Below are 72,089 nucleotides of genomic sequence, written 5' to 3'. Positions count from 1 at the left end.
CCTCGGTCGAGTGGGGCAGGCGAAGGCCCCGATCCGGGCAGAGAGTGGGAGGCTGCGGCCCCAATCCAGGCGGGTGAACTGCGGCGGCCTCGGCCCCGGTCCGGGCAGTATGGACCGACCTAGGAGGGGAGGCAGGCCCCTCCAGCCCGGGTAAGAAACCTGCATAGGAGAAGGCCACTCCGATATAAAACCTACGACCCAAGGACCTCGCTGCCACGTCCCAGCTTGCTCGGCCACGGCACACGAACCATGGGTGTAAAGGGTGGGGCCAGTACTGCGCGCACTGCACTCCACCTAAAAGCTCCTTTGCGCAGGCCCGAGGACAGGTCCACGTCCTCCCCCTCCACGTCCTCCCCCTCAAAAGATGCTCACAAACTCAAGCTAGCATGCTGGAACATCAGAACCATGCTAGACAAGGCTGACAGCCACCGACCTGAACGTCGGTCTGCCCTCATTGCACATGAACTCCTCAGACTTGACATCGACATAGCCGCTCTCAGTGAAGTCCGCCTGGCAGATGTAGGCAGCCTCCAAGAACGCGGCGCGAGCTACACACTCTACTGGTCTGGCAAGCCTTCGGATGAACGACGCCTATCTGGTGTAGGCTTCATGGTCAAGAGCTTCATTGCCTCCAAACTCGAAAACCTTCCGACAGGCCTCTCGGACCGAATCATGTCCATGCGACTCCCACTTCAAAACAAGCGTCACATCACCCTCATCAGTGTCTATGCTCCAACCCTCCAGGCGGAACCAGCAGAAAAGAACAAGTTCTACACCGACCTGCGCAACCTCATCCAACGTACCCTTACAGCCGACAAGGTTGTCATCCTGGGCGACTTCAACGCTCGTATAAGCAGAGTACATTATTGATAACTATACTCTAAAACATGAAGAGAAAAGCATTTCTCTTTAATATTGAGGTGAGGAAAGGAGAACAAATGATTAAATTTGATATCGTTCTATAGTTAAGGTGATGTGTTAGCCTTATCAAAATGTTTATTCCTTGAAGAAGGGCTCAGGCCCAAAACGTCAGCAATATATCTTTGTCTCCTATGGATGTCAAAAGACAGGGTGAGTTCTTCCAGAATTTTGGTGTGTTTATAACTACAATCACAGCATCTGGAGACTTCCGTGTTTCATTCACTAAATCACAATCCAAGTATTAAAAATATATAATTTTAAGAGGGTAAAATCAATGTAATAAGGTAGTAACTTCTAAAGGAGGTTGATGGGCCCATTACACCATTATAGCAACACTGATTTTGCCATAGCAAGAAATCATCTGAAACTTCAGGCAAAATTGTTTTGTTTCCAAACAGCAAAACAAACTAGGTGATAAATAGGAGGTAATTACTGGCACTTATCAGAGTCTAATTGTAGTTTGCCACATTTGTCTGTTTGAATTTCTTGTTTAGCTATTCAAAGCAAGGTTACACATACATACATAGTAAGACAAATAGGGCAACGTGGCATTAGGAAATAATAATTGCTGCAAAGAAAATTACATTGAAAGCAATATTGGAGCTAAAAATTAATTAAAAAAAAGGAGTGACTAAAAAGGCCAGCCATACTTAAAATCTCCAGCAGCCTGTATATAAACCAGGATTCAAGGGGGGTGCTAAGGGTAAGAAGGGCTCCCGAAGGGTCCTAGGGTTTGGTCCTGGAGCTCAGGTTGCAAATGGACACATCCTCTCTGAAGGGACTCACTCTTGTTTCTCTTTCTCTTATTGTTAGGGGCACCCACAGGCAATACTCATGGTAATGTTGCCTTACAGCAGACAAAAGTTGAAGATATCATGTAGATTATAGTACATTTCACATGACAATAAAAGGAGCCTTGGACCTTAAAGAGGTGATGCTTCCTGGGTTGCTGAGCTAAGGTAGCATGGAAATAGAACATTATAGCACAATACTGACCCTTTGGCCCTTAATGTTAGGGCAACCTATAAAATCGCTATAACATTCCAACATTTATGAAAAAATATAAGATCACAAGTCAAGTTTATTTTCATTTGTTTGCACAAGTACAACCTGACAAAACAGTATTCTCCATTCATCAGTTCAAAACACAGACACACAACCAGACATAATGCACATACAGACATATAATGTATGTGCAGGACAAGTATTTCATCTATACAAATAAGTAAATATTGTTTCATGAATATGAGAGTCTTGGATCATTAGTATTCTCACTACCTATGGGAAGAAGCTGTTCCTCAGCCTGGTGGTGTTGGCTCTGAAATTCCTGCATATCTTTCCCAATGGGAGCAGCTGAAAGATGCTGTGTGCAGTGTGGAAGAGGTCCTCAATGATTTTGACGCTTTCTTCAGAGATCCCGATTGACCTTCTGTAGAAGGTTGACATAATGGTGGGCGGTAGCCTTGCCTGCCTCAGTCTTCTCAGATAGTGCAGTCACCGTTGTGCCTTCCTGACAAGTGAGGAGATAAATGCCCACGAGTTAAGTGAGCTCCAAGGAACATGGTGCTCTTCTCTCTCGATACTACAGAGATACTGATGTGTAATGGACAGTGGTCGTTCCTGATCTTCTTGAAGACCACAGTCATCTCCTTCATCTTGTCCTCATTCAGACTCAGACTGTTACTCTCACAATATTTTCCACTTCTTCTTCGCAGTGTGGCACATCATTGTTGCCGATGACACTATTGGTGCTGGATGTGGCAATGCAGTCATGGGTCAGACCGTGAAGAGGAGTGGGCTGAGTACACAGCCCTGAGGTACCTGGTGGTGCTCGACATTCTGCCATTGAGAAGTCCAGAATCCAGTTGAAAAAAAAAATCACTTTTCATTTGGTAGCTCAAGTTTATTATTATCATGCAATTGTAAAGATAAAGGTTCCATTATTGTCACATAATATTTAATTTAGAATGTAACATAGATGAAATTCTTTAACTTTTGTCTACCGTAAGGCAGACAGAGCCACCACTTTGTCCAGTACCCCTCACAGATACCTACAGCACTTGGTGTTCCTAGGAGGTCTCCCCTCCAAGTACTGACCAATCCTGTGCCTGCTTTGCTTCCGAGATCAGATGATCCCAAGAATATTGAGGGTATTAGGTACTTGTAACATACAAGTAAACAAACCATCATTCTTCGGTCCTCAGTGTAAAAAAATACAAGCACATAAAAACATAGCACAAATATTTACAAGTGATTTATATGTGCTGCACAAATGTAAAAATATATAAATATTATTAAATAATAGTAGAGTCTCTGAATGGATTGTATGAGCAGTTCAGTCATTCAGCAATCTCACTGCCCATGGGAAGGTGTTTCTTAGCCTGGTGGTTCTGGCTCTGATATTTCTATATCTCTTCCCCAATGTGAGTAACTAGAACTAGTAGGAGTCCTTAATGATTTTGCAAGCCCTCTTCAATTAACGATCCCGGTAGATCAAGTCGATGTTGGGGGGGTGGTGGGGGTGGTGTAGCGAGACCCCATTGATCCTCCATGCCACTCTTATGATCCTATGGATTGACCTCCAATCTAATGCTCTACACCAACTGTACCACACGATGATGCAGCCAGCCAGGATGCTCTCAATAGAGCCCCTGTAGAAAGTCAACAAGATGGTGGCCAGTAGTCTTGCCCACCTCAGTCCTCTCAGGAAGCCTTCCTGACAAGTGAAGAGATGTTGTTTGTCCAGGATAGGTCACTACTTAATTGGACTCCAAGGAACTTGGTGCTCTCCACTCTCTCCACTACAGATTTATTGTTGTGTAGTGGAGGGTGGTTATCCTTAGTCCTCCTGAAATCCACATTTATCTCCTTTGCCTTGTCCACATTAAGACTCAAGTTGTTATTCTCTGCAGTGCAATTCCTCATTGTGGCTGATGAGGCCAACTACTGTCATGGTATTTTCAAACTTGATGACTGTTGGAGTTGGATCTGGCATTATCAATACCAATATCACATTGCATTTTGTACCGGGACCATGCATGCAACTTATAAGTGGAAAAGTTTATTGTCTTTTGCTCTTTTGAAACTACTCACATAAAAAGTACAGAAATTGGGGACAGCAAAGAGTGGATATAATCTTTCATTGATGAGGAATTCTTTTTTTTTATGAGGAATTCTTAAAGACTATTTCATTATGCATCACCCAATTATGCTGCATTTACTAAGTCAGTAGGTCACCACAATAAGGGAGATTATAGTTTCATCCTATTAAGATTTGGCTACAAACTCAGATTCCTGAGGTTATAAAACAATAGGTGGAGCCTAATCCTCCATTTTTTGTGATATCTTATATATCAATGATTTAAAAAAAACACACCAGCTTAATCTCCTCTCCCAAATGTACTCACCATATTGATAATAGAGTTAAGTCTCACTTACTAATGTTGTTGGAACACAATGAATGTTGAAGAACTGGAATCAGATTAGCACACAATACTTTTCATTTCTGAAAGCAATAATATAAGCAATGCTGTGGGGATAATGGACAAGTTCAGAGGAAATAAAATTATTCAGCACATTTTGTTATGTTCATAATCCTAACGCAGTCTCAATAACTCCATTTAGCACTCATAGCATCAAATCAATCACACTGACTTGATTAATGACTCTCACTTTCTCAGGAAAGCTGCTAAAATAGTTGAGAGCCCATCCCATCCCAGTCATACCCTTTCTCGGCCGCCACTTCCTAAATGTAGAAATGTGCTTCACGAAGCCCCCAGATTCAAGGACAGGATCTTTCCTGCTGCTACCTGAATCTTAAATGGATTTCACTGTTGCAAAAGATAATGTACTTGCATGATATCTAACTGCATTTTTCTTTATACCCTGCACTATTTGACTCATTGCAACACTGGTCCCTGAACTGTCGTTTTACTTATTTGTTATTATTTAACTTTCTCACATTTGAGTTGACTTGCCAGATAGCACACAAAATAAAGCTTTTTTTCTACATCATGGAACACATGACAATAGAACAGTTCAATTCAAATTTATGAGATAAAACTTAAGAATTGAAGATTAATATGCAAATCCTGAAAAACCATAAACCCTGATTAAACTGTCATGCTTTGAAGCCATAGACCTCGACCACAAAGGACCGGTTCCTGAAAAGAAAATTGGGGATTATGATAGACAACCTCAAGCTGATTATAATTTCAGATCAAGTAGGAAGTCATAGAAACATTAAATGAACTTTTGTTGAATTTTGTATGTTTAATTGTTTTGTCCGCGAAGCCAAGCCAAAGAAAGAACAAACGCTGATATATTGCATTAGTTCAACTGACCTAAAAATGTTTTCCCATTGATTTTCATTTGTTCTCAGCATCCTCTTATGTCAGTGTCCAACAATATTTGACCTGCATGGATGGATTTCAGTTCCCCTGATACCACTTTTCCATGGTCACATTGTCTTGGTGAAACCTTTCACCATGTTCGTCACTGACTGCAGGGAAAAAGTCCAAGTGCGAAGGCAGAAAACGAATTTTCAATGACATGTTGGACTTCATGGTTTTGTCTGATTGAAACAGGTTAAAATATGAGAGGAATTTTTTTTAAATCAAAAAAAGTATGTGATTGGAAAATTTTAAGGTGATTTTCACGATCAGCAGCCCAAAATCCATAAAATACATTCAAAAGTGTTCAAGAACCAAAATCTTTGTTGTCCAGTGTAATTGATATTTAGGATTGAGACGTTGCAACAAGACTGAAAAGTATGAGCCACATGACACCTGAGGCCAAATGGAACAAGCTGGGAAAACAAGGTGCAACCGCTCCTGATGGAACTGAAAGACTCCAATATCTTTACTCTGTCTCAGGGTCTACAAAAAGTAAAAAAAAAAGACTGAAAAGTATGTCTTTACACTAGATCACATAGGCAATGTCCTAGGGAACACAGACCAACAAAGGAAAATTATTTTGTACAGTGGTACCATTTGTAATGTGATGTTAAGCTATAGTGCTAAGTGGCATATTGCTACCTTTAAATCAGATTGCCATCAAAATGTTAACTGGAAAAGTTAATGCAATCAAACATCAACAGCAATATTTTAGGCAACTATTTTATTTTTTCTTATGTTTTAATTAAGCAATACAGCAGAGTAAAAGACGCTTCCAGCCAACAAGACAGTGCCACCCAATAAATCAATTAACCTACCAACCGCATAGGTTTTTGGAGGGTGGGAGGAAACTGGAGCACCTGGACAAAGCCCACACAGAAACAGGAAGAGCTTACAAACTCATTGCATACAGCACCGGATTTGAACCTGGCTTGCTTGTGCTGCACTCTGCTAACCATGCCATCTATTGCAGTATACCTCAAGGACTAACACGTTTTTGACTTATTGAAACAATCTTGTGCAAACATGCCAATGGAGAAACAGAATTTTCTTTAACATATTCAAAAATAGATACCAAGCAAGGAGTTCATTCTTCAACATACAAATTCCTTCAAAATTATTTAGCCAGGTTATTTGTGTTAGCAAAACAAGAAAAAACAAGGTTGATTCTGCATGCAATATCAAGGCAATGGAAAACAAAGCTAATAATGCATCGCAAATCTCTGGCTTAGTCCTTTCTTTTGAATAGTATTAAGAACATAAGAAATAGAGGAGGAGTAGGCCATTCAGTCCATTGATCCTGCTCCACCGTTCATACAAGACCAGGGCTGATCAAATGATAGGTTCATATCCAGTTACCTGCCTTTCCCCCATATCCCTTAATTCCCCTACTATGCAAAAATCTATCCAATCTTGTCTCAAATATGTTTACTGAGGTAGCCTCCACTGCTTCCATGGGTAGACAATTCCATAGATTCACCAACCAATGGAAAAAAAAACTTTGCTATCTATTCCTTTCATAATTTTATATGTTTCTGAAAGATCCCCTCTAATTCTTCTGAATTCTAGCGAGTACAGATGTTTCACTCTCTCCTCATCGGCTAACCCTCTCATCTCTGAAATCAATCTAGTGAACATTTGCTGCACTGCTTCCAAGGCCAGTATATCCTTCCTCAACTTGTGAATTATTTAACAATGTCATTATAGTTGATACAAAATGTCTGACAAAATTTGAAGATGAATTAAACAAGGTGTGTAATATAGTGACTGACAACACCATTTACCATGCTGAAGCCTCGAATTAAGTTCTAAAGGAGTTACTTCAGAATTCATTGTTCAGAGCATTTAATGTATACATATCAAAATGGTAAGAAATTGGTTAAAAAATTCACTGGTGGAAAATAAAATATTCTGGCACAGTACGGCTTTCAAATTGCATTTGAATGTTTTTCTTGAAGAGAAAATGGTGATGTGTCCCCAACCAGCAGTGACGAGATGAAATTTGAGGTTTCAAGCAACTAATTACCAAGCTGAACAGGTCATTGACCAAAGTGAATCTTAAATGGCAATGTCATCTGAAACTGAAGTAAGATACATTGTGCTCATTGTAAACATATCATTGATGTGGAGCATATCACCTGTGATTCCAAGCCATCAACTAAAATTATCAAGGTCATTAAAATTTCCAATCATCAATCATGCAACACTGTACAGTAAAACACCTGGTATCCAGCACCTATGGGGATTAGCAGATGCCAGGTAAGTGTATTTTCCTGGTTGCTTGAGACTTACTCTTACAATGCTCAACTAATACATTTACATTAATAATAAACAGTTTAAAAGACAAAAGACATAAATGTTATACTGTGCTAACACTGAGCAAACTTCACTTGCATGAATATACAAACCTTAAAACATTTTACTTTATTTTCAGTCACATTCTTTGAAAACATTTAACTGTCGCTGCATCTGCAGGTTTCTCACTCTCCACAAAGCCACCTGAAAGGCGAACAATTATAAATAATTAATCCCCCACACCCCCCCCCCCAAGTTTACAGATAATGCCTCTGAACAGGGCATCTCTTACTAAACAGAGTTAAGGAGATACTTTTTCTTTTTTTGATTTATTGGATTCGTTTATTTCTTCTTCTATATGGCAAGGAAAACACCCTCATTTTAATAAAGCTAATCTTCAAAAGACTAAAAGGAATGGTAGACTGTCGCTTCCAGATTTTAGATTTTATTAGTGGGTGATCAATATACTTAATTTGCTTCTTTTGTTACATTTTGATAAAATTAGTTGACCACCCTTCCTGGTTAGAAATGGAATTTTACTTCAAAAAATTCATCTATTTTGCCAATTTTAGGATCCTTTCTGCCCTTTTCTTTTTATAAATTCACCGACAATCCGATAATGAGACATAGGTTGTGAATATGGGCACAATTTAGAAAGTTTTTTGGAATTCAGAGATTTTCCCTTGCCAGCCCTATCATATCTAACCACCTTCTTCAACCTTCTTTGTTAGATACAGGTTTTAAGGAATGGGATAGATTGGGTATTAAGTGTTTAAAAGATAATTTTATTTGGGATAATTTCACTTCCTTTGAACAATTGATGGCAAAATTTAAATCATCAAACATTTTTTTTTACATACTTACAGGTGAGACATTTTGTTCATTCCAAGATCTGATTTTTCACAAATTCCTGAGACAAAAATTCTGGATTTGTTTTTCGATTCACAGCAGCTGAAGAGGCTGAATTTAATTATTTATAATAATTTGTTGGATTTAAGAATAGTTTTGTTTGTTGAGATCAGGAATCATTGGGAGCTTGACTTGAATTTGTCACTCTTGGATGAAGAATGGGATTAATGAGACTTCTTTCTGTGCATGGCATTGTTTGTTGCAACTCAAGGGGGTGCACAAAGTGCATGTATCTAAAGTTAAATTATCACATTTTTATTCTGACATTGATCCATTATGTGATAAATGTAAAATATTTGAGGCTTCATTGATTCATATGTTCTGGACTTGCTCTCATTTAGAAGAAATGTAGAAAAAAAAATCATACTTTATGCGTGATTTTTAAGTTCAAAGTAGAACCCTGCCTATTAATTGCTCTCTTTGGTTTTTCCTAGGAAGAGAATATTTTATTGATATCACCTCAAAAGCAAATCTTATGTTTTACTTCTTTGATAGGCAGACAGGCAATTTTGTTGAAATAGAAAGACAACATACCACAAACTCATACTCAGTGGTTTCAGGATATTATGTTCCATCCAAGTCTGGAAAAATTAGATACTCTATTAAAAATGTAAAGTCTAATTTCTATAAAATGTGGGGCCCATTCATGGAATATTTTCATAATTTAAAGAACTACGGTGTTGGGATGCTCTAGCAATGCACTCTCTGGTCTCTGGCTGTCATCACTTGATTCCCATGTATATCTTTCTTATTTCAGTTAACTTTGTATCGAGGTAGGGGTTTGATTAAGGTGGGGGGGGGTATTTGTTTGTTTTTCATTTTCTTTTCTTTTCTTTTTCATTTTTTATCTTTTCCCTTTTTTAAATTCTATAACTGAGAATTGTAAATATTGAATTTAGTATAAAATGCGAATATTGATTTTTTTTTACTTTTTAAAAGAAAAATGGTTACAATTTACAATTGTGGATATTATGCTAAATGGAATGGTTTATTTCATTTATTAAATGTTTTATATAATTTATTGATTTGTACCTTTTTATATACAATTTTTTTTTAAATTTTAACCAATAAAAATATTTTTTAAAAGAAAAGGAGACACTTTAAGAGAATCCCTCCAACAGCAAGGAGCATCAACCAGCTCTTCAGCCTGGGTGAAGTCTTTGCTGTTTCACCAACTTTATTCAAACAGCTGCTCTGAGTAAAGCACGATTAAGGCATGCTGCTGGCTGATTATTTGCTCCCATCTTCACCCAAGGCTTATGTGTTACTTCAGAGAACATTTACTTTTACAATTTTAAAATAATTTTTACCTATTATTTTATTTGTTATCTATTTTAATTTGTTATCTATTTAATTTTTTGCTGATTGCTTGATTTCCAGATACCAGGGGTGTTAGTGTATTAGATTTGACACAGTGGACAAAGACAGTGCAAAAGAAATATCTCTGAAAGACACAAACTGGAAGTCATTTCCTTGAGCATTCAAGAAAACAGCAGATAACTTCATGGATAGAAATGCAATAGTGAGAAGAGAGGCTGCTTGATGAAAGCAAAAATTCATGCATTCAAAGTTGCCAATAATGATGGCAGCACATGCCAATATTTGATGAGAAATTAAGAGCTAAAAATACCAGCTCATTCTCCCTCTGGTTTCAACCCCCAATTATGGCCATGACGACAAAGTAACAGCATGTGACATACAATTTTTTTTTGCAGGTGACTGTGAAAGAAGTGACCTAGGGATATGTAGGGGATTCTACAATACCTACAAGACAAAGATAAGAGAGCAAATGGTTTGCCATCAGCCCTACCTAAATCTAATGATGGCATCCATGTAGTACCACTACATGGTCAAGTCCTAACAAAACAGCAGAGCTGCACAGTTGGCATAGTGCAATGCCTGCACAGTGCCAGCAATCAGGATCAGGGTTCGAATCCTGTGCTGTCCGTATGGAGTTTGCACGTTCTCCTCATGTCTATGTGGGTTTTCATCTGGGGGCTCTGGTTTCTTCCTACCGTTCAAAATGTACCGGCATGTAGATTAACTGGATGTAAATTGGGCGGTATGGACTCGTGGGGCGAAATGGCCTGCTGTATGTCTAAATTTAAAATTTAAAGGGGAAGACTGCAGATAGAAGTACACTGCCTGAAAAATCTGCCTGGTCTTGAACTGTGCAGCAACCAAAGCAGGTTCAGATGAGTTGTGCCCAATGATTCCAATTAAAAGAAAATCTCTAGTGCTTTTCTGCAGTTTTATCTAAATTGGTTGCAAATCATCTTCATTTTTTTTTAATTTATTCAGTAACTTAGGAAGGGTTTTATTTAAATGTCAACAGCATTGCACTTTGTCACAAAAGGAGGACTGGGATAACAGTTAACCTCTCACAAATAAACATAAAACTCAAAGTTGACAAAGTGAGTTTTCAGAATTAATTTCCAAACAGAACATAGAGCATGTTGGAGAGATAGTGCCCACTTGTTCCCTCTCCATTGCTGCACCAGGAACATTGGTCCTGGGAACTTCTGCCCTCCACTGGTGCACCCCTCTGGGCTGGGGAGAGAATTGCTGCCAAGGAGAGGGGTCACAGCAGCTTCCTTCACACATAATAGATTGTGAGGGAGACCACTAAATCCTACAGAGGGAGCAGATGCTGCCACTTCCCACCTATGTCCCTCACAGTCTAAGATTCAACACTGAACTCCAGGTGAGGTGAACAGCTTTATCACCTGCCCAGCCCTCTCCATGCTAAGTGTGGGCAAATCATTGCTAAAGGAGGACCTTGGGGCTTGTATTAATGCCAAGTTCCTGACAAAGCTGTGCACAACTTGACCAGATGTGTTATTTTAAACCACCAGAAAAATATGCATGCAAATTTTCTGTGTGGAGGATTAAGAGCCTCTAATGAGTCATCAATCCATGACAGCACTAAGTGGAGTACCAGTGTCAGCCATGAACCCTCAACTTGCCAACATGGGAGTGAAAGTGTCACGAAACAGCCCTATAAACAATGAGCCACACAGGAGCCTGCAAATGCTGGAATCTGAAGCCAAGCACAATCTGCTGGAGGAACTCAGCAGGTCAAGCAGCATCAATAGGTGAGAGAGAGAGAGAGAGAGAGAGAGAGAGAGAGAGAGAGAGAGAGAGAGAGAGAGAGAGCGCAAGAGAGAGAGAGAGAGCAAGAGAGAGAGAGAGAGAGAGAGAGAGAGAGAGAGAGAGAAGGGTCAACATTTTGAGCCAAAACTCTTGATAAAGGATTTTGGTTCAAAATGTTGACTGTTCTTTTTCTCCCACTGATGCTGTATGGCTCACTGAATTCGACCAGCAGATTGCATTTGGCCCCAAAACCAAAGTGTAGGATGTGATTTCTAAATTACCAAAGCAGGATTTTTGTAACTTTTAGTTGCATATACACTACAAAAATAGATTAGCACACCCCTCTCGGAATGAATGAACTTATAACAATGTGCAGTGAAACTAGCTGGTTAAGGCATAGTGAAACATGAAAAGATCATTAGTACAGATGGATCATTATGAATTGCTAATTTTTTTTTGTTCTGTTGTTACGACAAATGAAAAGGCATTTTCCAGAAATACCAAATTCAAAGCCACACATTCATGTGACTTCATTAGTGTTCATTAATTATAACTTGAAAAAGGAGCTTCTCATATTTCTTTAATGATGCAATTCCAAGTCCAAGACCTTGAAGACATTTCGGCTGATGGGCAATATATTCACAATATGACTAAAAATGAAATAATTTTACAAGCATAAGAACAAAGAGAAGTGTGCATTGAAGGGAACAGCAATAAAGAACATTAATTGAATTCATTAAGCCAACAACATGTTTATAAGGGAACAGGAAACATAATAATTGGCTTATTGAAGTTTTAAGGCTGATGTATAGCAGGTCAGCAATAGTGATCTGGACCAATTGTCCATTAGGGTGAAGAGTTCAGATGCAAAAGCTTGGATAATGGCAAGACAACATTTCACTCAAGGTGTGACCAGAAAGCCCAAAGGATAAACAAAATAAAAAGATTCTTAAGACATGAGGATAAACTCTTAGGAACAAATTTTAAAGAATTGGATTTGAAAGGAAATAAGAAGGATTGATTTCAGTTAAAGATAGAATTACAGTGATCATATTCTGGTTTTCTGCCACTTGCTAGTGGTGTTCACAAGGGTTGGTGTTGGGGCTGTTTCTTTTTATGTTGTACATCAATGATTTAGATTATGGAATGAATGGCTTTGTGGCAGTTTTCAGATGATCAGGAGGAGCAGGTAACGTTGAGGAAACAGGGAGACTGCAGAAGGACTTAGATTAGGAGAAAGGGCAGAGAAGTGGTAAATGATATATAATGTCAGAAAGTATACGGACATGCACTTTGATAGAGAAAATAAATGGACAGACTATTTTATAAATGGGGAGAAAATAGAAAATTCTCTGATGCAAAGGGATGGAGTCCTCATACAGGACGTCCTGAAGGTAAATTTCCATGTTAAGTCAGTGGTGAACAGGGCAAATCCAATGTTGGCATTCAGTTCAAGATAAATAAAAAATACAGTAAAACCAAGGATGTGATGATGAGGTTTTATAAGGCACTGGTGAGTTCTCTCTTGGAGTGTTGTCAACAGTTTTGGGCTCCTCATTCAAGAAAGGATGAGCTGACATTAGAGAGGGTTTAGAAGAGGTTCACAAGAATGATTCAGGAGATGAAAGTTTATCATATGAGGAACGTTTAATGGTTCTTGGCCTGTACTTGCTGGAATTTAGGAGAATGATGGGGATCTCATTGAAATGTTTCAAATGTTGAAAGGCTTGGAGAGAGTAAATGTAGAAAGGTTGTTTCCTATGGTGGGAGAGTCAAGGACAAGAGGACACAACTTTAGGATTGATGGGTTAGCACATTGGAGTTCACTTGGCACATACATGAGAATTAATCGCCCTAACAATATTGAATTCATGCCCTCAACTCTTGTGTATGTGCCAAGCGAACACCAATACATGAACCTATTGCGCATGCACCAACTGAAGACTCGTGCATGCACACACGAATCAAGATGGGTGCTCCCAACACACGGACCCCGGAACGCCGACTAAAAAGGCAAAATGCACATTTTGGCTCTTACACGCCCTGTATCTCTGTTACAGTTTGTCAAATACAACATAAACCCTGTAAATTTTATATTTTTTTCTAAAACACAATTCTGACATACATGTATTCTGAGATATGACCAATCCTTCTGTTTGAATTAGGGTCATAAGTCGGGGAGTACCTGCACCCTTTTAGACAACAGCAGATTCAGACTCAGGTCATTGGCACACCAATAAGAATGCACTAACTGCTATGCCACCTCAATGGCATGAAATGGCATTGGTTGATCTGACTTTGATAAGAGGTGGCACATAGTTCAAGTTGCCTTTAAAAGGGGCCTTGATTGGCTAAAAAAAACATACACATCAGCAGAAACTTAATGCTCAAACACCAAAATAGATGCATGTAGAGACTCAGAATGCATTTGAAAATTTAAAAAAAGAGAATACAATGACATTTGGGGCAATAATAGAAAGGGTATTACAAAATAAGATAGTGGCCCTTTGAGAGTTTGAATTTTGTTTTAAATGTCATGTAGGCAAACATAGCACATAGTTATAAATCCCAGATGATTCACCTATAATTTTTTGGAAAGGAATCCTTGCATCCTTAGACAAATGGCAGGGAAAATTTGATGGGCTGATTAGCCTACTTCTGTTCCTATGCCTTATAGTCTTATGGACAATGCATGACTTCAGTTCTATGCAAATCTAGTTAACTATTAACTGTCCTTCAAAGTGAGTTGGTAAACCATGCATCAATGTCCTGAGAATTCCTTCTTTAAAAACATTACAAAGATAGAAGTAAAGCAAGGATGAGAAAAGAAGAAAATGGAGAAGGAAAAATAGATTGCCAATAACAGGACAAAATGATTTTTTAATTGTTAAAATTAAGGTTGAAAATTATATTTTCAATTTCAAGCATAATTTTAAGAATTAAAGCAAGTTTTTTTTTAATTGTCCATGATTGTAGGCATTAATGACAAGATCAGCTTTTATTGCACATCCCTAAATGCCCTTGAGATGGATGGTGGTGGTGTGCCAGCTTCCCGAGTGAGTACAAAATGGACTTCTATCATTGCCGATGGCAATTTCAAAATTTTCACCCAGAACTTTCAGATTTAGGGGTTATTTATGTTTTAGAATCTGAACTTATTGTGATGAATATGCCAGCAAATTTGTTGTTTTGTACCAGCATTGCAGTGCAAATATTGCTATAAATTACATTTCAAAAATAAATAAATAAATAAATAGTGCGAGAACATAGAATAAAGTGAGGAAATGTCTGTAGTTCATTGTCCATTCAGAAATCTGATGGCAGAGGGGACGAAGCTGTCCTTGTGCCACTGGGTGCTTGTGTAACAGGCTTGCATTGGGTGTAGAAAACAATGACTTGTGGATTTGTTTTCCAGCATTTAATCACTCCCTGTAGAAAGCAACATAACACATCAATTAACTTCAGGTTTTTCATCCTTTCTGCACCTTTGCTCCTCTAGCAATGTAACTGGCAGTGTGTTTTAATTATTTTCCTCAACTTACACGTATATACTTTATTTTAACATTTCAATATGTACTCAACTCAGTGTACATGATATTAGCCAAGAACTGTTAAAATTTACCAGGAAAACATTTCACATTTTAAAGTCTTTTCAAACTATGAAAAACTATATATACAAAAATGAAAATAATGACTCCTGATGAGCGAGTTAAAACTACATAGAGAAACTGTCTGGCCAGAATCATTCATTTAACAATGAAGAAAGCAACGTAACACAATAATTGCCCTGTTTTTTTTAAATCATTTATCTTTTCTACACCTTTGCTTCTAAGCATGCAAAATAACCCAATTTGCACAATGAAATCACAGCAACTCTATGTAGATCACATGACCAACACGTGATAATGATGCCAAAACACGTTAGATAACAACATTCATAAAACCTATATTAATAATCAAAACAATACAAAACCAACTGTAAAAGATATTATTAGCAACAAACAATCTACATTAAGACTGATAACATAAACAATTCATTTCCAAAGAAAACAATGCTGAAAAATCAGGAAGATGTCCAAATAAGAAGGGGAGGGAAGTGGAAGTAGGAATAAGAGGAAGAGAAAGCACAAGTAAACTATTCACAATCCTTCACATTCACACCCACTTTCATTTGTGTATCTCATATCTTTTGTATCAGCTGCAAAATATATTGCAGCTGAACATCAACCTTTCTTCAATTGGAATCACCAATACAGTTAGAAAGGCAAGTGCAACATGCTTATGAGCAAGTTCTTCTCCAAATCACACTCTATTCTGATATAAATCTGTTGCTATCAATTCATAAATCATAAATAATGTAACAATAATGTTAGCATTCATGCCAATAACGGTGGGTTGAAGAGGGATTTAATTTTTTTTGAGGCACTAACACAATTTCTGGGGCAAGTGAGACCTATATGCGATGGATAGGTAGAACCTCAGGAGTAAGATCAATATCCTTGTAGGCAGGTTGACTAGTACTATTGGAGAGGACTTAAATTATCTTGATGGGAGTGGTGAAAACATTGGGGACTTTAGGGAGGGGAAAATACAGAAGGAAGTAGATGGTAGAAATGTCATTAGAAAAATATATCAAAAGCAGAAGCAAAGGCAGACAGAAAATGGGGTCAAAGCATAGAATATTATTAAAATTGTCAAATTAAATGTAGTATATCTAAATACTTAGAGCATCTGCAAAAATAAGTAGATGAATTAATTAGCACAAAAAGTAAAAGCATACAATTCAATTGCCATTATGAACCTGCAGTTGCAGTGTGACCAAAGATGGGAGTGGAAATTTCAAAGATATTTGACATTGAGGAATAGTAGGCAAATGGAAAAAAGAGATGGTTTAGGACTGTTAAGAAAGGAGCTCAGAGAAGAGGTGAGAAGTGATTTTGGTTTAGAATCAATTTGGGTCAAGCTAATAGGTAGGAATTATTTGTGAGGTCACCAAATGTAAATAGTATCAGACATGGTTTAAATCAAGAAATTAAAGATAAATATAAAGTAACACAGTCACTGTGGGGCAATGTGAATTATATATTCCGTACATTTCCGCATATAAGTCGAATCTTGAAACCCTCAAAAATCTCTCAAAAAATGTGGGGTCTACATATGCTGCATATACTTTTGAGACCTTAACTTCAGCTCAAAAACTACTGGATGCCGATTCAGCCCAAAAGACAACCCTTGAAAACCCATTTGGTATATAAGTCGACCTTTGAAAAACATGACTACATCAAATTTTCATTGAAAATTTTATTGAACAAAATTTTTATTGAACAGAAGCACATTTAGGACTCTTCAAAATCACTATAATTGTCTGAGGCAAAGAACATGGCAAGCACATCCATATTCTCAATGTTTAAACAGTCATCATACAGGTCTCAGTCTGTATCTTATGAGGCGGCTTCAGCTTCATCATCAGTGTCCCACAATAAATCGTCTTCTGTACCATCAATTGCACAAGAGATGCTGCACTTTTTAAACAATTTTATTAGTCTACACTTTCACTTTGTCCCATGCTTTGAGCATGAAGTCACACAACGCATCAAGTGATGCAGTATGCATTGCGCCACCTCTTGTAAATTCCTCATGGTCTTTGAATGGCTTGTTGAAGCAGACATCGAGAGGTTACAATAGAGGCATAAAACCACCCAGGATAACCACCATGTAAGTATTATTTAGTGCTAACTTACTTTTAGTGTTCTCAGTTAAGTGGCTACAAAACATATCCCAGACCAGCAAATTCCGTTCCTTGCATAAACCGCCTGGCTGCCTATCTATTCGTAGTTTTATACCGTTTTCATCCATCCATCCTTTTTCATGAAAATGAACAAAAGTACCTGCTGGGAATTTTATTTTAGGTTTAATTTTGTGTTTGATGATTACTTTGGCTCTTAACTTCATCCCATCGGCTATGAACGATAACACCATGGTAAACCTGGTCCTTTCATGGCCTGTATTTCTGGTTTGCAGTTTTCATACCTTTCCATTCCACTGATTTATTGTCTATCATGTTGAAATTCATGGGAGTTTTGTCCATGTTCCAATTTTGCCAATGCAAACTGATGTTTCTGCTGGTTCCGTATCATAAAATGGTGAAAACTTACAATTTTATGATCAAGATCTTTTGGTAGTCTCTGAGCAATTTTTGTTCTTTGTTATAATACCAGATTTTTCCTGTTCATGAAGGAGTTGCAGAAGCCTACTGTAGCTTCAAAATATTTACTGAGGTCTCGATATGACTTGGCCGACTGCGGTGCAAATGTTCTCATTTTATTTTGAATGATTATGTAATAATCTTACCTTTGTGCACATACCCATTCTGCAATGTTATTTTCCAATTCTGGCCAATGAGTGACTCCTCATTGAACATTGCCTTTTTGGTATTTTTCTTAAAGCCTCTTCTTTCTTTCTCCAATCTCTTACCAACTTCTCATACATATATATAAATTTTCTTGCAGCAGTGCAGTTGTTGGTTTTCTTGGCCTTTTCTATCACTTCTTACTTGAAAACTCGTTTCATACTTTTGTTGTTTTGATAGAGACACCGTGATAACAATTCCCTCCAGCCAACAGCCAGCAGATCAATCATCACGATTTTTAGAGGTCAACTTATATGTCGACAAACACCCAACATATCAGGCGTCATAATTTTTGGGGGGTAGAGATGAGCCTGATATATAAAACACTTAAAATGAGGCTGGAAAAAAAGGGGGCCAACTTATCTGCCGGTTGACTTATACACCAAAATATACAGTAGATTGAGCTAGTCAAATTTCAAGTAATAAATTGGAAGACAAATTCATAGAATATATACAGATTTCTTTTCTAAAGCAATACAATTTTAGATCAAGTGTTATGTTTTGCAATAGAGAGAACTGATATTCTTGTAACCAGACCTACACATTTAAAAGTGATGTAGTTCAATATGAAACCAAAGTTTTAAATTTTAAAAAAGGAAATTCTGAATGTAGGAAGTGAAAATTCAGCAAATGTGGTGAAATGTTTAACAAAAATTACAAAAATAACTCCTTGAGGGTATAAATGACAAAAAAGTAATGCATTTTTGGCTGTTGAAATAATTTAAAGAAAGTATTAAATCAAAAGAAGAAGCTTAAAAAATTGATAGAAATAACAAGTAGGCAGAGGATTAGATGGAATTTAGAAGACAACAAAGGAAGACCAAGAAATTGGCCTCTCATTAGTAAAATGCTGCCCTTGCACTGTTTCTAACTGATTTTTTTCCCCCATTACACTATACACTGCACGTTATTTTACACTACCTGCAATAAAGGGAAGATAAAATATGAGAGCAGACTAATAAGAAACTTAAAAGGGATCAAAGAAATTTCCTCACAGACAGGGTCAGGGGAATTTATAATGGAGAATCAGAAAGTGCCAGAACAATTAAATAAATACTTTGTGGCTGTCTTCACAAAGCATCCATTTATTTTAATTATATATTATTCTCCGACATTCCTACAATTCCTCCCAAATTTTATTACTTACCTACAGGGGCAATTAGCCAACCAAGCTGGCACATCTTTGGGTTTAGGAGGGAGATGACAATAAATAACCTCATGCAAAGGGCAGTGAATATATGGGGTTCCTTGTAAAGGTTCAGCATTTGAATTCATTCAGCTCAGAAGTCGCTCTGTTTCTGGATAAAAGGGGAAATCAAGCTATGCGAGGATAGAATAGAATAGGATAGAATAAGGTAGACTTATCAGTCATGAACTTGATGAATTATGGAGCAAGTTCAGAAAGCTAAATAGCCTCCTCCTCCTGCTCCAGTTCTTGTGTGTTACCAGCAACGCCCACAGCCACCCAAAGAGTAGAATGGTCAATGTTTTATATTGATGAGAGAGAGAGCACTTAGAATTCAAACAATTGAGGGAGGTCAGCTGTCAACATAAGTCGTTCTGCAATGGAACCCTCAATGTCTAGAAAAGTGGTGTCTCAATCACACTCACATCAAGCAGATGAGGCAACATTCCTTTAGTGCACAGTAATCAACCTTAGTTGAGAGGCACAAAATACAGTAGATGATGGAATTTGGAGCAAAAATTGGAGGACAAGTTGTGGGTCAAGCAGCATCAGCGGGAGAAAAGGAATGGTCAACAATTCAGGTTGGAACCCTTCATCTTAGCTTTAGCTAAGGATGAGCCTTCATTACATGCTCATACTTTGCAATGGACCCTTACCTTGCATCCTTTAAATACAAGAGGAACAGTAACAAGTTCATTCAGACTGATTCACAGCAAGGATCCACTCTAGTCTGAAATTAAAACCTAAACCTAACCACAACCAATGTGAACTTAACCCAAACCTGGATAATTTTCTGACCCAAGTCACTATGGGAATTCCTGTAAATACAATTTGAAATACGGTAATCATCCTATAGAGTCTCCAGCCACTGCTGGAGTTGCTGCAACAGTAGCGCTATTGCGGAGAGCAAGGAGATGAGATGCAGCACTCCTCCGCAGGGTGGTACCCTCCCCCCTATCCCCCCAGTCCAACTACTGACAGTACCATAGAGGCTTTAAATAACCTGTTAAAGGAGCTAATGGTGGTTCATTTTTAAATCCTGCGGCTGCAGCATCTGGGCCCAAGATGGTCGACGCTGCGTTTGGCAGCGGCTTTCAAAGGTTGCAGCTTCTGCAGAAGCAGAGGACCAGCACAGGGCATTGTAAAGCAGGGACAACACCCCATTTGAGAAGGAGATGCAGAGAAGATGACCCATGGGAACAGACCAGAGATGGGCTCCAAGGCTGAAGAGCACAGAGGAGGCAGGCTGTTGGTGACTTGAGGTGAGGAAACCCATGCAGGCTGCGGGCTGCTGGGATGGGTCTCACACCAGACTGCTGGAGACTGGCTTGAGACTGGCTGAAGGGGCACCAGTATTGGAACTGGAATGCAAGAAGGTACTGAAGGCTTCGGATCACGTCAGACCTTCAGATCTGGAGCTCACGTTGCTGATGGTTTGGACTGGAATCAATGTGGCTACGAATGCTCCTGACGTGCTGGAAGTGAATCACAGACACTCCGTGATTCTGGGGGTCTCTCTTTTCGTTCTCTTTCCCTGACTATAGAAGCACCTGGCAATTTATGCTGATGGAGAATCTGTCTTCCTTAGAGTAGACTAAAGCAAATTTCATGTTAATATTAAACTTGATTTATTATATGACAATAAAAGAATCTTGAATCAACCCTTCAACCTGTTATATCCATGCAGACAATTAACTGCCCATTTGTACTAATCCTGTTGCAATACACATAATGGTAGAATTTGAGAGCAGCAGGAATTGTAGAGGGGAAAGCAGTGAGAGAGATTCTCAGAGAGCTCCCTTCAAAAATTGGAGGAGGACTTCTTTAGGATAGGCAATCCTTACTATTCCTACCCTAAAGAAGTTCTCCTCCTCTCTTTGAAAGGAGTACTCTGAGAGTCTCTCTCAATCCCCCTCTGCAATCCCTGCTACTCTCAAATTCTACCATATAATCATAGAGTCTGCAGACTTTCCTGTATATCTCTGTAATCATTCTATGAACTCTTGCTTTTAGCCTGTGCTCCCCCCCACCCTTTCTTCCCTCGTCTCCTCTCCACCCCCTCCTCCTTCCACCTTTTTATTCAGGTGCCTGCTTGTTTTTGCTTATACCTGACGAAGGGCTCAGGGCTGAACAGTTTCACTTCCCTCAGATGCTGCATGACCAGCTGAGTTTCTCCAGCACATTGGTGTATTGCATTCCACCCCAGCATTGGCAGACTTTCTTGGTTTTACTGCAGCTTTCTATACTTTGGCTAATCAAGCAATACCGTTTAAAGGTTATGAGATTAGCAGCTGCAACTTCTCCTTGGACAGCACATTCTGGCTGGCAACCATTCTCTTGGTAATGAAATTTTCCTCAGGTCCCTCAAAAGTGAGAGCTAGATGACGAGATGCTATCAGTAATTTTCAACCATGAGCAGAGTGAAGGAGGAGGGTGGCAGTTTTAAGATGGCTTTTTTGTTTGCAAGATCCAATCACCATGAAGCAGGAACTAGCAGGGGCTGCAATGAAAAGGAAAAATTGAAGGCTCTAGCAGAGTAGCTATTTCTTTTGGAGGGGAGGTTGGAGGAGGGGGGAGCTGTTTTGGGAGTGGCTCAAAATCCAAGAGCAATGACTAACGGCAAGTATGGAGGCTGTGGCTTGAGAGGCTTTGGCAAAGAAGGCTGAGCAGAAGTCCAAGTAAGGTTTTCTTTTAATCCTTAATCTTTTGACAGAGCAGGTCCAGGTGGCAGTCAGGGCAGAGTTATGCTCTGGCTGCAAGATGTGGGAAACAGCATCCACATTCCAGCATCCCTGGCGTCCACACCTGTGGGAAGTGTGTCCAACAGTCACTCCTTACTGAAGGAATTAAGGAAATGGAGCTGGATTTGGATGAATTCCAGATCATATGAGAGACTTTAAGTGTCATAGATTGCAAATGTATCCAAGGCACAGGCTGAAAACACCTGGATGACCATGAGGAGAGATAAAGAGAACCAGTAGGTCATGCCGGATTCCTCTGTGGCCATTCCCCTCGATAAGAGGTACACTAGTTTGGATACAGTTGGGGGGTGTGGGGGGGGTGGTGTAGGAATGACCCTTCAGCTTCATAAGCCAAGAAAGCCCAGCAATGCCTCCTTCCTGCAAAGGATGAGGAAAGTTAATCTCTCATACTCCATCCTCACTACATTCTATCGAGGATGTACTGAGAGCATCCTGTACAACTGCATTACAGCCTGGTTTGGAAGCTGTACCACCTCGGACCACAAGGCCCTGCAGATGATAGTGAAGTCAGTGGAAATAAATCACTGGAGTGTCTCTTCCTACCATGACATCTACAACACTCGATGCAGGCAAAAATCAATAAACATTGTGAAGGACTCCACATTCCCCATATGTAAACTGGTCTCCCTTCTGCCATCTGGTAGGAGGTATCGTAGCATTCGGGCCCTTACATCCAGATTGGGAATAGTTTTTTCCTCCAAGCCATCAGGCTTCTGAATTCCAAAAACATATATGGATAGTAAACCGTGGACTATTACTGCATATGTCTTTTAATATTTTAATATTTTATTGTGTTTAACTTCTAAGTGATGTGTATAAATGCTCTGTGGTCCTGGAGAAATGCTATCTTGTCTTTACCATGCAAGCATGGTATGAACGATAAATGACTGTGACTTGGCTTGACCTAATGCTGACCCACACTAATCCCATTTGCTGCATCAGCAAACTTTCATCACCAGCTTTCACACAGCACCGTTGGCGTAGCAGTTAGCGCAACACCTTTACAGCACCATTGATAGGGACAGGAGTTTGAATCCCATGCTGAGTGTAAGGAGTTTGTACATTCTCCCTGTGTCTGTGTGGGTTTTCTATGAGGGCTCCAGTTTTCTCCCACCGTTCAAAACATACTGGGGGTTGCAGGTCAATTGGGTGAAAATTGGGCAGCACGGACTCTTGAGCCAAAAGGGCCTGTTACTGTGCTGTATATCTAAATCTATTAATCAATTGGAAATTGATTAATTGCACATTCATATCCAAATCATTAATATACATGTCTTGTTTTGCGGAAACTGCCAAAATGTTTGGCCTGAAGAAAACTGAGGTCCTCCAAAAGCCAGCTCCCCACCATGACTACCAGCCCCCCCACATCTCCATCGGGCACACAAAACTCAAAACAGTCAACCAGTTTACCTATCTCGGCTGCACCATTTCATCGGACGCAAGGATCGACAACGAGATAGACAGCAGACTCGCCAAGGCAAATAGCGCCTTTGGAAGACTACACAAAAGAGTCTGGAAGAACAACCAACTGAAAAACCTCACAAAGATTAGCGTATACAGAACCATTGTCATACCCACACTCCTGTTCGGCTCCGAATCATGGGTCCTCTACCGGCATCACCTACGGCTCCTGAACGCTTCCACCAGCGTTGTCTCCACTCCATCCTCAACATTCATTGGAGCGCCTTCATCCCTAACATCGAAGTACTCAAGATGACAGAGGCCGACAGCATCAAGTCCACGCTGCTGAAGATCCAGCTGCGCTGGGTGGGTCATGTCTCCAGAATGGAGGACCATCGCCTTCCCAAGATCGTATTATATGGCGAGCTCTCCACTGGCCACCGTAACAGAGGTGCACCAAAGAAGAGGTACAAGGACTGCCTAAAGAAATCTCTTGGTGCCTGCCACATTGACCACCGCCAGTGGGCTGATATCGCCTCAAACCGTGCATCTTGGCGCCTCACAGTTCGGCGGGCAGCAACCTCCTTTGAAGAAGACCGCAGAGCCCACTTCACTGACAAAAGACAAAGGAGGAAAAACCCAACACCCAACCCCAACAAACCAATTTTCCCCTGCAACCTCTGCAACCGTGCCTGCCTGTCCCGCATCGGACTTGTCAGCCATAAACGAGCCTGCAGCAGACGTGGACATTTACCCCTCCATAAATCTTCGTCTGCGAAGCCAAGCCAAAGAAAAAAAAATACATATAACAATCAGCAAGGACCCTCACACCAAATCCTTGCAGCATCATTGGTCAAGGGGTTGCAATCACTGAACAAACCTTCCACCATTATTGTACTCCCTGCCTCCTATTACCAAGACATCTTGCCAACTTGCTTTGGATGCCATGCATCCTAACCTTTAAGACTAGTCCCATGCATTTATTCTTCTTTGGCTTGGCTTTGCAGACGAAGATTTAAGGAGGGGGTAAATGTCCACGTCAGCTGCAGGCTCGTTTGTGGCTGACAAGTCCGATGCGGGACAGGCAGACACGGTTGCAGCGGTTGCAGGGGAAAATTGGTTGGTTGGGGTTGGGTGTTGGGTTTTTGCTCCTTTGCCTTTTGTCAGTGAAGTGGGCTCTGCGGTCTTCTTCAAAGGAGGTTGCTGCCCGCCAAACTGTGAGGCGCCAAGATGCACGGTTTGAGGCGATATCAGCCCACTGGCGGTGGTCAATGTGGCAGGCACCAAGAGATTTCTTTAGGCAGTCCTTGTACCTTTTCTTTGGTGCACCTCTGTCACGGTGGCCAGTGGAGAGCTCGCCATATAACACGATCTTGGGAAGGCGATGGTCCTCCATTCTGGAGACGTGACCCACCCAGCGCAGCTGGATCTTCAGCAGCGTGGACTCGATGCATTTATACACATCAATTTTAAGGCCCTTATCAATATATGTTGTAAGTTTTTAAAAAAAATCAAATTAGTCAGACAGATCCCCCACCAATAAAACAAAACTGATTATCCATGATAAATCAATACCTTTCCAAGTCCCTCTAATATTTTTCTAACAATTTCCATAACTCTGATGCTAGACTAACTGGTTTATTATGTTTGTGCTGTCCTCTTGAATCAAGGCATAAGATTTGCTGTCTCTCACCTGTAATCAACAGGGATTTCAAAATCTCTGTAAGATGCAACAATCTCCAGCCTCGCCTCCAATGACCGCCAGAGTTTGTAGCTCCTTGTGATAGTACAGACCTATCACCAATGTATTTAGTTACAGTATCTAGAGTGTAATGACTGTGCTTACAGCGATGACTGAGAGCTTAGCCACGCCTACTGTCTGGGCCTTAAAGGGTTGTGTCCCTAGCCAGGTCGGATCATTCTGGACTGGTCGGCCACCTGTGAAGAGCTCCTGTCTTTTGCTAATAAAAGCCTTGGTTTGGATCAACAAGTCTTTGGTTCTTTTGACGAGCTCTACACTCCTTAAGCCTTGAAGATTTATCCCCAATTTACACCTCCTAAACTATATAATACAGCGTCCTTTTTAATGTTATCATGTTCCAGAATATCCTTATTCCTGTCCCTGCAATCTGCAACTATAATGAATACCGATGTGGAAGTATTCATTTAAATAGTGACCCCTCTCTTCTGGATCCAAGGATTTTCATCCCTGATGGAGCCTACCCTTTCCTTGCTCAAAGATAAAATGTCAAATAATTCAAAAATGAGAATACATATAGTAAACAGAGCAAGTCATCCTGATGTGGAGAAATAAATTATTAAGCTTGATTTTTTTTGGCACAGCCCAACTCAATGTTGCATGATGTATGAGAATATATATATATATATGGGATTCATCCTGAGCTCAATACATAGATTGGCTCCCATTAAACTTAGGTTAGGTAACCACTCTTCAATTCACATTGATTGAACATATAAAGAAAAACAAAACATGGAGACAAGAATTTCCTGAACCAATCAGAACTGAGGCTCAATAAACAGTTTGGAGCATCTCATCCTTTTATTATTTGTGCAGATGCTGTATTTAGAGTTGAAAGTTAATTCCTTTGAAGCAACTAACGTAAATGAGGAACCACATCAAAATGTTTTGCACCAGCAAGGTAATTGCCTAAATCTTGCCAGGAAAAAAGTTTTGCTCTTGGCCTTGGGAGGCTAATCAAAACCAGACAGTGTTGATTATCTCACTCAACAGAGAGTCATAAAAGCTAGGAGTGAAGATATCAAGAGTTCATTTGTTTCTTTGATATAAAATTAGAACACTACAATACCATTGTCTCATGATTCCCAAAGCTTAATCAAACTGAGGCATCTGCAGCTGGGCATGATGTTTGCCTTGTATGACTGATGATTCTTGTCTTCCTGCAATGATTGTGCACCTGAATTCCCTCCCTATTTTACACTGAAGCTTCTGTTTGTAACCACAACACCTGGTTAATGAATCAACAGGAATCAGCCAACAGCTGTATTAAGAAGATCAGGAAAATGCCCCATTCATGTAAATCTGAACTAAAAATGAAAAGTGTTGGTCCAGTCTTTCTCAGCCATTTTTTTCCCCCACTCACTTAGTTCCTTTACGAATGCCATAGGTGCTGTGTGGTCCATAAGGTGGTATACGACAATCTTTCAGCTGCTCCCATCAGGAAAGAGACACAGGAGTATCAGAGCCAGGCTGAGGAACAGCCGGGCAGTGGGAATGCTGAACGACCAAAGGAACTGCTCACACTAACCATCCGAGAGTCTCATTTATACAAAACAATATTTATTTATTTGTATATATAAATACTTGTCCTGTATATGTATTGTTTGTCTGTTTGTTATGCCTGCATGTTTTGAACCGAGGACGGGAGAACACTATTTCAGCGGGTTGTACTTGTGCAATCAGACAACAATAACCGTGACTTGACAATACTCTTGACAATGATGGGTAAATCCTGAAAATGCAGTGGATGATAAATGGTTGTGAACTTTTACATGGGGAAAAAGTTGTTTATATGAAGATTAATATTGTATCAACCTGAAATGATGACTGGACATGAACAACCAGTAGGAAGACTCCACTTCCCTTTCTTGAGGTAGTGACTCCTAATTTGCAGAACAGGTGATCCCATTTGAAGTTTCGATATGAGTGGTGACAGTCCATAACTTGCTGCTTGGAAGTGCGATGGAGCCAGAACACCACGGTCACACTTAAAGCATACTTGATGATATGCCACAACAGACAAAATGATGGGCATACTGTATATCGGTAAAGTGGTGACACACGAGCCACTGCAGATCCCAAAAAAAATCTGCTGGAGAAATTCAACGGGTCAAGCAGCTGCAGTGGGAGAAATAGAATGCTCAACCTTTCATGTTGGAACCCTTCATCATCTAGACCTGTTGAAGTGTTCCAACCCGAAATATCAATCAATCTATTTTTCACATTGATGCTGCTCGATCCACTGAGCTCCTCCAGCAAATTGGTTTTCTTTACCTGTACTGTGGTCTTGGTGTAAATCAACAGTTCTCAACCCTTTATTCCACTCACATACCACCTTGCTCACTACAAAGGACCTGTGGCATCCTCTGGGCTTAGTATGGGATTACTTAAAATGGAATGCGAGTAAAACTGGGCTAAACAGTTCTATTTTTCCTAGAGTGCATAGAATGTCTCAAATGGTCTCCTTTTTTAATTTTTAAAAAATTTTTCACACTATGAACCATACTGACCAAAATACACACAAACATTTCCCTCTTGAATATACACAGTGTCATTTTCTCCCCTTTTCCCCCCTCCCTTCCCTCCCTCCTTCACCCCCCTCCCCACCCACTCAACGTTCAACATGCATGATACATTAAGCCCATTAAACAATGTCATCACACAATGAAAATAAACAAGAAATTTGTGTCTTCTTCTTTTACATACTGGGTCAGTTCATTTCGTCTTCTCCTTCTGTCATTTTACAAGGAAACGGGAACAACAGTACATGCAATTTGGGCATGTGAGAAAGTGGAAAAGATTTGGGAAGATCTAAACCAGGTATTAAATAAAATCACAAAAAGCAACATACCAAAAAATCCAGAGATCTTTCTTCTAAGTAATATAAGAAGTAAAGAACTTGGACTCGATTTGGATGGAGCACAAAAAAGATTTATTATGATAGCCTTAGCTGTAGCAAAAAAATGTATTATGTCAACCTGGAAATTAGAAGATAGCCTGAGAATACAGCAATGGTACATAGAAATGAATAAATGTATTCCATTGGAAAAAATAACATAATTTAAGAAATAACATCACAGTATTCAAACGAAATTGGGAACCGTACATGGAACACAACAAAGAAGTCCTACCGCGGACCTCCACCCCCTAAAATGGTCTCCTTCTTTAATACACATTTCTATGCATGATTCTATGGCACTAATTGCAATCTTTTCTAATTAACCAATGATTCCATTTTACTAATATAGTTTCAGAAGTTGACTCCTGGTGAAATTATCGTATGAGAATAGTAGTTTTCAAACTTTTTCTTTCCACTCTTATACCACTTTAGTAATCCCTATGCTATATAGATTACTATGTTTGAAAACCACTGTATTAGAATTTTCAGCACAGGGGCAATTCATTCCTTCAATTTTTACCTGCTCTTGATAGAACAATATGGTCATTCTTAGTACTCTGCTTTTTCCCAGTAGTCCTGCAAATGATTCCCTTACAAGTTCATCCAAATACATTTGAAGACACTAGTTCTATTTACATAAACTTTTGAGAAAGTAAATCTCTAATCAAAACTATACACTCATCTGTCTTGTAGATATTGTCCAAATTTGTTAAATATCAAGGTTTCATCAAAGCAAGTCTCGCATACCCACTGAAGAACAAGCATCCTGCATAGTTGTGGCTGAGGGGAGCAATGTCCTATCCATCTCTGAACCCACACCAAGAGGCAGGTGCAGATAACATATCTGGACGGGTGCCGAAGGTAAGTGGGGCCCAGCTGACAGACGTCAGAATGGACATCTACAACATCTCACTGCAACAGTCCATTGGCCCTGCAGGTTTCAAAGCTGTCACCATTATCTCAATGCCCAAGAAAGTGAGGGTAACCGGACTAAATGACTATCAATCAGTGGCATGGGCTTCCACAATCATTAAGATCTTCAGTAGCATGGTGATGAAATGCATTAAAGCGCACCTTTGAGTGACATTGAGCCCATTCTAGTTTGCCTACCATCCAAATCAGTCCACAGATGATGCAATAGCCTTGACCTTCCACTCCATCCTGACCCACCAAGAGAAAGATATCTCATATGCCAGGCTGTTATACATTGACTTCAGCTTAGCATTTAACACAATACCTCACAGGATGGTGCATAAACTGTCCTCGCTGGGACTCAGCATCCCTCTTTACAACTGGATTCTGGATTTCTTGATAAAAAGACCACTGTCTATCTAGGTTGGCAGCAAAGTCTCATACCCCCATCAAGCCAAGTACTGGCACATCTCAGCCCACTACTGTTCATGCTGCTAATGCACTATTGCACTGCCAGATTCAGCTCCAACAGAATCATCAAATTTGCAGATGATTCAATAGTTGGCCTCATTGGCAACAATGACAAGTAGATTACATAGAGGAGGTTGAAAGGCTTGTGAAATAGTATGAGAACAACAAAGTGGACAAGACAAAGAAGAAGATTGTGGACTTCAAGGGGACAAAGTTGACCATTCTTCACTACACATCAATGGTCATCATGGAGAGAGCAGAAAGCACAAAGTTCCTTGGCATGCAAATAAGGGACAACCTATCCTGGACTCACACCTCTTCATTAATCAGGAAGGTGCAGCAGTGCTTCACTTCCAAAGTAGACTGAAGAGGGAAAGGCTACTGGCCATTATCTTGCCTACCTTTTACAGAAGCAGAATTGTCCTGTCTGGCTGCATCATTGTATGATACGGTAGCTGCAAAACAACTATAGATGATATTTACTGGGAGTGTAGTTTAAATAGGGCTCAAGGAATTATAGACGTTTTCTATCCAGCGCATAGTACCTTCAACCACTTCTATCAAGAAGGAGGTACTGGAGCATCAAAATCAGAACTGCCAGGCTGGGGAATAACTTCTTCCCACAGGCCATGAGACTGATTAACAGTATCGTGTAACCATGTAAATCAGTGGTTTTCAAACTGCCCCTTAAACTCACATTCCACATTAAGTAATCCCTATGCGATGTGCTCTGTGATTGGTAAGTAATTGCTTAAGGTGTAATGTGAGTGGGAAGGGAAGGTTGAGAACCACTGCTCTAAACCCAATTGTTACTGAAATATCTTGCTTGAGGAAAATTGTCATTGGCCCATTTCCTTAGGAGTTATGAAACAGTGCACATGACAAGTCAATTAGGTACAATGAAAATAGTGGATTTCGAACCTTTTTCTTTCCACTACATACTACCTTAAGCACAGGGATAGGGATTACTTAAGGTGGAATGAGAGTTTAGGAGAGCAGTTTGAAAATCTCCCCAAATATTTATGTATTTTTATTTTGATTATTTATGTGATCATTATGTACAGGACATAGTGTGTTTTTGAGTGTGCACCATGGTCTAGAGAAATGCTATTTCAACAGGTTACATATGTACAAATGATAATAGACGAACTTGACTGTGAACTTTTTAGCAGCAAAAACCAATCTGCTGGGGTAACTCAGTGATGATGTTTCAGGCCAGAACCCTTCAAGACTGTTTCAGAAAATGTCCTGATGAAGGGTTCTAGCCCAAAATGTTCAGTGTTCTTTTTCTCCACTGATGCTGCTCGACTCCCTGAGAACCTCCAAGAGATTGATGTTTTGCTCCAAATTCCAGCACCTACAGTTTCTCTTCAGTCCCAAGCTTATAACTATCCTTCTTACAATCTTTAAACAGTGTTAAAAACACACAGAAATGCTGGAGGAACTCAGCTGGTCTCACAGTGTCCCTAGGAGGTAAAGATACATTACTGACAATTTGGGTCTGAGCCCTTCAAGGTACAAGCAAAAAACAGGAAGGCATCAAAATAAAGACTGAAGGATGGCAGGGGGAGGAGTCCAGGCCAGCAGTCAAAAGGTACTAATTGGATATGATAAGAGGAAAGGTAAGAATTGATTTTGGCTCTGTGGAAGGAAACAGAAGGAAAAGGGAAGAGAAGGTGAGAGGGTGTGTGAGAGAGAGAGAGAGAGAGAGAGAGAGAGAGAGAGAGAGAGAAAGAGAGGTGTGTGGGAGAGGGAGAGAGAGAGCTGGGAAAAAGGTGACAGGGAAAATGAAGGAGGTGGGGGTTTAACAGAAACCAGAGAAGTTGATATTAATACCATTTGGTTGGAGGGTGCTCAGTCAGAATATGAGGTGTTGTTCCTCCAATTTGCAAGTCTTCTCAGTCTAGCAGTGAATGAAACCATGGATAGACATGTCAGCAAGGAAAAGGGACAGGGAATTGAAATGGGTGGCCATTGGAAGATCTACGCTAGTGCAGTGGACAAAGCCAAGGTGCTCAACAAAGCGATCTCACAGTATACACCCAGTCTCTCCAATGTATAGGAGATCACAACCCTAATGCAGATTCACAAGTGAAATGTAGGCTTCACTTGGAAGGACTGTTGGAAGCTATAAATGGCGGTGAAGGAGGAGGTGTGGGTGTAATTGAGCATTTCTTGTGGTCACGGGGGTAGAAACCAAGGGAACAATTGGTAGGAAGGTAGGAGTGAACAAGGGAGTACCTCTCTTCATACAGGGTTGCCTGTTTCTAAACTGATTTTATAGCTTGAACTGAAAGAATATTATAAGCATTCAGTTCTAAGAAAATGTATCTTTTAATGGACAGGTCAAACAATTTTAAGTGCCATTCACAGAGGCACAGTTAATAGGGCTGTTGCCTCACAACTCCAGTGACTTGCATTCAATCCTGAGCTTTGGGGATGTACGTATGGTGTTTATACGTTTATACATCCTGTCGATGACCACATGGTTTCTCTACAGGTGCTCTGGTTTCCTCCCACATCCAAAAGATGTAAGAATTGATAGTTGATTTAGCCTATGTAAAGTTGCCCTTATGTGTTGGTGAATGGTAGAACCTTGGGAAAATTGATCAGAACTTGGGGAGAACAGTTTACGGGGAAGATTAGTGGGGATGCGATTGTTTTCTGACTGGGTAGAGGCTAGAACAGCTTCCTTCTGAATCATAAAAAAAATGGAAAAGTGTGGGTTAGTCAGTTAACTGAGGATTATAAATTGCCCCGGTATGTAGATAAGTGGTAGAAATTTACAAGAGTGTGGGAAGAAAAAAAAAGAGATTACTTTGGATAGTACTTGATAGTCAGTACAGATTCAATGGGCTGAAGGGCCTGTCTCAATGCTGTTTGACTTTAGGATATGACTATCACTCAATTGGACAAGATTTTAAAAAAATTCCAACTCATTTTACTAGGACTAGCATGCATTTTTAAAAATTCAAATCAAAGTATAACTTTCTCACCTAAACTCACAAATATGTGGCAGAATATTAGCGGCCTTGAGCTGTTTTTTTTAAAAAAAATCCCTACATGAGTTTTATTTGACAGAGCCTTAGTTACAACATATGGCTAGAAGGTGTTCCAGCAAAATCATCAGATATTTATTGCTAAATGTGTCCCTTCCATGCTTTTGTCAATTCTAGACATAGAATAAAATGAGTTAGAATTGGATTAAAAATGGGTGCCTGATGGTCTGCCAAAAGTCCTGTTTCCATGTGGTCTCTCTCTATGACTGTATAACCTTATACAGTCAGGGGTATCCCTAGCCAGCTTCCTTCTACGCTCTGTAAACTTGAAGGACTGGGCGTATACTGGAAATCGCTTCGTTGAGCACCTCAGCTCTATTTGACACAATAGTATGGATCTTCCAGTGGCCACCCATTTCAATTCCCCAGCCCATCCTTTGCTGATGTATCTATCCATGCATTCATGCACTGCCAGACTGAGATCACCTGCAAATTGGAGGTACATCTTATCTTCTATCTGGACACCCTCCAATCTGATGATATTAACATCAACATTCCAGTTTCCGTTAAAACCAACCCCCTCCCCCATCTTTGTCCCCTGTCGCCTTCCCTCTAGTTCTGTCTCTCTTTCTTCCCTTTTCCCTCTGTCTCCTTTCACAGAGCCCAAATCAATTCTCACCTTTCCTTTTATCAAATCCAATTAAAATCTTTTATTTGTTGGTCTGGACTCCTCCCCCTCCCATTCTTCCACATTTCTCTCTCAGTCTTTATTAAGACACCTGCCTGCCTTTTGCTCATACCTGGAAGAAGGACTCAGGTCAGAAACGTCAGTAATAAATCTTCACCTCCTATAGATGCTGCAAGATTGGTTGAGATCATCCAGCATTTACTCTGTGTTTTTGCATCCAAACCCTGACTGCCCATGACCTAATTCAGACCAAAAGATCATTTTCTCATCAACCTGTGCTTATTGAATGACATTGGCTCCCACTGAACTAATACTTCAATTTTAAATATGAATCAAAATTAGAACAAAGTTTGTTAGGTTGTACTTGTGCAATCAGATGATAAACTCGATTTGACTTGACTTGAAATCATTCATTCTTACTGTCAAATCTCTCCCTTGCCTTGCCTTACTCCTGTCATCTCTCTCAGCTTTTATCGCCCAAATTGTGGCCCATGATAGATAAATAGGAGGAAGGAAGAAGTCACAAAGGTAGATTTGTGGTGAGGGAGTTGGCAGTTTAGGAAGTAGAAAGAGTAAGAAGTTCATGCATTGTCCATCTGTTGTTAATACAGCAAAATTAGTTGTGGGCTGAGAAGGAAGTGCATTGTGAAGAGGACGACAAGCTATGTGCCTTCTGTCATCTTCTCTGACTGCCACCACACCATTGACCTTGGATTCAGTGACTGTCCTTTTGGTGATGGCCAAGACTGAGTAAGGTGACGCAGCTCTGCCTTGTCCGCATTCTTGTGGTTAACCACTGCTGCCTGTGGTTTTGGGAAACTTCTCTTCATGCAACAGGGAAGGAAATGTGTCAGTGGACCTATTTTATTGATATGTTATCATGGTGAATAATTGGCAGTGCAGGGATGTGGGTGCAATATGCCAATTATGTGTGAGAGTAGGGTGGAACACATGAAGTTAGTTACAAGCCTTGAGTGATGGGTGTCTTGTGCTTTGAGCAGTGGTTGGAGGTGAGTGATATGGCTGGTGTGAAAGGGAATCTGAAGAGCCATTTTCTGACCTTCATCATGTGGAAGGTCATTGAAGGTCATTGAACTCACTACATCTGGATCTTTCAGCACATGCTCCTGAGAGTGAATGCTACCACTATGTTCCATGCCTCTACCGGTGCCTCTGACGATGAACCAGGAAGGCTATCAACTTATGCCATTCTAGCAAGTGCTTCAGGTTAGAATAAGTTTCAAGCTAACCAGAATCTAAATCAAAATTTATTGTCATGAACAGTGCAACCATTTCTATAAAACACAACAAACCAAATACATATAGTGCAAGAAAAAGAAAAAGCAAGACAGTGCCTGTGGTTCATGTTTCATTCACAAATCTGATGACAGGGGAACAAGCTGTCCTTGCACCACCGAGTGCAAGGACAGCTTCAGGTTCCTGAACCTTTCTCCCAATGGTGGCAGAGTGAAGAAGGCATAGCCTGGGTGGTGGCAGTCCTTGAGGAGAGAGTCTGCTTTCTTAAGACACTGCCTCTTGTAGATGTCCTTGATGGAGTGAAGACTGTTGCCCGTGATGTCACAGGCCAAGTTAACACCTCTCTTGAGTTTTTTCTTGTCCTGAGCATTGGTGCCTCTGTACCAAACAGTGACGGAACCATCTAGAATAGCCTCCACCATACACCTGCAGAGGTTATTGAGAGTCATCAGTGGCATATCGAATCTGCTCAAACTCCTCAGAAAAGTATGGCTGCTTGCAAGCCTTTTTCATGATTGCATCGACATGGAGGCTCCAGGACAGATCCTCAGAGATGTTAACACCCAAGAAATTCTTCACCATCTCCACCTCTGACCCTTCAATGAGGACTAGTTCATGTTCTCCTGATTTCCTCCTGAAGTCCACAATTATCTCCTTGGTTTTCCTAATGTTGAGTTCGAAGTTGTTCTCACACCACTCAACGAGCAGTGTACACTTCCTCATTGCTGTCTGTGATTCTGCTAATAACCATGTTATTTGTCATCGGCAAATATGTAGAGAACATTTGAATTGTGCCTAGCCACACAGTCATTGATGTAGAGTGACTAGAGCAGTGGGCTAAGCACACATACTAGAGATGGACCTATGTTGATCTTCAGTGAGGAGGAGACTTTGTTTTTCAATTCATATTGATTGTGGTCTTCTGATGAGGAAGTCAAGGATCCAGTACAGAGGAGGGTGCAGAGGCCCAGGATTTGGAGCTTGTTGACCAGTACTGAAGGAATGATGCATTGAAGGATAAGTTGTAGTTGAATCTGTGACAGAGTATTTAGAGCTGTTTTGGGAAGGATTACTAGAGCAGGTTGCACACAAACATTTTAAAATACAGAATATTTGCAGGACTTTTGCAGAATGCTTTTTGCAAAAAGAGCAACAAAGTATCAGCATACAGCTTGCCTGGGAGAGCATGTGATTTTTGCAGGCAGGCAGAGGCAGAAAGGTTTTGCAGAGAGGGAGGGTGTGAAACAGAGAGAAAGGAGACAGAAATCAGTTCCAGAAGGACAAAGCTGGCAAACTTTTGGCAGATTGCTTGGTCAAAGGAGAAGACTAGCTGTCTGAAAGGTGACCTGAAAGAAAGAGAATCATCTGGAGAACCCTGAAGGGGGCAAGTTTTGTCAGCAAGACTAATTGGAAAGAAATCAGATGTGGATGTCCTGGAACAAAAGGAATTTCTCTCTGAAGACCAACAAGAACCCTCCTGAGTGGTAACTATTTGCCTGTTAAGCACCAAAGACTGGTGAACTTTATGCTAACTTCTATGCACAGTACAAGAATTGCCTGCAACTAGTGAGATTGAACTGTGATCCAAAGAACTTTTCTAATCTTAAATACACATTGCACACACCTGCGCTTAGTATTAGGGGGGGGGGGGGGGGGGAATTAAGTAGGTTAAGTAATAAGTTAAAGTTTAATTCTGTTTTCTTGTTCAAATATAATTAAATACTACTTTTGTTTAAGTACCTCTTTGTGTCATGATGCATATCTATTACTGCTGGTTTTTGGGGTCCTCTGGACTCCGTAATAATTCTACCACAAATGGCTGGAGAAATTCAGCAAGCCAAGCAGCATCAGTGGGAGGAAAACAATGATTGAGATTTCAGACCGGAGGCCTTGTTCAAGGTTCATCAGGTGTATATCAGACCAAATGAAAACCTTGACATAAAATTGCAAAATTCTATATCCAATTCTTTAAGAGTTTCCACAGCTCTGCTTGACCATCAAATCTACTTTACCAAAAGCAATAATGCAAGGAGCTAATCCAGTGAACAATGCTATTACTGCAGACTGCACAATCAACTTGTAAGCAGGGCAGCATAAATTTCATGCATTGACTGCATCAAATGCAACCAGCAGGGGCCTAATGAATATCCATGATTACTGATTCTTCGTCCCTTGTTTGTTCATTCTGTGCCCCAATATATTACATATCCCATTGAAAGCTCATACACTGTCCTTTATAAATCATCATGAGATAACTTTATGTTAATTTTTTTATGATTTCATGCATTAGTCTTATCAATATATTTATGATTTTAAGCTGAGTTGTGTATGGTGATAATTAAGAAAATTAATAAAAATACTTTAGTGATATCATGGTAATGCTTAACATGGATCAAAGTTCTCATTATATTAATTTGATGGTAATTATTTTATTTTTATGTCATAAATAAGGAGTAATTTATTCCATTACTTGAGCCTGAAGTATTTTCCCTGACAATAATAAGTAAGTAGATTAATTCTTTTTCTAAAACAACCAGAGTCATTTTTCAGCTTTGTGCTCTTTCCTATCAGGCTGTAAACCCAGGGCCAACATGTTGTTTTCATGATGGACAAAAGCCTGTTACTTCTGTGCCATAATCCAGTTTTTAAAGAAGAATAGAATAAAAATTCCTTCTGAATGTACTCTCTGCTTATTTCAGTGTTGGAAATTAATAAGGAATTGGACGCATTTTATTTCAATTACATGCTGGTGCTTTCATCGGGTTTGACCTACAATTCCATTCATAGATCTTGAACTCAGATGCCTTCTCTAGACAAAAGAACCAACATAAGACTCAGTGGGGGATGGTTCTATTGACAGAGGAAGGGAAAACTTTATGGCTGCGACATGGAATAGTGTACAGGAAGATTGCACCAACTGCTTTGTAAAAACTGAACTTAATTTAAGGAATGTAAAGAAGGGTATTCAGCCTTTCTGTAGCTGAAGTTAAGCTGTGGAAAAGTCCTGAGGATCTGCAAAGATTATTTAAGCATTTTAATTCTAGCCATGTGATTATTCTATATTAATTTTAGATTATTTATATCATTCAAACTATAAACAAAAACAAATTCACATGGAAAATGCTGCTTAAAAATGTCTTCCTTGGGTTTTTTATTGGAAGTCAGTCAGGACCATATAAATTGCAGAAAATTACATTTATCAGTAGCTGGTTGTGATAATATCTGTATCAGCCAAAAAGCTATTCAGAGCTGATTTTAAGGTCATGAATCCAGTTCAGCTAACCTGGTAGATTATCTTGTTGGCTGAGATTATTTTTATTTTAAAGGAAAGAAATGTAATTTTCTTGCTCTGGCAACAATATTACTCTTTTTTTTCCCCTCAAAGAATTGAAGAAGTGTAGAAAAAAATCATCTTGAGGCACTCCTGAATACTTGGAATACCTGAGCAAACTGAATACAGTGCATTTGGTAAAGAAATCCTGTTTCCTGGTCTCTGATTTTTTTTATATATATACATACATACCTCATGTTAAATCTGCTTCGCTAGGAGAATAGATCTTCAGAATGGTTACATTTGGAAATATGTCGTAAAACTTTAATGAAGGACTCAAGCTCGAAACGTCAGCTATGTATCTCTGTCCTTGCTACGTAAAAGACACAGTTTGACCTGCTGAGTTTCTCCAGCATTGTGTGTGTTTTACATTTGGAAATATCATCTCTTCAGCTGAAATTAAATGATTTGTTTTGTAAATACCCAAATTTTGCAGCTGGCACAAACCTGGGCTCTATTTTTTTTTCAATGTGTGCCAATTGCCAAATAAGGTAGCATTTGAAAATAAAATGGCTGTGTCACTGCACAATTAAGAGTGTCTGAAAATCACCATCCTTTATCAACTTTTAAATCTAGCACCAGGGCGAATGCTGACATGACTTCCACTTTTGAAGCTAATTAATTTCTCAGTCAGTGTCATAACATATGACTCAGTGCAACAGGACAGGCTGCTCAAAATGCTGCACTGCATCTAATTCGCTTTGAGGTATAAATGTTTGCTCTGCCTGGAATCACAGAAGTAGAAAGTTGTGACTAACGAACAACAGAATTATCATCCATGTATTGGTTCAATTGATATCAATGCAATGGAATTTCAGGAGTGGGATTTAACCAACAGCTACAAAGGTTTGATGGCACTGGCCTTTACTTCTGAAAACTGAGATGAACAGTTCACATAATAACATTATTTTATTTCTATTCCTGTTACCATGCCATATTTTTCAAATGATGTTGCTTTCCTGGAGCCAGCACATCAAGGTAACTATGAAGAGGGCACACAAATGCCTCTACTTTTTAGGGAGTCTAAGGAAATTTGGCATGTCTTCAAAATTCTGCACGTGCACTGTGGAAGGTATGCTGGCTGGTTGCATCACAGCCTGATTTGTTAATTCAAGTGCCCAGAAACGCAGAAGACAGTAAACATAGCCAGGTCCATCGCATGCAGACATTTTTTTTTGTAAATTTTATTTTTCATTTGCATCATTACAAGTACAGTGTTTATCCATATCACAGAGAATAATAAAAATGATGTGAAAAGAATACATATTTTCAAATTTTCTCTCCCTCCCTCCCCTAAAAAGTAGAAAAAATAGAAAAGAAAACCTGCCTGATAATCATGTATCCTCTTGATTAGCTAAATTTCATACTTACATAATGATCTTCAAGCATGCAGACATCCATTTGAGACACTTCCACAAGAAGACAGCCAACATCAGAAAGGACACCCATCACCCTGGTCACAACCACTTCTCATTGTTCCCTTCAGCCAGAAAGTACAGAAGCTGAAAAGCCAGCACTTCTGGGTTCAAAAACACAGAAATGCTGTAAAAACTCAGCAGGCCTCACAGCATCCATAGAAGGTAAAGATAATCGACGTTTCAGGCCTGAGCCCTGCTTCAGGGTATGAAGCATTTCTGTGTTTTTACTATAATCGCAGCAGCTGCAGTCTTTTGTGTTTCACTTCTAGGTTCAAGAACATTTTTTTTCCAACAGTTTTCAGACTCTTAAACCTTTCTTTAGTTTACTAATTATAGACAGCACAAAAGGCCTGTGGGCAGAATATTTATTATCTATCCATCTTATTTATATATTATCTCTTTTAATTTAATTATTTTTAGTTTACTGTTATAGTGTTTTTTCTTTACAAGTAACTATTTGACCGCAGAAAGTAAGAATTTCAGTGCACATGTATGCTGTACAATGGTATGAAAATAAACCTTATGTCATTATCATTTATCATACTGTGCTCAGGCATTCTCCTCTCAGTGGCTTGGGAACTGAATTTGTCTCCACACCAAGCTGTTTTCATTTTAAGAGGGACATTACTTCTGTAAAAATCAAGAAAGTATTGCCTCGTGTTTTGTACATTAGGATTCTTGGGGTTTGGATCATTAACATTTTTTGTCAAAAGAATTTGGTGACCTAATGGTTAAATGACAATAACACATGGTACAGGCAGGGAGCTGCATATATTTACTGGTATCTATATTCTTGCCTGTCTTTATTAAAAATGCTGCAACGTCCTGAAGAATAGATGGGTTAACATCCTACCAAAATGTAAACAAATTCAGCCACAAGATCATAATTAACAGAAAACATGTTTTAACACTTTCCCAGTGATGTGTATTAGATATGTTATGCAACAATGAACCCATTACACTTGCTTTTACCTGCATAAAGGTTACTTGGAAGATTCTGTGACATGCTTTTCCAGGAGTTAATATCACTCAAAACCACAGAAGCTAGCAATCACAACCTTAGCAGAGTATCTCATTTGATGAACAGCCCGTGTAGGATGAGTTTACAAATGGGTATAGATTGTCTGAGTAAAATGGAATTTTCAAACTTTTTTCCACAAATTGAGTCAAGCCTGCAAAGAGTTTTATTTTATCGTATATTATTATTGTTTTATTTATTAAATGAAGCAGAAAATGTATTCAATTAGAAGGACCCACAAGGTTTCTATACCCCCTCTCTTTTCAAGTCAAGTCAAGTCACAGTAAAGACAAGATAGCATTTATCCAGGACCACGGAGCATATTTACATAAATATAAGTTAGAATAGAAGTTAAACACATTGAAATATCAAAATATTAAGAATATACAGTAAAAGTCCAGGGTACATTATCCACATATGTTCTGGGAATTCAGGAGCCTGATGGCTTGGGGGGGAAAAAAACTGTTGCCCAATCCGGACTTAAGGGCCCAAGTGTTATGGTGCCTCCTTCCAGATGGCAGAAGAGAGAACTGTTTACATGAGGGGTGTGGGGAGTCCTTCACAATGTTTATTGCTTTTCATCTGCATCAAGTGTTGTCAATGTCCCCATTGATCTTTTCCGTTGACTTCATTAGCCTCTGCAGGGTCTTGCGGTCTGAGGTGGTACAGCTTCCAAACCAGGCGGTGATGCAGTTGCACAGGATGCTCTCAATACATCCTCTGTAAAACATAGCAAGGATGGAGGGTGGAAGATGAACTTTGCTCAGCCTTCGCAGGAAGGAGAGGCACTGCTGAGCTTTCTTGGCTATGGAGCTGGTGTTAAGGGACCAGGTGAGATTTTCCACCGTGCACTCCAAGGAACTTGATACTCTTGATGACCTCAATAGTCGAGCCATCAATGGTCAGTGGAGCGTGGTTTCCCTGGGCCCTCCTGAAGTCAACAACCATCTCTTTTGTTTTATTAATGTTCAGATACAGGTTGTTGGCTCTGCACCAGTCCGTTAGTGACTGCACCTCATCTCTGTACCTGACTTCTCATTCTTACTAATAAGGCCCTCCACGGTCATGTTGTCAGCGAACTTGATGATGTGGGTCGAGCTGGGCTTAGCTGCAGTTGTGGATCAACAGAGTGAACAGCAGTGAACTAAGCACACAGCCCAGGGGGGGCCCCATACTCGGTCTGATGGTCTTGAAGAGCTGTTAATGATCTAGACCGCTTAAGGTCACCCGACAGGATGTCAAGAATCCAATTGCAGAGAGAAGTGTTTAGACCCAGCAGGCTCAACTTCCTTATCAGGTACTGTGGTATGATTGTGTTGAATGGTGAACTGAAGTCAATAAACAGTATTTGAACATATGAGTCCTTATTTTCCAGGTATGTGAGGGCTAGATGGAGGATTGTGGCGATGGCATCATCCATAGAACAGTTGGATCTGTATGTGAACTGCAGGGGGTCCAGTGATGGGGGCAGCAGGGAGCTTGATGTGCCCTATGACAACCCTCTCAAAGCACTTCATGATGATGGACAGTCGTCATTGAGGCAGAACACAGATGGTTTCTTTGACACAGGGACAATAGTGGCGGCTTTGATGCACATTGGGATGACAACACTTCTCAGGGAGATGTTAAAGATGTCGGTAAGAACATCTGGTAGCTGAGCCGCACATCCCCTTAGCACTCTTTTGGGAATGTTATCTGGTCCAGCAGCTTTCCATGGATTAACCTTGCATAGCTCTCTCTTCACATTGTCCACTGCAAGGCACAATACCTGATCATTTGGAGGAGAGGTGGTCTTCTTCACCACCATGTAATTTTTCACCTCAAAACATGCGTAGATGTTGTTAAGTGCATCTGGGAAGGAGGCATTATCAGCACAGGCAGATAGTGTAGTGTTGATGCCCTTCCACATGCATCGCATGTCCTTGCTGCCCAGGAAGTGACTATGAATGCACTGGGCATGTGCATGATTTGTTTTCCTGATGGCCTTAGACAGCTTGGCTCTTGTAATAACTAGGGCTACCTTGTCGTCCGCTCTGAAGGTAGCATCTCAGTTGTGAGCAGCACATGCACCACCACCGTAATCCATGGCTTCTGATTAGAGAAACTAGTGATGGTCGTAGTCACAGTGATGTCATCAGTACACTCACTAATGTAGCTGGTGACTGATGCCGTATTCTCCTCCAGATTGATGCAGTTGCCATTGGTTGCTACTTCCTTGAACATATGCCAGTCAGTGAGCTCAAAGCAATCTTGAAATGCATGAATGGACTCCACTAGTCAAGTTTTAACCTGCTTCAGAACTGGTTTGAAGGATCCGTCGAGTAGTTTGTATGCTGGGATTAGCATTACAGAAATGTAGTCTGAGTATCTGAGGTGGGGGTGGTGCTACACCCGATACATGTCAGAAATGTTTGTATACACAAGGTCCAACCTGTTCGCCCCTCTCATAGCAAAGTCCACATACTTTGCTAAAAATGACATGGTGGTGAAGAAGACCACCTCTCCTCCAAATGATCAGGTATTGTGCCTTGCAGTGGACAATGTGAAGGTTAATCCATGGAAAGCTGCTGGACCAGATGGAATTTAGGGAGCCCTAACTTGAGGTTCGCCTAGTTGAAATCCCCAACGATAATAATCAGTCTATCAGGGTGTTCAGTCTGCAGTTCGTTTATAGCCCCATGCAGTTCCCAGATCGCTTCCTTGGCTTTAGCGCCAGGTGGGAGTAGGGATGTACACTCCAACTATGAGGACCGTGGTGAATTCCCATGATAGATAGAATGTTCCAAATCTTATTAATTGAAATAAATACAAGATTTTTTTTTCTGTGCCTCAATCTATGCATTCAAACTTACACCTGATATCTAGCTGGTTTGTTTGTAATGTGATAGCACACCATCTCTGTATTAGATACTATGATCTCATAATATTGTGCATTTTATACAGACAAATATGAAAGAAATTGTTCTGAAAGAGAAGACATTTGTTCAAACAAGATGCCAGTGCGTATGAGTGGTGAGTGAAAGTTAAAGTGATGCCACAATGAAAGGATGATCGAAGTGAAGGATACTACCACCAGTCTTGTTCCCAGGTGTCAAAACCCCTGCAGGCTAAATGTGACCCAGCAAAGACAGAGATTGACTTTTGCTTCTAAGGTCAGCAAAGATAACCAATAAACTTTATCCTGACTCAAAATATTGACTGACCTTTCTGTCCTCCAATGTAGCCCAACCTGCTGAGTTCCATTCACAGCTTATTGTTTGCTATTTTAAAACAACCACATGCTACTCTCTTTGTCCAGATTCATTCAGCACACAGAATTTGTTTTATTTAATGGATGTAGGCTACACAAGCTGAGCCAGAATTCAATTGCCCATTTCTCCATTCCTAATTGCCCTTGAGGTGTTGGTGATCCACTGCTTTCTTGAACCACTATGCTCCTTGGTGTGGGTGCATCCAAAATGCCATTTGGAAGAGAGTTTGACCCAGCAATGGTGATAAAACAGATATATATATACCCAAATCAGGATAATGTGTGACTTGGAGGGTAACTTCTAGATGAAGGTGTTCCATGCTTTTTATGTCCTTGTGTATCTAGCTGGTAGAGGCCATGGGTTTGGACGGTGCTATTTAAGGACTCTCTGTGAGTGGTTTGCTACATCCTGTGGATGGTACAAACTCAGTGGTAGAGTGAGTTATGGATGGGGGGGGGGGGGGTGCATCAAGCAGATTCCTATATCCTGTGTGGTGTCAAGCTTCTTGAATGTTGTTAAAGCTGCACTCATCCAAGCAAGAATTATGACAGAATCACAATTCTAATATAATTGGACAAGGAAAATGGAGGAGTCAAAATTAAAGTCATGGAGAACTAAAGGTTACTCTATTAACTTTTTAAAGGGCGTAATGAAAACTGGAGAAGTCAATGTTAATGCCATCTGGTTGGAACGAGCCCAGAGGAAATATTGTGTTATTCTTCCAGTTGCAGGTGGCTTTGGTTTGGCAGTGCATGAGGCCATGGACAAAAATGTTAGTATGGGAATTGAGTGTGGAAGTCAAATAGCTGACCACTGGAAGGTCCTCATTATTGCAGCGGACAGAGCAAAAAGTGCTCAATTAAATATTCTCTCAGTCTGTATCCAGTCTCTCTGATGTAGAGGAGGTCACAACAGGATCACAAGGTGATTCACTTGGAAAGATGTTTGGGGCCCAAAATGGTGGTGAGGAAGGAGATGTGGATGCAGTCACCAAGGTGGCAATTAGGGGAAAGGAATGAGTGGTCAAGGAAATCCCAGAGGGAGTGTGTTTGCAAAAAGAAGAGAGGAGAAGTGGGGCGAAGATGTATCTGGTGTTGAGATCACATTGTAGGTGTCGGAAATTGAGAAGCATAATATGTTGGATGGGGAGGCTGGTGGAGTGGTAGGTGAGGACAAGGAAAATCCTGTTCTTGTGTCTAGGGGAGAAGGGGGCAGGTCAGATGTGTGGGACATAAGGATACAGGTAAGAGCTGAGCTGATGGCAGTCAAGGGGCAGCCATGTTTTTTGAAGACAGAGGACATCTCAGATGTTCTGGAATGGAAGGCTTCATCCTGGGAGCAGATTAAATGGATTTAGAGGAATTAAGAAAAAGGAATAAAATACTCACAGGAGACAGTGTGAAGATGTGTAGTTGTGGTAACTGGATGTTGGTCGGTTTGTAGAAAATGTCTGTTGAGAGTTTGTCTCACAAGATGGAGTTGAGTGATCAAGAAAGGGAAGTCTGTAGCCAGAAATGGACATGTGAATTTGAGAGCAGAGTGAAAGTCAACAGCAAAGTAGATAAAGTTGACAAGCTCATCATAGATTCATGAGATAGTACGTAAGTAGTCACCAATGTAGTGGAGGAAGAGTTGAGGAGGTCTGCCTGTGGAAGCTTGTCTATTCAGTCTTTCTTCATAGGTTAGTTGTGCTATCGTCTAGTGAACTTTCACTGTACCCCCCCTCAATAGCAAGAATCTCCTTCTTCAGATTAAGAGACCAAACTTTGCACAATACTCAAGAGGACCCTCACCAAGACCTTGTACAACTGCAATAAGACCTCCCTGCTTCTATATTCAAACCCCTGTGCAATAAAGGCTAATGTGCTGTTTGCTTTCTCTCACCTACTGCTGTTCCTGCATTCCAACCTTCAGTGTCTGATGCATCACAGCCTCATTGCTCCTCCTCTTTTCCTAATTTGTCACCATTCGGATAATTATCTGACTCTCTGCTATCTTCACCAAAGTGGATTACTTTACATTTGTCTACATTTCCCCACTCACCTTGACTGCTCAAGTCACCTTGCTGCCTCTTGGAATCTTCCTCCCTTCTCACACTCCCATCAAGTTTAGTGTCATCGAAAATTAGAATTATTACATTCATCTAGATCATTAATATATAAGTAGCTGGGGTCCCAATAGCTTCTGATCTGAAAAGGACCAATTTATCATCAATCTCTGCTTCCTGACTGCCAAGCAGTTCTCTATCCATGTCAATACATTACACCCAACACAATGTTCTTTAATTTTGCACACCATGCTCTTATGAAAGACCTTATCAAAAGCCTTTTGGAAGTACACAAACACCACATCAATTCATTCACCATTGTCTACTCTACTGGTTACATTCTTAAAATATTCTGGAAGATTTGTGAATCATGAGTTTTCTCTTTTATGAGTTAATCCTGTCAGTCCTCTCCACAGTAGTGACTTCTTTAATAACTGAGGTAAACAAGAACATCTGCAGCTTTTGGGGGGGGTGGGGGGTGGGTCGTGTAGAATAACAAAGGGGCTGGAGAAGCTCAGCATGTCACACAGCATCCATGGAAAGTAAAAGGCTATTGATGTTTTAGGCCTGAGCTCTTCAATAGGAATCTAGCAGATGCTTGAATTAAGAGGTGGGGGGAGGGGGGAAGGAGGAGAAGCACAGGCTAACAGGTCTGAGGTCTCCAACTAGACAGAATCAATATCGACCTCCAATTTCCATTCACTTTTCTCGCCCCAGTCTTTGTCTTTCCCTCATCCATCTCCATTCCTCCTGCTCCCTAACCCCTTCCCTTTTCCTATCAGTGAGCTATCTTTCTTAACTCACTGCCCTCTCTCCATATCACCACCTGGCTCCTTCCTCTTCTTCCTCTTCCCACCAGTAGCCACCTACCTTGCGCTTCTCCCACCTTCCTATTCAAAGTCCTTTTACTTTCTCTGGATGCTGCATGGCCTGCTGAGATTCTCTAGATCTTTTCTGTGTGCTTACACGTGTCTGCGCATGAGCATCATTCTGTGTGTCCACACATACACATGCGTGTATGTCTGTGTGTGTGTGTGTCTGTGTGTGTGAGCCTTCTTCCTTTAAAGCTCTAGTGCTCTTTTGTAACACTTTTCAAGAAAATTTGAATAACTTTCTTCCCCCCACCCCTCTTTAATTGAAGATTCACAGGCAGCATTGATAAGTGATTAATACTTATGATGATGGGATGGGAACATCATCAAAAGAATTAATTTCAGTGTAGCGGATGTTATTTTGTGACTGATGTGTGTCTGCACAGCCAGATCCAGTGCTAGCAATGACACCTTGTGCACTTAAACTATTTTTTCAGCTTCCTAATTGAAAATAGGAATGCCACAACACCAGGTAAACTCCTTGTTCATGTTCGGAGATTACTACATGGTCTTTCACATCCACCTCTACTCATTCAAAGACAGCAGAGTCTTATTGGCTTTGTAAATGAGTGTCGAAAGAGTAACAGTAAATCAGCAACCTAGTTTACAACCATTAAAAGTTTTCTTTCAATCAAAAGTCAAAACTATTCACAATATATAAAGTAATATGTCAAAACCCACCTTTCAAAACGTACTAAGGCTGTAGGTTTATTGGGTGGCATGGGCTCATGCACCAGAAGGGCCGGTTACCGTCCTGTATGCCTGAATTTTAAATTTAATATTGTACCCCTTCAGTTCTGTGCCAATATGTTGCCTGAGATTATGTGCTCAAACTGAAGAGTTAGTTGAACCCATACACTTTTGACTGACACTGCAACTGAATCAACCTGACAGCATCAATGAACACCTTTGTTTTGCACTATGATTCAGACTATAGAATACACAGTTCACCTCCCCACCATGTATCACTGTGATGTCATCACATGTGTCCTCAGGTGCAAACACTAGCTGAATTTATATCAAATATCTTGTCTGCTTTTTATGGCAACATCATCCTGCTACTACTTCAGTATAGCATCAGAGAGAAGAATTTGATACGGTGACATTAAGTGGTATATGATAATATAATTAAAGATAAAGTAGTACAGTGATTAAGTCATTGAACTAGAAGCCAGAATCCTGGATTATTGATCCTGAGATGTAAATTCAAATCTGACCCTGATAATCTTGGGTTTCAAATTCAAATTAAATGAATCTGAAATGAACTAACCAAGTTCAGTAATAGTAACAATGAAAATACTAATTGTCAGAAAAAAAATAATGTGGTTTACTAATACCCTTCACTGAAAGAAGGTGTTGCCCATACATGGCCTTTAACTCCAAAACCAGTGACGCTGTCTTCTGGAAAGGCCAATCATATCATAACGTTCAGGTGGTAGTTAAAGATGGATAAAAGGAATTACAGTATATGCTTGCCTTGATGTTCATGTTCTGTGGACGCATGGATGGATGGATGGATAAATATAGATAGATAGATAGATAGATAGATAGATATTCTTCAAATAAATTCTGAGGATATATTCAATGAACAGTGGATACACAAAATATAAACTGGAGTATTTGTACTAATTTGTTTTAACCCTATTATTATCACTACCAACTTGAAATTCTACCTGATGATCTGAAATCAAAATGTTTAATCCATAGCCATATCTGCTTTTCAAGAATGGTAACAACATTCTGTTAGAGTGTTGTAATTCACATAGTCAATCAAAAATAGATGTGTGTGACTATTCATCAGTAATAACTATCTCCAGCCAAGTATTATTCACATCAAAGTTTGTGAAACAAGTTAAACAACTCCCTTTGTGGAAAATATGTAGATTTCACTAAAGGTTTCTAGTTCCCAGACAGATCCTCTTGCTAGTTTTACAATTAAATTGAGATATGGATTAAAAAGGGTGGAATCTCGAATTCATTCAAGTTCAAGGTTATTATCATCTGACTATACATCGAAGTACTCGAGCTGGCAGAGTCCACAAGCATTGAATCCATGCTGCTGAAGACCCAACTGCACTGGGTGGGTCACGTCTCCAAAATGGAGGACCATCACCTTCCCAAGATCGTGTTATATCGCGAGCTCTCCACTGGCCACCGAGACAGAGGTGCATCAAAGAAGAAGTACAAGGACTGCTTAAAGAAATCTCTTGGTCCCTGCCACATTGACCACCGCCAGTGGGCTGATATCGCCTCCAACCGTGCATCTTGGCGCCTCACAGTTCGGCGGGCAGCAACCTCCTTTGAAGAAGACCGCAGATCCCACCTCACTGACAAAAGACAAAGGAGAAAAAACCCAACACCCAACCCCAACCAACCAATTTTCCCTTGCAACTGCTGCAACTGTGCCTGCCTGTCCCGCATCGGACTTGTCAGTCACCAACGAGCCTGCAGCAGACGTGGACATACCCCTCCATGAATCTTTGTCCACGAAGCCAAGCCAAAGAAAAGATACATATACAACCTGAGGAAACAGCTTTTCTCCAGACCACAGTGCGCACACATACACACACAATCTTTGGCTTGGCTTCGCGGACGAAGATTTATGGAGGGGGTAAAAAGTCCACGTCAGCTGCAGGCTCGTTTGTGGCTGACCAGCTCAGCGCGGACATTGGCGACTTCAGGGGTTTCTACGAGGCTCTAAAGGCTGTGTACGGCCCCTCACCCCAAGTCCAAAGCCCGCTGCGCAGCTCAGACGGCAAAGTCCTCCTCAGCGACAAGATCTCCATCCTCAACCGATGGTCAGAACACTTCCAATCTCTTTTCAGTACCAACCGCTCAGTCCAAGATTCCGCCCTGCTCCAGCTCCCTCAACAGCCCCTAAGGCTAGAGCTGGATGAGGTTCCCACCCTGGATGAGACATATAAGGCAATCGAACAACTGAAAAGTGGCAAAGCAGCAGGTATGGATGGAATCCCCCCAGAAGTCTGGAAGGCTGGCGGCAAAACTCTGCATGCCAAACTGCATGAGTTTTTCAAGCTTTGTTGGGACCAAGGTAAACTGCCTCAGGATCTTCGTGATACACACACAATACACAGTACATAATAATCACATTTTCATAAGTATTTCATTTTAAATAAATAAATAATAATATTTTTGGAATGACCTAATTGGTTACAAGGTATTGTTCATCCATCTCACAGCCTGTGGAAAAAAGCTATTTTCCAGCATGGCAGTCATGATTCTGATACTCCTGCACCTCATTTCTGATGACGGCGATGCATGCGGAAATATATAGTTGGATACCTCTTGAGAAGATTACATATAATTTAAGGAATAAATACAATACTTTTTTTTAATTTGGCCCTCATACTTACATATTGTAGGTATTAATGTTTAAAGCGTTTTCCCTGAACCTCATGAAACCTTGCTAAGATGATTTTGAAATGCCAAAGTTGAATGAATTTCTGATGATGGTGATATTTTGGTAACCAGGTTTATTTTTCTTTTTTCTTTACTTTTCTTTGACCTTACTCTTGTACCTCTTTTTTCTTTTTCTTTTTCTATTCTTTGCGGATTATTTTGGGGGGAAGGGAGTTGGTGGGATTTCAGGGTGTATATTTTACTATTATTTTCTGAATTTGGATATTAATACATGTATGGAAATGTAAATAAAATATTCAGGTCAAAAATATTGTGTGATGGATGATAGGGTTCCTTGAAAATTCTTGGACCCTGATTTAAGCAACACTTCCAGTTAACGTTGTCAATAGAGGAAAGGAGATCCCAGTGATCTATTTTAATGAATCTCTGTATTGTCTTCCAGACCAATATTATATCAGACAATGATGCATCAAAAAATCTCGAACTTGATGGTAAGCCAAAAAAGAATTTGATAAAATACCAAACTTCTCTTGTAATCTATTAAATGTGAAAAATCTACCTGCCTCAAAACAATCTTGAATAGTACTTATTCCTTTCAATTCCCAATTTTTCAAATAAGAATTATTTAAAGAAAACGGAATTAATTTATTCTGATACAATGGTGATTTTATTGAATTTTTTTTCTTTAGACCCTATAAGTTGATCCCACTTGTACCAAATATCCATTATATGTCATAATACAGGTAATTTATATATTTGTAACAATAAAGGATTCCATTTATAAATAAAATGACTTGTTTCATTTAAAAAAAATTAATCCAATTCAACTTGTACCCACATAGGTGGTTGTTGAATGTCAAATAATCTATTAATAACTTTCAATTGTGCTGTTTCATAATAATTTTGGAAATGTGGTCATTGAGGTCCACCCCATTCATATTGCCTTGTTAATTTTTGCATAGAAACCCTTGACAGTTTACCTTTCCACAAAAATAATCAAATTACTTTATTTAATTCCTTAAAAAAATTATTTGGTATCGTGCTTGGAATAGACTGAAAAAGATATTGTATACGGGTATATATATTCATTTTTATACAATTTACTCTCCCAATTAAGGTCAATGGCAAATCTTTCCATTTGTGTAAATCAACTTTAATCTTATTCAACAGTGATATATAATTTAAATTATATGTCCTTATATTCTCTATTAACTATAACTCCTAAATATTTAATTTTATTAGACTATCTAAATTTAGTGATCTGTCTACAATCTGTATAATCTTCATCTGATATAGGTAATATTTCACTTTTTTCCCAATTAACTTTATAACCTGAAAATGTACCATTTGATTTAGCAAATTCTGCAATGATTTTAAAGAATCTTTAGGATATGTCAAATATATCAACACATCATCTGCAAACAGATTAATTTTATACTCTTGTTCACCTATTGTAATGCCTTTAATATTAGAATCTTGTCTTATAGCTTGAGCCAGAGGTTCTATTACCAAAGCAAACAATGCTGGTGAAAGAGGAAAACCTTGTCTAGTTGGTCGAGATAATGTAAATGCTGGTGAAATCTCTCCATTTGTCATTATTCTTGCAGAAGAATTAATATATAGAGCTTTAACCCAACTAGTAAAAAGCAGTCCAAAATTAAATCTTTCTAAAACCTTAAACAAAAAAATTGCATTCAACCCTGTCAAAAGCTTTTACCGCATCCAGTGCTACTATCATTGGTTGATTAACCTGTTGTCTTGCAGCATTAATTATTGAAATCAATTTAGTAATATCATCCATAGAATATCTACTTTTGATAAAACCAGCTTGATCAACATATATAATTTTGGCAAAAAATTAGCTAATCTATTAGCCAATACTTACACCACAATCTTATAATCCACGTTCAATAACGATATCAGTCAATAAGAAGCAACTTTTAAAGGATCCCTATCTTTCTTTGGAATAACAGTAATCAACGTCCTTGAAAAAGATTCTGGAAATAAACCAGTTTCAGTTGCCTGTTTCAAAACTGCTATACATTTGGTAGGGATTTAGTTTTACCAGGTCAAACAAAATTTGAGATTTTAATGGCAGATAAAGGAACGAAAGGGTATATATCAGATATGTATAGGTTGTCACAAGAAAAAATGGTCAAAGTTAATGTGTACGAGATAAAGGGAAATGGGAGAAAGATTTAGATATTGAATTGTCTTGGGAAGAATGGTGAAATATGTGTACTGATAGTGTTACAAAATTACTTAATGTGAGATATAATATGATTAATTATATTTTTATTCATCAATTTTACTTGACTCCCGAGAAGTTGAAGAAATATGTGTTCATTAGGTTATATGAATGTAGTAATTGCGGGGTTGCGAGCAGATAAACCACAACTGGCTTTTGTGTGATTAGGGTTAGCAGTAGCAAAAAAATGTATAGCTGTGACATGGAAAAATGATATAGAGTTGAATATACAAAGATGGCACAGTGAATTACAATCGTGTTTATATTTGGAAAAAATAACATAATTTGTGAAATAATCATTCTTTTTTTGTTAAAATGTTGAGTTTATATTTGGAATATATGGCTATAATCTTAAGTAAATGATATGCACAGAGTTGGCATGTCGAACAGTTAATTTTAAATACCTGAAAGAAAAAAAAAATTAAGGCTCCGAGGGGTGGGTGGGGGGGGGGGGTTGGTGTTGGGATGGGATGATTTAGTAGAGGGGGGAGGGGAGGTAGGGGGGTATTGTATTTGTTATTTGGTTGTTGTAGGTCGTGTGTTTTTTTGGTAATGTTTTATAAAATCTTTAAATGAAATTTTCAAAACAAAAGACAATGTTGAATCCAGATGGGATACTCTCAGTAATGCTCCTGTCAAAATTTTATTAAGATGGGGGCTAGTAGCCTTGTCTCCCCCCCACCCCCCGCCCCCCTCCCCACCTCAACCTCCTTGGGACATGTAGCTGCTGCATCTTCCTGAACCGATGAACAGGTGGTGTGGGTCCAGGATATGTTCCACGCCAAGGAACTTTGTGCTCTCCACTCTTTCTATGACGGAGCCATTCATGTGTAGTGGAGAGTACTCAACCTTCCCTCCTTCTTAAGTTTACAGTCATTTCCTTGAGACTCAGGTTATTGTCCTCGCGCCATTTGACAAGCATCTAACCTTCTCTCTGTGTGCTTCTTTGTATCATCCTCAAACTTAATGATTCTGTTGAAACTGAATCTGGCCGTGCAGTCAAGAGTCAGCAGTGTTAACAACAGTGAGTGAACACACAGCCCTGAGGTGTGCCAGTGCTCAGCGTGTTGGGACTTGAGATTTCACTGGAAACCCCGTCTGACTGTGGTCTTTTGGTCAAGATGAGCAGAATCCAGTTGCAGAGAGGGATGTCCCAGTGAGGACAGTTTATCCACCAGCCTCTGAGACATGATCATGTTGAATGCTGACCCAAAGTCAATGATCAGCAGCTTGAAATATGAGGCTCTCCATTCTTAGGACAGAGTGGAAGGTCAAGGCGATAGCATCATCTATGGACTGATTGGGTTGGCAGGCATCAGTGTAGAGAATAGAGATCCAGAGTCAATTGATATTATCTCGTTCTTGTAATTTTTTTTGCTTCAAACAGATTATGAAATGGATGTAAAAAAAATTTATGTCTAAAAATAAGAGGAATATCAAAAGAATGAAAAACTGGGAGAAATACAGAGAGAGAAGGACAGATAAAGAAAAAGTTTAGCTACCTATTTAAAAGGATGGCTTTAAAGAACACAGTTAAATTAAACCAAGGATCCCTGGCTTTGATCTATTTTGTTGTAATTAATAATAAAACCAAATTGTTACATTTTCAAGATTGTAAAGTAATTTGCTCAAGTTGGTATCTATAAAAAGTTCACCTTGACCAAAAGAAATCAAAAGGAACAGTTAATGAATGTTTTTCAAATCAGAGAGATATTACAGATACATCTCTGCTGATTATATTTAAACCTTCTACTCTTCTCAAAATATAACAATGACCTGGGCTTGGGATGGTGCTGAAATCTCTGGAAAAAATAGCACCAGGTCCTTTCAAAACTATTGGCATAGAATTGATTAATTCTGAGGAAGTTTAAAACTTGATTGAAGTTTAAGTGATTGCTGCATGTAGCATCCATGCTGTTTATTAGTAGCACACAGCATCAGGTTACCCAAAATTGATGCATTTATTTTATCCTAAGAACTAACAATAACAAATTGAAGCATTTATTCACTGCAGCCATCAGGCTCCTGAATGAACTCCATAATGGTGCTACCATGATTCCCTTGTTTGATGCAATCCTACCTGTAGATACACAAACCTGGTCTGCTCCTATTTATACTACTGAGCAGAACTAAACCCATTATAAACACTAATGCATTAAAATCTGGATTGGAAAATTGATTCAAGTGGACAGGCAGTTTCAGGAGCTGGGTGGTAAAGTTCTGACAACATTCAGCTTGAAACGTGTGACCATATTCTGGAGATCTCTGGTTTTATTTCATGCCATGCCATCGGGTTATCGCAAAGTGCACACTGTTGACTGCTAACAAATCATTCTTTTCAAGATGCATTTGATAAATTTCAAATTGAAAACACTTAACATTCATTATTCCAGAATATAACTAATGAACTCAGACTCTCTCATGTTATTGGACAACCATACACAAATTATACTGACACAGAATTATTATACAATAATACTTCATTTACATTAAACATTGATAGAAAAAAAACTCAGTTCAAATTAAAAAAAATGTCATCAATAAACATGCACAAACATTCACTAAATTATTAGTATTCATCTTGCTATTAAGATTTTTTGTGTTTCATATAACAATATAGAACAATGGTCATTGAACAACTGTCTAAATACATATGTGTAAAATCTGACATATGTAGCCTCCAGACAATGCTGATAGTACAAGGTTTAGGCGAAGGGGGGAGAGAGGCCAATCACAGCTTCTGAGTGTCAATGTGCTCTTTTACAGTTGTAAGTTTAAGCTTATTTGCCACAAAATACCCAGTATAGTGAGGAGGGTTCTTCAGTGAGTTGACAAACAGGTTATCACTAACATACCTAACATGTAAAGAACACTATTACAGAATAGAGGACTGCAATGACAAGAAAAATCAATTAGCATCAACATGGTAGTACCATCACGTGGATCATTCAGAAGCCTGAAGGTTGCAGTGAATAAACTGTCATGAAGCCTGTTGATGCATGCTTTCTTAAGTCTTCTCCCCAATGGGAGAAAGAAGAAGAAAGTGCATCCAGGACTCCATGGAGGGCAGTAAAGTCTACGTTATGTTCTGAGCTGAAATCACTTCCTTCTGTCGCTTCTTCCAATGTTAAGCTAAAAAGCGCCTATTTCATCTTGAGTTCAGCTACTCAGAGATTTATGACATACTGTACACAATCTTGCTGCTTACACTTTGAGGGTGGGGGGGGTCTATATCACCCAATGCATGTTACCTCCTCAGAATAACTCCACGTACGATCAAGTATTATAATCTCAAGTCATTGCAGCCAGACATATTCAGACACTATGGTGAATGCAGAAGTCATACCTGAGATCTCCTTATATAAGATTACTGCAGATGGTCTGTGCTCACATCTGAAAAAGATCAAGGAGTTAGTGGTTCTAGATTAATTCTAAAAATGACAATAAGAGCAACAAATTATAAATGAGATACTTTACCTCAATGCTTCACCTGAAAAATAGCTTAATCATTGCAAGGTTTTTAATCTGAATATTGTCCTAGATCAGAATTAATTTCTATGCTCAATTAACAAACTGATTGTACAAGCAAAGTCGGTTGTGTATTGTCCATGAACATCGCTTGTATTCAATGTCAATATTCCAGAGGAAACTTTGCTCATGAGGATGTTGCAGAGTGGTTTCATTTTGTGACCCCAATCAGCAAAATAAATGTCAACTAATAATAAAGAAAACTCCATTTAAAATTGATGTTCTAAATCTATAAATTTAAAATTTAAATTTGGACATACAGCATGGTAACAGGACCTTGTAACCCATAAGCCTGTGCTCCCCAAATACCCTAATTAATGGACAACCCCTGGATGTTTTAGAAAGGTTGGGGAAAACCCTAGCACCCAGAGGAAGTCAGCAGACACGGGGAGAACATACAAGCTCTTTATAAAACCGGATTTGAACATGGGTTGCTGGCACTGCAATACGCTAACTACGCCAACTGTGCCGTCCCAAGACTTCCAGGCTTATAAATCCTCTGACTCTAGTACTAATTAGCCTTAATGAAACAAATATGTGTTCAGTGTTTTCTATGAATTTTATAGGGTACAGCACCAGCAATGAAAAATGTCGGCCTGTGAGCAACAATGTCTTGCCATTCCTAACCATCTGCAATTGAAGTAAAAAGCTGTTTGGAACAAGAGAGGAGCTGTAGCAGTTAGAATTTAAAAAGGGGCAAGGCAGCAGCAAGAAGCTGATTAGAGCAAGAAGCTGATTGGGGCAAGAAGTTGATTGGAGCAATAGAGGTCAGGTGACCTGAAGAAAAGCAGCAGTTAGAATTTAAAAAGGGCTGAGGCCGCAGCAACAAGCTGATTGGAGGAAGAAGCTGAGTATCACTATAAAAGGAGGGACTGCGTAATAGACCAATCATTGGAAAAGTAAGTAGAGTCAGATGGTAAGGCTTTGGCTTGACAGATTTTGGCGAGAACAGGTACAAGATGAAGTAAGAAAGGGCCACCCTATTCAAGGAACAAAAAGGATTCAGTAGGTAGGCACAGGTAAGGGCAGGTTTTAGATTTTTTTTTTCTTCTTGTCATAAACAGTGAGAATGGCAGCCAGAATGTGGCTTGTCGAGGAAGCCAGCAGTAACCCTGATGATTTAATCTGTGAGATTTGCATCCATCTGCAACTCCTGACAAGCCAAGTTAATGAATTGGAGCCAGAGTTGGATGAACTCTGGATCATTTGGGAGGCAGAGGGAATTATAGACAGAAGTTACTATCTCTCCTATGAGGAGAGTAAATGGATGACAGTCAAGAGAGGGAACAGTCAGACAGTGCAGGACACCCCTGTGGCTATTCCTCTCAATTAAAAGTAAACAATACTGTTGGGGGGGGGGGGGAAGATATATAAGGGACAAGCTACAGTGATCAGGTCTCTGGCATGGAGTCTGTGGAGGAGAAGAGGTGAGCTGCAGTGATGGGGATTCCGTAACTGGGGGGGAAGAACAGATAAGAGGATCTGTGGAATAGATTATATGTTGCCTCCCTGGTGCCAGGGTCTGAGAGATCTCAAATCAAGCTCCTGGCCTTCTCAGGAGGAAGGGTGAGCAACTAGATGTTGTGGTCCACATAGGGACCAATAATATGGATAAGAAGGGTGAGGGGGGGGGGGTCCTGCAAAGAGAGTTCAGGGAGTTAGTTGCTAAGCTGGAGGACAGAATCTCCAGGGTTGTGATCTCAGGATTGCATGTGCCATGTTCTAGTGAGGTTAGAAATAGGAGGATAATGCAGCTTAAACATGGTTAAAGACATGGTGCAGAGGGAGGGCTTCAGGTTTCTGGTTCATTGGGCTCTCTTCCAGGGATGGGTTGCATCTGAACTGGAGGGGTACTAATATCCTTGCAGGAAGGTTTGCTAGTGCTTCTCTGGTGTGTTTAAACTAGATTTGCAAGGCAATGGGTACCAGAGTGCCAGAGAAGGGAAAAGATGATGTGAAAGTCGTATGTACCATGAGTGTGGGTTGAATGTGGTGGAAATGTTCTCAGGTGCATCTATTTTGATGTAAGGAGTATTGTAGGAAATGCAGATGAGCTTAGGGTATGGATTGATGTGGAATTATGAGATTGTGGCCATTAGTGAAACTTGGTGCAGGAGAGGTAAGACTGGCTGCTCAATGTTTTGGCTTCTGTTGCTTTAGACATGATAGACTAGGTTGGGAAGAAAGGGGGAGGAGTGGCTTTGCTCATCAGGGAAATTATCATGGCTGTGCTCAGGCAGGACAGACTAGAGGGCTCTTCATCTAAGGCCATATAAGTGGAGCTGATGAATGGGAAAGGTATGACCACACCCATGGGCTTGTGAAATGTGTTAAGGAAAGTTTTCTAAATCAATATATAGAGGTACCAATGAGAGAGGGTGCAATACTGGGAATGCTACTAGGGAATGAGACAGGGCAGGAGACAGAGTATGTAGGGGAGCATTTTGGGTCCAGTGATCATAATGCTATTAGTTTCAAGTTGGGACTGGTCCTCAGGATGAGGTTCTAAATTGGGACAAAGCTAATTTGAGTAAATGAGAAAGGATCTAGAATGTGTGGCTTGGGATAAGTTGTTTTCAGGCAAGGATGTTCAAGTTAAGTGGAGGATCTTCAGAGGTGAAATTTTGAGAGTACAGACTTTGTATGTTCCTGCCAGGATTAAAGGAAAGGTTAGCAGGCATAGAGAATCTTAGAATTTGAGGGATATAGGGGATCTAGCCCAGAAGAGAGAGGTGTATAGCAGGTATAGGCAATATAGAGTAAATGAGGTATTTGGAGTATAAAAATATTAAAGGAAAACCTCAAAGAAATCAGGAAGACTAAAAGAAGCTATGAGGTTGCTTTGGCAGACAATGCGAAGGAAAATCCTAAGGGGTTCTATGGGTATATTAAGAGAAAAAGGGTAGTAAGGGACAAGATTTCTTCTCTTGAAGATCAGAGTGGTTGGCTTTGTATGGAGCCAAATCAGTGGGAGATCTTAAATGGCTTGTTTCATCTGTTTTTACTCAGGAAACAGGCACAGAGTCCAGGGAAGTAATGAAAGCAAGTAGTGGGGTCATGGAACCTATACAGATCAAAGAGGGGGAAGTGCTTGCTGTCTTAAAGCAAATAAGGGTGGATAAAATGCCAGGGCCTGGCAAGATATTCCCTTAGACCTTGAGGTAACCTTGTGTAGAATTTGCATGGACACTGGCAAAAATATTTAAAATATGCTTAGCCATGGGTGTGGTGCCAGAGGTTTGGCGGGTGGCTCACATTGTTCAGTTGCTTTTTTTAAAAAAAAAGTCTCCATAAGTAACCCTGAAAATTGTAGGTCAGTGAGCCTGGTGTCTGTAGTAGGTAAATTCTTGGAAAGTGTTCTGAGATCGGATATTCAATTATTTTAATAGGGGTAGTCAACATGGCTTTGTGCATGGTAGGTCGTGTTTAACCAATCTTGTAGAGAATTTGAGGAGGTTGCCAGTAAAGTTGATGAGGGAATGGCTATGTATGTTGTTTACATGGACTTTAGTAAGGCCTTTGACAAGATCCCACTGTGATAGTATACATCTATCACCAATGTATATAGTTACAGTATCTAGACTGTGCTTACAGCGATTGGCTGAGAGCTAAGCCACGCCTACTGTCTGGGCCTTAAAGGGTTGTGTCCCTAGCCAGGTCGGATCATTCCGGACTGGTCGGCCACCTGTGAAGAGCTCCTGTCTTTTGCTAATAAAAGCCTTGGTTTGGATCAACAAGTCTTTGATTCTTTCGACGAGCTCTACACCCACATGGGTGGTTAGTCAGGAAAGTTCAGATAGATAGTCAGCATTCATGGTGAAGTATTGAACTTGATTTGACAGTGACTGAATGGGAGAAGCCATAAAGTAAAGTGGATGATTTTTTTTCTCAGACTGGAGGCCTGTGACTTGTGTTGTGCCTCAGAGATTGATGCTGGGGCCATTGTTGTTTGTCATCTATATCAATGATCTGGATGATGTGGTAAATTAGATCAGCAAGTTTGCAGATGGCATTAAGATTGGAAACATTGTGGACAACGAGGAAGGTTTTCAAAGCTTGCAGAGGGATCTAGACCAGCTGGAAAAATGGCAGATGGAATTTAATGCAGTCAAGGGTAAGGTATTGCATTTTGAAAGGACAAACCAAGAAAGGATATATACAGTAAAAGGTAGGGCACTAAGGAGTGTAGTATAAAAATGGGATCTTGGAATATAGATACATAATTCTCTGAAAGTATAGTCACAGGTGGATAAGGTCGTAAAGAGAGCTTTTTGCATATGGGCCTTCATAAATCCAAGTATTGAGTATGGGAGTTGGGATATTTTAAAGTTGTGTAAGACACTGGTGAGGCCAAATTTGGAGTAATGTGTGCAGTTTTTGTCACATAACTACAAGAAAGATATCAACAAGGCAGAATGCAGAGATTTACTAGGATTTGTCCATACTTCAGGAACTGATTTACAGAGAAAGGTTAAATGGGTTAGGACTGTATTCCCTGAAGCGTAGAAGAATGAGGGGAGATTTGATAGAAATATAAGTTGAATATCCTTTATCAGAAATGCTTGAGATCAGAATTTTTTTGGGGATTTTGGAACAAAACAACACCGTAGCATCAGCAGGATTACCTGTATCAGTGGTTAAACAGCAACAACAAACAACGGCAGGCTTTTTAAGTGCCAAAATGATGCCACAAGTGGAAAATTTGCATGAAATAATGTTTAATTTTTACCAAAAATAACTTTATCTCTGCTTACAAAAGAAGGCCACCTCCCTACCACCAACATGTTCCCACTCCTGCCCAGAAACTCAAGGCAATTTCTTTGATGTGGACCGCACTACACCTGATGTTGAGAATGGAGTCGACAATGGTCGACTCTGACTGATGCTGAAGGCTTGGACCCAGCTCCATTTGGCATCTTCCCAGCCAGAAGCAGAGATTTTGTTTTGTACCACAGAGCTCTGTTGTTGCCAAACTGGTAGCAACAGTGTCAGAGCCCTGCTTGGGCAAGTTGGGTGCTGAACTTTTTTCCCCACTTGTGACATTGTGTTGGTGCTTTTTATATATTAAAAACAGCTTTTGTATCTTTTTGGTTTTTGGATCTTCAGAAAAGGGGTATTAAAACCTGTATTTAAAATTGTGAGGTGGATAAACAGAGTAAATGCAGATAGGCTTTTTTCCGCTGAGGGTAGGTGAGATACGAACCAGAGGACATGGAAAGAGGAAATGTTTAGGGGGAATTTCTTCACACAGAGTGGTGGGGATGTGGAACAAGCTTCCAGCTGAAGTGGTGAATGCAGGCTCAGTTTTAACATGCAAGAGGAATTTGAACAAGTACTTGGATGGAAGAGGTATGGGGAACTATGGACTGGGTGCAGGTGAGTGGGACTAGGCAAAAAATAGTTCAGCACAGACTAAAAGGGCTGCCACTCAAAGGGCTAGCTGGTCTGACTTTCTCTACTTTACCATGTCCAGCTATTCCCAGATGTAATCTAACTGGGCATCAATTACTTATTTCTATGAGGACATCTTGTAAGTTTTGTTGATCCATATTGTAGAACATGGATCATAGGACAGCACAATACTGGATTGAACTCTACAGCCCCTAACCTTTGGAGAATCTGATACCAATTTAAACTAAATCCCCTCTGCCTGCACATGGTCTATAATCAATCCATTCCCTTCCAAACTTGAAGCTTCTTAAATGCTACTATGGTGTCTGCCTCCACCACTACCCCTAGCAATGTTTTCTCGGCCCCTACCAAGCAACTTAAAATGTATTTCCTATGAAAATACACATTAGAATCTGCAGAGAGGATTACTAGATTCTCCTGCTTCTCTCCCCCAACCCCATCTATCAACTTTTATCTACTGGGATTGTTGTGTGGAGGGCATGCAAAATTATTGAGGACCCTTCCACCCTGCACACATCATCTTTCAGCTGCTCCCATCAGGAAAAAGATACAGGAGTATCAGGGCCAGCACCACCAGGCTGAGGAGCAGCTTCTTCTTCCCACGGGCAGTGAGAATACTGAACGACCAAAGGAACTGCTCACACTAACCATCTGAGATTCTCGTATTTATGAAACAATATTTATTTCTGTGTATATGTGAATACTTGTCCTCCATGTGTATTGTTTGTCTTCATATGTGTTATGCCTGTTTGTGTCTGTGTTTTGCACCAAGGACCAAAGAATGCTGTTTTGTCAGGTTATACTTGTGCAATCAGATGACAATGGACTTGACTTGAGTTGTCAAAGGACCATTCAGCTAGCTCTAGCCACAAAGCACTGTAATAATTCTACCCATGTGTCTCATAGCCCAAAGAGTTTAACATAGATTTTAAGTGTCTTAGCTGCCTTAAGATGGATATCCCCAGGTCCTGATGAAATGCATCACAGATTGCTCTGAGGAAAGAGAAGAGATTGTCAGAATCGTGCTGGAGATATTTAAATCTTTGCTGAGCTCATTTGAGGTGCCAAATGACTGGAAGAAAACAAATGTGATATATTTTTCAAGAGGGCACCGGAGATAATCCAGGAAAGTATAAGCCAGTTTGTCTCACTTCAGTGGTGGGGAAGTTATCAAAAATTTCTGAGGTTCAGGATGAATCTATGCTCAGAAAGATGGGAATTGATTAAGGGTAGTCAACACAGCTTTACTGGTGAGAGATCCTAACATATAATATTTTTTTAAGGAGGTATCTTCTTACCCACTCACACATGCGAGCTGTCATCGTGTGAGTGGGCAGAGTTAGTGGTGAGTTGAGGTTTGGGTCAAGAAGCTTCAGCAAGAAGAAGCTGAGGTAAGGACAACCCGATCGAAGAACAAAGGACTCAGCAAGAAGGCAAGGGCAACTTTTTCCTATTTCATTCTCTATTTCATAGACTGTGGAAACGGCAGGCAGGGCGATTGGCGTAGAATTCCAAAAATCCCTGAAAATGGCAGAAAAGTCAATAAGAAAGAAGTCTTATGATGATACCTGCATTGATTAGCTATGGTGCAGAGTATAAAGGAAGAGAGATCTTGGTGTCATTTTATAAAATTTTGATTGGGCCACATCTGGAATACTAAGAATGCTGTGATTGTGGAGGTTATTTGTTAGGATGTTCCTGAGGAACAAATGTTTGAGTTATGAAAAGAAACTGATTAGTCTGGGTTTTCTCTGGTGTCACAAAGACACAACAACAATATTAGAGACATAGATAGGGTAGAGGGTAAGAAACTTTCTTCAGTGGCAGAAGAGCTTGAAATCAGAGGATAAGGGGTGAAGGTAAGGTTTAGCATGGATTGAGAAAGAATCCCTTCATCTGGAGGATGATTGAAAACTGGAATGCAGTGGCTGAGAAATGGTGTAGGCAAGTATTTCTGCCAATAGTTGAGAAACATCTGGATAAACATTTGAATTGCCAAGACATGGAAGGATATAGACCAAATGGGATATGTGTAGATTGCTACTATGTAGTCCACATGGACATGAGGACCTAGGTACTGTGGCATAGGTGCTCTGTGGTTAATAAGGGATTACTTAAAGTGGTATGGGGTGGGGGTGGGGGGGGGGGGAAGAAAAGAGAAAGGTTGAGAACCACTGCTACACAGGATCAGAGCATAAAAATTCTAAACAAATTGAAATTTGGTCTTTGGAGCCGACTTGCATAAATTTCTTCCAGAGAGGTTTCTTGTTGGAGAGAATTTATTTTGTGCATAAACTATATGTAAACATACTTCATAGTCATTTTTAAAGGTTGGAGATACAGCATGGTAACAGGTCCTTCCAATCCATGAGCCCATGCTGGCCAATTACAAACACGTGACCGGCATCTTTGGAATGTGGAAGGAAATAACACTGGTAGCAGGTTTCAAATCAATAAAGTGAACATCCAGTATCACATTCTGCCTCTTTTTCCAAGCCAATTTTTGATCCAATTTGCCAACTTGTCCAGGAACCTGGGCTGTAATGTTTCAGACCTTCCTCTGGGGATGTTGTCAAAAGCTTCACATAAATCTATGTACATTAACTGCCCAAATTGATATAATTTGTTATCTCTTCAAATTGATGAGGTAAGGATCTTCCTATTACAAAGTGATACTTACTGTATTTGATTAATCCTTGCCTTTCCAAGTGTAGATTGTTATTCAGTTTTTCTAATTCGCCATCACTGACATTAGAATCCTGTTTGATCTCAAAAGTTGCTCAAAAAGTATGAACTTTAGGATGTAATTTCATTCAGTAGCTGAAGCCCCTAAAGTGGTGACTCTCCATGGTCCCGAACCAGGTCACTTTTCTCCAGAGGCACAGCAGTAGGCAACTGATTTTTTTTTTTTTTTTTTTGAAGACTTTATTTAAAATTTTATAACATGATAATAGAGAATTACATTTAAAGAAAAATTTTTTTAAAAATTAAAATGGTATGATTACAATATTACATCAGAAAACTACACAAAATAACCCCCCACCCCTGTTAATTGTAACACAATATTAGTAATCTAACTTAAAATTAGTCCAGCCCGCCCCCAAATAAAGAGTGAAGAGTTAATAAAATTAACAATATTATATATGGGAAAAAAAATACCCACTTACAAAAAAAGATAAAACTTAACCTAAAAAAAAATTAATTTCTAACAACAAAATTTTTTTATCAATACTAAAATATCACACTTAAACATATATTTAAATCAAACTTAAATGCATATAATTAGCAAACGGAGTCCACTTTAACTTATAAAAAGACATCCTATCCTGAATTGAAAAAGATATCCTTTCCATAGTCAAACAAAATTTCATCTCCAAATACCACTTATCTAAAGTTAATATATTTTTATCTTTCCAAGTAAGTGCTATACATTTCTTAGCCACGACTAAAGCTAAATAGATAAAAGAAATCTGATAATCCTCTAAACCTAAATCAATTAATGATTGCATGTTCCCTAATAAAAATATATCGGGATCTAGTAGGCAACTGATTTCTTAACAGGAAATTGTGCAGGTGAGATTGGAGGTGAAGACCTAATGGAGTCAAAAGGAGTGGAAGATGTTTTCTGTAAGACAGCAGGTGTTTTTGATCCTATGGTTGTCTTCAGAGGGGGATTCCTGGGTAGCTGCTTGGGCAAGGACAGTCTCGTGAAGTTGTGTTGAACATGGAGAAAGGGATAACAATTTAGAAAAAGGCAACCTCAACCATTCCTCAAGTCAGTGTTATGCATCCAATCACAGGAATGGAAGATCATGATAAGATTTCACAATACATGCACCAATTAAATTTCAATCACAGTTCATAAACTATTTTTGGCTTCAAATCTACCATGATGCAATTCTTCGCTGTAGGTCTCGACACGCAAATTTTGATCATTCCTGCAGCACAGTTGAAGCTTCAAATAATGTGATTGCAAAAATCTTTTTACACCACTACCGAATATCTTGCATTGCTCCAGAGGGGCACTTAGATTCTCATAGTTACACTTTACTAATTCTAAGGTAGTTCTTTACTTTAAAGCAATAACAACACTCAGTCTAAACTTCTGCTCTCTCATGAGTTAAATGACATTATGTGCATGAACCTTTTCAAGACTATTTTGAAAAGTTTTATAAATACTAAATAATGTGGATTTGAAAAACCATCCTTATTATTTGATTTAATTTAATTCTGGGACAGCCAAGTTTCAAATTATCTCAAAGAGCACTAAAAAGCATATTCATTAGATGTCAATATAAGGAAACAAGAAATTCTTTTTAATATCAAATTGATACAATAAATCCTGTCAAAGATTTCAGGATTGAGAAAATAGAATAAATTAATTACAAAAACTAAATTGTCCAGATCACCTCACATGATAATATCTTGCACATTACATAAAGTAATTGAACAACAAAGGGCATAAAATATTAAATTTTTCATGTCATTTAGTTAATACAGGAATTCTTAAATTTAAGATAAAACTCAGATGCACAAAAACAAGGGGATGTGGCCTCCCCCCACCATTCTGAGGGGATAGTCAGGCTAGGAGGACACCAGCAGTTTCCTGATTACAAATGGCTGAGTGAAGTACTTTTGGAGTCATAGGGCCATGTAGCACAACAACAGGCCCTTTGGCCCACCATGCCATGTCACCTACTGAACCCATCTACAGTAATTTCATTTATCAACAGAAGGTCCATTGCCATCCATGCCTTGACAATGCTTAAATATCCTCCATTACTTCCTCAGGCAGCACATTCTAGACTCCAAACACCATTTGTGTGAAAACATTCCCTTCAGATCCCATGAAAGCCTCCCACCTCTCACCTTAAACCAATACTTTTGTCTTAGCCTCTGCCACCATGGGAAAAAGACTTTTAATATCTATCCCATCTATTTATCTCATAATTTTATATATCTCAATCAGGTGGGGAAAATTATACCAGCCTGTCATTTTTCACCTGATAACTGAAATCCCTGGTAACATCCTGATGAATCTCATCTGCACCATTTCCAGCACAATCTTGTCTTTTCAATAATTGTGGTGACCAGAACTGAACACAATGCTCCAGGTGTGGCTGAACTAATATTTAATAATGTTGTAACATCACATCCCAGATCTTGTATTAATCAGTTAATGAACGAAAACATTTCATACATATCTTCTATCTGGGAGAGGAGGATGTTACTTTTGATGCCCTCTGATTTAGAATTATTTACCCTGGGGGGAAAAGACAGCATTCACTTTCTCCAAGACCAGCATGAATTTTAAATCCCTGTATAAGGTCATCCCTCAGCCTCACACTGCAGTAAATAAATACCCAGCCTAACCAACTTCTCCCAAGCCCTCTGGCCTTATCAACATCCTTGTGAATTTCCTCTGCACCCTTTCCAACATATTGATATTGTTCCAATAGTCCAGAACCTCCTCTACACCTACCCCGGGTTCAGCCAGACACAGTTGGGCCAACTCTCGCAAGTGTCCCAGGTAAGACTCCGCCATCTCCCCAGGTTGCTGGGCTTGGGTGTTGAGGAGGTACCTTGCACAGACCACATTCTTGGGTGGCTTGTACAAGTTCTCGAGAGTGTCCATTGCACTCTTGTACGTGGAGCAGCTTTTGGTTACCTGGAAGGCGCGGGGACCCAGCTTTGGCCGAAGTAGGAGCCACCTCTTCCGATCGGAGTCCAGGATGCTGCCCTCATGTGCCTTGATGATTGCCTCGACCGTGTGCTGCCAGATCTCGAAGTGTGTCTGGGCTTACAGGTAGCGTGGGTCAACCTCGAGGCTCCTTGAGCTGAGGAGTTTTTCCATGGCAGCTGAGGGAAAAATTTTGTGGATTAAATTGTGGTGCGCTGTTAGACAGAATCAGACACATCACATGCAAGGTAAAGACTGTACAACAGGCTTTAATCCACAAAGACTTCCGCAGAGCCAGGCTTGCTGTGGCTGCAGCAACTCTGTGTGAGGCTTCGGGAGGCCAGCCGGCGCAGGCTTATATCCCGGAGGGTGATTGGCACCCGACCGGGTAGGGGTTAATCCATTCAGGCCGACTGATTGGCAGCCGGCCAGGTCCTGTCCCCTTACACTCCTGCAGGTACAGAGGTTTCCCCCTGCAGTAGGCTGGTGGTGTACCACCACAGTCTTAAGAGTATCATCTGCCCAGTAACATAGTAATGGTATGTGTTAATCCAGAAACCTCCTTGGAAAATCCATTAATGCACCATTAGATTGTACCTGGCAGATGTAGATAAAGCTAATGATCGAGAAGGAAGTCAAGATGTCAATCAGCCTGCAGCATCAACAGATGCCAACTCTGACATTTGGGAACTTAAAGCTGCAACTAACCTTTTTATTTCTGTAATAATCCTGAAATATCCTGTAAACTTTACATGGATCAACAGAAGAGAATCCCATACCATCAGTATGTAAAATTTCATCAATGATTTATCAATTGGACCTTAAGGGAGGGTTGAACAGAAATTGCAAGGGCCCTCGCAGAGGTATTTGACTGATTCAGATTTATTATCAGTCTACATATTATGACATCACATACAGACCTTAGATTATTGTTCCTGCAGGTGAGGTAGAATTACTAGTTATTTGGCAGTTCAAAAAAACCTGACTCAATGTATACATGTAAACAAATAAAGAAATGTAAACAAACTGCAATACAGAGGAAATCAAATGTAAAACTCCTTAAATGAGTACCTGATTGAATTTGTTGTTGAGGAGTCTGATGGTGGAGGGGTAGCAGCTGTTCCTGAACATGGTGGTACGAGTCTTGTGGCACCTAGACCTCTTTCCTGGTGACAGAGGATGTAGTAGAGAAGGGTACAATATGTAAAATACAGGCAAATGGGACTAGCTTCAATAGACCACTTGGTCAGCATAGACAAGTTGGACGAAAGGACCTGTTTCCATGTTGTAAAGCTCTGTGACTCCAGGATGTTACTTTATCTGAAAATTCTCTCAGCATTTCATTAAAATCTCGGCATAGATTTTTACACTCAATATTCTGAATCATGCTTGAAATCAGAACTTGTGCTTCACAGCCAAGAATGCTTTCGAATCTCTTTATGGAATTTACCTAATGTTATGACATCTAGCTTTGATGCTGCTATTATTTGCAGGATTGGACTACTACTGATGCCAATGAACAGTGCAGTCAGCATTGGCTAGATGGTAGGTCATTCATATGAGCAGGCAGCACAGAACTTGTATGCTGCCTTTATCAGATTGAATAGAATCAGACAACTCAGAAACCCACCTTTCAGCCAAACTCATTCATGCCAACAGGTTTTCAAACTGAGCTGATCCTATTTACCCCCATTTGGCCATATCTCTCTAAACCTTTCCTATCTATATACAGGTACTTGTCTAGATGTCTTTTAAAAATCGCAGTTGATTAACTGTGTATTTACAATTAAACCTCCATATGTCTTCCAATTATGAAGATTTATTTTCTTATCATAGAATAATTGGATCAAGTGAGGCTCAAGCATATGGTACATTTGATGTCCCTTCATTTCTGATTCAGGGAATATTGCCAAACCCTGAAATCCAAAATCCTAATAATAACAAAGGCATTGATCAAACACTTTCAATCCAACATGATTCTAAAATTGGCTGCTGTGCATTTGCAGAATTGGTACATCAGTGCACCAAACTTTTCATCAATATAATCCCTGTACAAGACACTCACTCAAACTCTCTGTATCAAATTGTCAAATACTCCAATCACTAATTACATGTTCTGAATGTATAAGTGGAAACATTTTCCCATCTTTATATTTTACATTTCATGTCCTAAAACTTGTAAGGCACACCAGGATTTGTAATGCAATGCAATTCACCTGCCTGGATAGATGAAGTTGGTAAGCCAGCTACTGTATTATCATATATTCTCCTTACATTGGTTTTCCTTGCTGCTATGGGTACTATGGGATGCTCATCAGTATTAGGAAATATGCTCAGGCTTCTTTGGCAGTGCTCCCATAACTACCACTGTCACCTGGAAGCCCAAGGCAACAGGCAATGCGACAATAAAATATATTACAATGTTTTTTTTTAAGCATTTGGCAAAATATTCCAATTTTACAAGCTGGGTTTTCCTACGTCAAGTGTGCACAGCGGGGAGCTAAGTTATGAGTGAATATTCACACATAGCTTTGTTGTACCGCTAATAAGAAACAAAAACATCAAAAGAAATTCAGTTGAGATTCATAGTCAACATGAGGTGTTAACTTTTAAGATTTCACAGCTATAATCTTTTCTGTCAGAAATTATGAATCTCCATGTTTGTGTAATCATGACTTAAATCTTTGAGGAAGTCTTTAAACAACATAAGAATATATTGCTAAATCAATTGCTACTTGTATTGTAATTTTTTTGTATTTTTTTCTTTCTCTAAGTTCTGTCTATTGATGGTAAAAAAAATATTCAGTGTAGCAGGATTAGCTAAGATGTGGTGGACTGAATACTCAGACATACACTTAGCTAACCACATTAATAGTTCAAAGGATCTCCCGCTTTGCAAATCATAAAAGAGTAAATTCTTTCTTTTTGCACCAATTAAGCACATTTCTTCTTAAATGCAATGGTTTGGCAAAAATATACCTCCCTCAAAGGAAATAACTTTACTTTCTATTCTATTGTCTGATAAAAAGTTTTCAAGAGATAATGTTTCTTTTGATGATCTGGGTGCTGGCAATGTGTTAAAGCTCTTAACCCTTTGTCTCTCAGGAACATGCTCCTCCATGTTTTTTCTTCAAAATTGGGTGATATGGTCAAGAATAAAGGAATAGTTTTGACTGATTTAGTTCCAAACCTCTTTGATATTTCAGTTGGAAATTTTCACCACTCATTGCTAAAATTTGTTTTTAATTACAAAATGTTACAGGGTATTCACCTCCTGTAAGCAGACTGTTGTAAAATGTGTCTCATCTTTAAACATCTAATAATTTTCTCACACAAAACCTCTCCCAGTTCCAAAGTGTGGAACAATTGAGACTTCTTTGATTCTATGATTACACATTTTGCAACGGTATGGCAGAGTTGTAATTTTGAACTATGATCCAGTGTTTTGGAGGAATAGTGGTAACTGGAATATGCATTCAAACCGCAGTGATGATTTGAAAATCTGGATACAGATTTTTTTTTTTTTTTAAATGGTCAAACAAAAATCTGGGATCAATAAAAGTAACCTAGAGTGATGTAAGCAGTCACCATCTAAAAGAAGAGGAACCTACAGAACATCTTCCTTCTGTAAGAATAACATTCGGATCACATGTATGAACATAAAAGACCAATTTGGGCCATTCAGCAGTATGGAAATAAGTCATTTTGGCCATCGAGCCTGTATTGACCATCAAGCATGTATTTATGCCAATCCTACATGAAAAACCTCAAAGATTAGCGTATACAGAGCTGTTGTCATACCCACAATCCTGTTCAGCTCCGAATCATGGGTCCTCTACTGGCATTACCTACGGCTCCTAGAACGCTTCCACCAGCGTTGTCTCTGCTCCATCCTCAACATTCATTGGAGTGACTTCATCCCTAATATCAAAATACTCGAGATGGCAGAGGCTGACAGCATCGAATCCACGCTGCTGAAGATCCAACTGCGCTGGCTAGGTCACGTCTCCAGAATGGAGGACCATTGCCTTCCCAAGATCGTGTTATATGGTGAGCTCTCCACTGGCCACTGTGACAGAGGTGCACCAAAGAAGAGGTACAAGGACTGCCTAAAGAAATCTCTTGGTGCCTGCCACATTGACCACCGCCAGTGGGCTGATATCGCCTCAAAACGTGCATCTTGGCGCCTCACAGTTCAGCGGGCAGCAACCTCCTTTGAAGAAGCCTGCAGAGCCCACCTCACTGACAAAAGACAAAGGAGGAAAAACCCAACACCCAACCCCAACAAACCAATTTTCCCCTGTAACTGCTGCAACCGTGTCTGCCTGTCCCACATCGGACTTGTCAGCCACAAATGAGCCTGCAGCTTCAAAACCCCTCCATAAATCTTTGTCCGCGAAGCCAAGCCAAAGAAAGAAGAAAAGAAAAGAAACATGAATCCCATTTTATAGCCTCTCCGCATTTCCTTCAACTCCCTCTTTCAGATTCCATCAATCATTATGAGCAATTTACTGTGACCAATTCAGCTACAGACCTGCATGACTTCTTTGGAATGTGGGATAGAGCACTGGGGGAAACCCATTTTGCCACAGGGAAAACATGCAAACGCCACCCAGAGAGCATTTGCCAGTGAAGATGCTAATGTGAACTGAAATGGCAGTTGAGCCATTGTGCCAACCTTGTGACCAGGCAGGGGCAATAGATATCAGCCTTGTCATCCCTGCTTACATCGCATGGATCATGCTTTTAAAAGTCCATACGCTACTTTTTCTGTATGTCAGTGCCAAGGCCAATATAGAATGCCCATCAGATCTACTAAAAATCCATATGTTAAAAATAAAAGTCCCTGGATTATTTTGAGGGGCACCTTAATAAGGTTAGAATTCTCTAATTCTTAGCATTGCACAAAAACTGCTTTTACACACGCTGAGTTGCTCATCAAAACTCTCAACACCAAGTAGGAAACTGACTGTACATTCTCCGCGTGTCTGCATTGGTTTCCTGCGGGGGCTCTGGTTTCCTCCCATCCTTCAAAACCTACTAGGTTGTAGTTAATTGGTGTATTTGGGCAGCAAGGATTCATGGTCCAGAAGGGCCTGATACCCATGCTATATCTCTAAAAAAGGTGCTATGTGAATATCAATAGATTCCTACTGCTTAACTAAAATTCTGAAATAAGCTCATAAAATGCTGTTCATTTTCAGATAGTTAGGTTGCTTCTAAAACTTTTGAGGGAGAAATTCATCTTTGTCTACTCACATTAAATGCATATTAAGATATCAGTCACAAGGCTATTAGAGTGCTGGCAATCAGGACTTGGGTTCAAATCCTGCACTTTCTGTAAGGAGTTTTATGTTCTCCCCATGTCTGTGTGGGTTTCCTCTAGATGCTCCAGTTTCCTCCCACCATTCAAATCATGTACCAGGGGTGTAGGTCAGTTAGTGTAATTGGGTGGCAGGGGTTCATAATCAGAAAGGGCCTGTTACCAGGCTGTATGTTTAAATTTAAGTTTAAAATTTTAAAATATTATATTTAAATGTAAAGATCA

The sequence above is a fragment of the Narcine bancroftii genome, chromosome 4 (genome assembly GCF_036971445.1).
Source record: "Narcine bancroftii isolate sNarBan1 chromosome 4, sNarBan1.hap1, whole genome shotgun sequence".
Classification (NCBI taxonomy): Eukaryota; Metazoa; Chordata; class Chondrichthyes; order Torpediniformes; family Narcinidae; genus Narcine; species Narcine bancroftii.
This window is presented reverse-complemented; position numbering follows the sequence as displayed.